Source organism: Ruditapes philippinarum, unplaced genomic scaffold (genome assembly GCF_026571515.1).
Source record: "Ruditapes philippinarum isolate M1 unplaced genomic scaffold, ASM2657151v2 ctg896_1_1_1_1, whole genome shotgun sequence".
Classification (NCBI taxonomy): domain Eukaryota; kingdom Metazoa; phylum Mollusca; class Bivalvia; order Venerida; family Veneridae; genus Ruditapes; species Ruditapes philippinarum.
In genome coordinates this window covers 1100-73188 of record NW_026856585.1, presented here as the reverse complement: position 1 = coordinate 73188, position 72089 = coordinate 1100, and the positions used below count along the sequence as shown (strand labels likewise).

The 72089-nt window shown below is 33.8% G+C and overlaps 1 long non-coding RNA gene across 1 annotated transcript; it reads right to left on the bottom strand.

Moving 5' to 3' along the window:
* Positions 1-37127: 37127 nt before the first annotated feature.
* LOC132747053 (uncharacterized) lies at positions 37128-67654 on the bottom strand. The gene is made up of 5 exons (XR_009628073.1): positions 67537-67654; positions 51474-51605; positions 47213-47334; positions 44008-44142; positions 37128-37521 (listed from the first exon to the last, which is right to left on the bottom strand). It is a non-coding gene; the product is annotated as an uncharacterized LOC132747053 (long non-coding RNA).
* Between the last annotated feature and the right edge of the window lie 4435 nt (positions 67655-72089).

Below are 72089 nucleotides of genomic sequence, written 5' to 3'. Positions count from 1 at the left end.
TTTTCATTTTTTTAGTTTCAAACTTTCAACATTTAAAAAATATTGTCTGTGGTTAAACTTGGCAGTGTATCTTTTCAAAAGATATTTCTTGTTTCTACGTCAGATGAACTATTTTTAGATTGAGATGTTTATTACAGTTTAAGTCAGTGCAAGGGTTCCTTCGGTGCATTGATATAAAATTTAGTAAAGACAGCAGCAGGCTGCTCAAAAAAATTATTTATGATTTACAAAAATATTAAGATGCAGACTGAATTGATTAAAAAATCAAGTGAGGTGCTCTGCAAATACCAGCAAATAGGTATTAAAAAACATGTTTTTGTTTGAGTTTAAGTTCAGTTAATTAGAGTATTTTGTGTTCGTCCTGCTTTTTTAGTTAAAAATATACATTTATTACAAGAAAGCGGGACGAATAGGGTTCTTTTTCCGTGTGTTTCTATTTATTTTTACAAAGGGTATACAGTACAGTAAAATTAAATTTTAGGGAAACTTAAAATAATTTTTTTTAAATTTTTAAAAAATGTAGATCTTTTTTAGAAAAATTTGATATTTTTTCTTTTTAAAGTGCTTTTAAAAACTTTTGGACACTCCCAAAACCCCGTACTGTACTGTAAAAGTTTATGTAAAACCCGGGAAAAAAAATTATAAAACCAAAAAAAAAATTTTTCTATACTTTAATGACATTGAATAGAAAGTTTTATAGTTTATTTTTTAAAAAATTGGAAAAATGCGAGAATTTTTCCCCTTTTTTCAGAACAAAAAGGGTGAACTTATAACATGGTACAACACCAACGGGATTTCAGTTTATCTTTCACCACTCACAGAATGCTTTCCCTACCCCTTTGCGGGGTTCTACATTATGCCAGAAATTGACATACAGACATAATCTTGCCAGGCGGTAAGGAAAGAAACAACTAGAGTCAAGTCATTACAGGCCTGTTTACATCTGGGTAGAAAAAGTTCCCCCATGAAATATATTTATCAGCTGTTGCCTTGGTTTGGGGAAAACTGCATTTTCAAAATATCTCGCTATAACCATGGTCGCGCCTGCCAAGCTTCAATAAAAAGGAATGAAAATTACAAAAGCATTTAAAGAGAAGAAGAATTAAAGGCTTTATCTGGGCTTTGATTTTTTTATTTCTGGTGCTATTGAGAGATTCAGCTAAAAGTCTGTGGATGTTTGGACGACAATGATAGAAAAAACAAGTCATACAATATCTTTCATGCTCCCCTTCTTTCCCCCAAAAAAAGGATTTTTAAAAAGGCCCATTCTAGGGTTAAATAAAAAAAATGTCTTGTGATTTTTAGATGGATTTAGATGAAGGGTTTTTCTTTCCCTTAAAAAACGATTGTACAAGATTTTCCTAAAAGTTTTTCCTAAATTCGATATGCCCCGTGAAAAAAATGTGTAATCTTAACAACGACCCGGCCAAAGGGAAACTTTTGGGGGCTCAAATTTTTAAAACAAGTCAAATGGGGCAAAAAAAATAGAAACTAGTTAAACTAAAAAAAGAATTTTTAAAACAGTTTAAGCTTAAAAGCACTTTAAAATGTTGGAAAGTAAACCTTTTAAAATGGTGAACCCGAAAAAAGAAAAATGTGTTTGATTTGAAAAAAAAATCAGTAACCAAAGACCTTGGGATAAAGGGAAACCACGCCTCCCCCTGTTTTCCCCTATCTTAATTGGGTTATGGCGTTGAAAAAATTCCAAAAATAAGGAAATTCTGTCTGCAAGTAGAATTATATACAGGCATTATTCAGATCCCCTCTATCTTAGAACAGAAAAAATTACATGGAAAGTTTCATTCATCGTTGTGAAATATCCCCTAGTAATGTTTTCCTGAATGTTTCAGAAAACATCAAACATTTTCTGTAGTTTACTAACATGTTTCTGGTAACCATTGGGGAACTAGCTTTTTTATACATTGTTCAGTAAAGAAAAGGAGCAACAACATTAGTATTTGATGAAAAAATGGTTCTCAGAAAAATATCTAAACCAAAAAAGATTTTGAAATCAAGCTGTCTATCAGGAATATTTATCAGAAAGTAAAAGTGAAAACATTAATAAACGAAAGTTCTAAAAAATCTCATTTTCCAACATAAAACAGTGCAGGAATACTTTTTCAGGCAATATTATAAGTTTTTCAAAAAATACAAGTGAAGTTCAAAAAATCATCTTAAACTTGGAAGAGTGCAACTGTTTACAAAATATTCTAGATATGTCAAAAGTGTTTGGCTTTTCATTAGTTACATGAACCCTAAATTAATGTCTACAATATCAAAGTGATTTGAATGCCTGTGGATAAACAATGATGAAAAAAACAAGCAAATACAGAACTTTTGACAGGGGTTATGGGGGGTTACATGTACATTAATCCAAATTACAAGACATAAACAAGAACCATGTACATTTCTTGTGCCAAAGAAAGCCAGGAAAAAAAAAGACCTCAAATTGGTGTTTACAAGATTTCTTCATTAATGAAAAATGTCAACAAGAAAAACTACTTCAATACAATTACAACATTTGTGTCACCAAAATAAAGAAAATATAAAATCAATAATGATAGAAAATGAAGGTGTTTGTAGTCTACAAAAAAATTATTTAAATTTGTTTAACTCTTACCTTCCACATATGAGAAAATTTTTCTATAAAAAGGGGAAAAATTTTAAAAAGAGGAAAATAATGAGCTTGTTATTAAAACCCTTTAAAATGTTAACTGTGATATCAAGTAAATTTGGGGAAAAACATAATTTGTAGGAGAAATTTTCCCGCTGTCTGCCAAAAGATAAATGGGGCCCCTGGGTAAAAATTTCAACACCCGGAGTGTTTAAAAAAAAAACTGTTTTTACTTTGACCCCCGGGGTAATGGAGGGCATTGTTTTTTTTTCCTCACTTTGTAAAAAAAAAAATGAAAGAAATAACATTGGGCAATTTAACCTTTTAGTGATCAAAGGAATTTCTTCATGTTGGGGGGTTTTAACCTTACCTGTCTCAAAATTCACAACTAAAAAATTTAGGGTTTTAACCGGGAAAACCCCGTGTCCCCAATTAAAAAATGGTGTATCGTTGTTAGAGGAATGTACTGTAGGTAAATTATATAAACCTGGTGTTTTGTCATCTTATCTCAGTCAACTACCAGCAGCCAGTAAATTACAAACATTTGAGTGTAATGATCTAGAATCTTCCAGTGACATAGAAACAATGTTACAAAACATTATCATTGTTATATCATGTGAAAGTTGTTAGGTTGTATGACATCAATCTAGGTGAAAGATCATTAACACTGTCACCTCAAATGATCAATATTGAATATGTTAGATTGGTGTAATAACAATGTCTTGTTCAGTGTTATATGATCTCATTACCTTTATAAACAAACTACCACATACAGTGACAGTAGAGATGGCAGGTTGTGATATAAAACCAGAAACAGAATTTGAAAACTTTAAAACATTTATAAAACAATCAGACAATTGTGTGGTCACCAATGATGGCACCTTGAAGTCTGGAGAGTACGTGTTTGTGTTTAAAACAACAACAAGTACTGAGTAACCTTAAATGAACTTGGGAGAAACAATTTATAAATAGATTATGAGACAAGTGACAGGTGAAATAGACATCATTTTTTATTTTTAATCAGAAATTTTGTGCAGGACATAGATAAGAAAACATTTTGAAATGTGTACATTTAGTTAGACAACTTGGATTATCTTCTGGAAGTGTTAAGGATGGACTGGTGTTTCTTTATATAAAAAGTAAGTTATTTATATTATTTTATATTTTCTGAATTTCTATGGATTTTTATTTTGAACTTGGCACATTTTAATGCAACAACATTTAGTTATTTTTTAAAGTCTACTGTACAGGACTATAATATATTTTCATAATATTGAACTGAGTCATAGCTAAATTATGTACAATGTATTTATTCTTCAGTTTGTTTGAATCATTGTCAAACTTTATATAAAGGAGTAATATTTTAATTAAGGTTGACCATTGCTAATGCATGTATAATACCTCCACTTTGAAGAGTAATCAAATAGGCTTGGAATTAGTTGTCAACTGCATTGAAATTGAGGGGCATGGGTTAAAACTCCAGATAGATTTTTTTTTTTTAGCTCACCTTCACAAAGTGACATGGTGAGCTTTTGTAATCGCTTAATTCATAAGGCGTCCTCCCTAAAATTAACTTTTATTGTGGGCCCCACTTTAGTGGCAGGCATTTAGATCTACCCTTGTCTGTCCGTTCTTCCGTCCGTTCACTTGTGTTACACGTAACTCAAAAATGTTTGACCTAGAGTCCATGAAACTTTACAGGAACGTAAATCAGCATGTGTAGATAGTTGCGTACCTGGGTATTTTCGTATGGATATAATAGGGGTAAGGAAATTTAGACATGGGTCGAAAACACAGGTTTCTTGCTTTTAAATTGTGGCTAACCAACTAAGTTTAATAAGGGTTATGTTACATTCTCATGTATAGACCTTACCCTGGCCTCCCCCAAAATTTCAGCTTCTTTGACAGTGGGTGTAGTTGATGATAATATGGGATCTGACTACTTCCCTATATTTATTTCGCTAAACGCAAAAATAATGGTGACACTTTAATTTATTTATTAAAATAATAGCTGTGACTAACTTAAGATCCCAGTAGTAGTTATAACATAGAAAAGTCATGACAGGTCTTTTAAGTGATATCCTACTCATCTTCCCCTCTGACATTAATTTGTAGATTTAATATTTGTACACCTATACCTCCTACTTAAAACATAGGTTTTTAGCTCGACTATTTGATAAGAATAAGTAGAGCTATTGTAGTCACCCGAGCGTCGGCGTCAGCGTCGGCGTAACAACTTATGTTAAAGTTTTTGTAATAGTTCAAATATTTTCAAAGTTCATTGACATATGGCTTTGAAACTTTGCACACTTGTTCACCATCATGACCCCAACCTGTAGACAGGATGAGTAACTCTATCAAGCATTTTGACAGAATTATGCCCCTTTTTCAACTTAGAATTTACGTTAAAGTTTTTGTAATAGTTCAAATATTTTCAAAGTCCATTGACATATTGGCTTTGAAACTTTGCACACTTGTTCACCATCATGACCCCAACCTGTAGACAGGAGGAGGTAACTCTATCAAGCATTTTGACAGAAATTATGCCCCTTTTTCGACTTAGAATTTACATTAAAGTTTTTGTAATAGTTCAAATATTTTCAAAGTCCATTGACATATTGGCTTTGAAACTTTGCACACTTGTTCACCATCATGACCCCAACCTGTAGACAGGAGGAGGTAACTCTATCAAGCATTTTGACAGAAATTATGCCCCTTTTTCGACTTAGAAATTACATTAAAGTTTTTAAATATTTTCAAAGTCTATTGACATATGGCTTTGAAACTTTGCACACTTGTTTACCATCATGACCCCAACCTGTAAACAGGAGGAGGTAACTGTATCAAGCATTTTTTTTTACTATCAAGCACTTAGAATAGTCGAGCGTTGCTGTCCTACCGACAGCTCTTGTTATGGGACCCAGTTTGTATACTAAAGTCCCTGACGGCACTGGTTTTTTCTAGACTTATAATATTAATGAAGCTCAAACCGTATCAGATAACTTCTTCCAATTTTGCATTAAATATCAATTGATAACCTAAAACACAGAATAAAAACTCAGTTAATAGCTATTTCATTTATAACAAATGCATAATAATCTGGTATCAAACAAATACATATTTAAGATTCCTATGAAAATCAGTGAAATATCTATAAATTGACATAATTTGACCCAATAAAACCCTAAATAAAACTAAAATGGAAATGAATTATCCATATAATTATATAACAACAATTAACAAACATCATTAAGGGTCTAAACAAAAAAATCCCTATCAAGTTCTGTGGTTTACTTAAAAAGTTCTAGTTATTTTCCTATATAGTATACCAACTTTAAGATAAATACATGTAGTCAATTTAACAATATACAAGGAAAAATTACTCTAATTTAACCTCCCCCACAAGAAAATGTTCATTATTTACAAATTTCATATAGTAATATTAATTAAGAGCAAGCTTTCACTGATTAAATGAAGAAAACACCATCAATTTTCATTGGAAATTAAAAAAGATATGGCCATTTCCCTATGATCTATAAAATTACACATAATGGCTATGCATAGTACAAGGGATGTAACTCAGAAAATGGGCCAATACTGATTTTTCAATAGGCAAACTGAATTTACTTAATAAATAGCTCTATAAACATAAAATGGTTCCAATAAGATTTATTTTTAGTATAAATTAGCTAGTTTTCATAAGTATAACATAATACCTGTTAATAATATGGAAAATAAGAAGATTTGTAGCTAATTAAAGGGAAAAATTAATGGTAAAAGTAAAAGTTTGACCCCTCCTTAAATATTTTTTGGGTTTTTTTGATTTCCCCTTGTAAAAAAAACTCAAATGATACCTTTAAAATCATATGGAAAATAAATTTCAGTTTTTTTGTTATGTTTAAATTTGTTTTAAAAAAGTCCTCAAAAGAATATAAAAAAATTTTTATAAAATAAAAAACCCAAATTTTTTAAAATATCGAGGGGGAAAATTTCACTTAAATTGAAAAAAATGAAATTCTATAAGTTTTTTGACCCAGCCCGGGTGGGCCCGACCTAATTTTAAACCCTTAAAAACTAAATAATACCCTAATTTTTATGAAATTTTTAAAACTTTAAAATTTTTTTAGTTTTTTTCCTCCCCTTCGGTGCGCATCAGTCCTTCATGTGAAATAATAGGTTTATAATTTGTAATGCTTTATTATTCTACATCAAAACTGTTTGTTTTGGGTTTAATAATTCTAAGTACATATTAGAGACATGTTAAGACAGATATAACTTGTATATAGGTACATATATTAATTTTCCACTACTCTTTTAGTATAAAAACATTAATAAACCTTGTGATAGTGTACACAGGTGTTCAATACGGCCCATGATGATAGGGCCAGCACTATTAAAGGAGTTTGTTAATTCAAGTTGATTTTAAATTCTATATTATTTTAAATCAGAAACTGTTTTGGTCTAATAAATTAACATATTAAAGACATGTCAAGACATATATAACATGTCACATTATAGTTACACTTATTAAATTTTTGTATGTGGTAACTTATTTCTATATATACACTGATAGCATATAACGGTCTATGGGAGACAGCTCTATCTGATCAAGCTACATATATATAGTAGCTATATGTATTTTTACAATTAACTGCCAAGGGGTGTTGCTATTGTGACTCTGTTGTTTTTTGTAATAGTAATTAAGAGCTCCATCATATATAATTGTTTAATAGTTGTAATATTGTACAGTTCAGATACTTTTTGTGTCGCCTTGAAAAAGGCGACATATAGCATGTATAGGGGTTACTTTTGTCGGCGTCGTTGTCGGTCACAGTCAGCGTCCCCTTACGCTTGTCCGGAGCATAAGTTAGTCATTATAATGACCCGAAGTGCAGTGCACAAGAACCAGTACTCTTCACTTCTTAATTTTTGAGTTGTTGCCCTTTGTTAATTTGCATACTTTATTTTTGTCCGGGCCATTTCTCCTAATGTATAAAAGCTATGGACTTGAATGATAGATCACATTGAGAAGAAGTGCAGTGCACAAGAATGGGTACTTTGCATTTCTTATTTTTCGGGTTATTGCCCTTTGTTAATTTTCATACTTTATTTTTGTCCATGCCATTTCTCCTCAAGTACATGTATAAAAGCCATGGACATGAAACTTCATAGGATGATAGAACTTAGTAGCAGAACACAAGAACTGTAACACTGTCTTGCCTACTTTTGGAGTTATTGCCCTTTGTTCATTTTGACACTTTGAACTTTGTCCAGGACATTACTCTAAAATTATAAGAGATATCAACATGAAACTTTGTAGATAGATAGGTCTCATTATGTAGAAGTGCTGTTCTAAAGAATCATTACTCTGCCTTGCCTTATTTTGAAGTTATTGCCCTTTGTTTATTTTTACTTTTTGACTTTTGTCCGGGACATAACTATAAAAATATTAGATATATCAACATGAAACTTTGTAGGTAGCTAGATATAATTGGATAGAACTGCAATGCTTAAAGAACCTAAACAAAGCCTTGTCTAATTTTGGAGTTATTGCCCTTTGTTCATTTTTAGCTCAACTTTTTAGCTCACCTGTCACAAAGTGACAGGGTGAGCTTTTGTGATCGCTTTTCGTCCGGCGTCCGTCCGTCGTCTGGCCGTCCGTCCGTCCGTCCGTAAACTTTTACTTTAAATGACATCTCCTCATAAACCACTAAGCCAATTTCATGCAAACTTCACAGGAATGTTCCTTTGGTGGTCACCTTTAAAAATTGTTCAAAGAATTTAATTCCATGCAGAACTCTGGTTGCCATGGCAACCAAAAGAAAAAACTTTAAATATCCCAAAGAGCTAGAGCTTAGATATTTAGCATGAAACATCTTCTAATGGGTGTCTACCAAGTTTGTTCAAATAAAAGCCCTGGGGTCAAAATTGGCCCCGCCCCAGGGGGTCATTGATTTTCCCTATATGCATATAGTAAAAACTTAAAAAATCTTCTTTTAAAGAACCCAAAGAGCTAGAGCTAAGATATTTAGCATGAAACATGTTCTAATGGGTGTCTACAAAGTTTGTTCAAATAAAAGCCCTGGGGTCAAAATTCGCCCCGCCCCGGGGGTCATTGATTTTCCTTATATGTGTATAGCAAAAACTTAAAAAATCTTCTTTGAAAAAACCCATATAGCTGGAGTTAAGATATTAAGCATGAAACATCTTCTGGTGAGTGTCTACAAAGTTTGTTCAAATAAAAGCCCTGGGGTCAAAATTGGCCCCGCCCCAGGGGGTCATTGATTTTCCATATATGCATATAGTAAAAACTTAAAAAATCTTCTTTTAAAGAACCCAAAGAGCTAGACCTAAGATATTTAGCATGAAACATGTTCTAATGGGTGTCTACAAAGTTTGTTCAAATAAAAGCTATGTGGTAAAAATTGGCCCCGCCCCGGGGGTCATTGTTTTTCCTTATATGTGTATAGCAAAAACTTAAAAAATCTTCTTTGAAAAAACCCAAATAGCTAGAGTTTAGATATTAAGCATGAAACATCTTCTAGGAGTGTCTACCAAGTTTGTTCAAATAAAAGCCCTGGGATCAAAATTGGCCCCGCCCCAGGGGGTCATTGATTTTCCATATATGCATATAGTAAAAACTTAATAAATCTTCTTTGAAAAAACCCAAATAGCTAGAGTTTAGATATTAAGAATGAAACATCTTCTAGTAAGTGTCTACAAAGTTTGTTCAAATAAAAGTCCTGGGGCTAAAACTGGCCCCGCCCCAGAGGTGTCATTGTTTTTAACTATATCGATGGCTCAGCGCAAAACTCAGCTAACATCATTTTTTGAAATTTTACAGGAGGGTGAAAAAACTGTCTTATTTTTTACCCTGCTGATATCTTTTAAATATTCTATTATTTCTGTATCATGCTAAAGGCCTTGAAACTTACATGATAAGTCATTTTCAAGTGGAATTAATTTTTAATGGTTTAAAAGCAATTATTTGAGTTAGCATGGGTTTTGCACTGAAAATCAAAGGCTTTTCTTAAAACAAGTGAGTGCAAAACTAGGCTAAGTCAACTTGGATGAGTTTTGCACTTGCAAATGAACGATATGTTGGAACAAAAGTTGTAAAATATGTGCTAAGTCAAGTTAACATAATTTACAAATCTATTTGATTGATATAATAAGAGAAAAAATTACATATAATGAACATTCTGAAACAGTTCAAATAATTTACTTCTCAAAATTGATATTTCTATTTCTCTATTAAATAGTTATTTTACAATGCAACTTAAATATGACAATATTTGTAACTTAGACTGAACATAACTTATTATACACTTGCAGTCTTATAAAATGGAAATGTTAGGAATAAGGAATTAGACCTGAAGTGCAAAAATAAATAAGACCTTTGTACATTTCATATGAAATGTTTGGGTAATTTTTGCACAAGCAATGAGCACAATTTGAACTAAATCTTTGTTATTCATTTTCTTCACATGGTATGGTGTTTTCAAAGTGAGCTGTTGTGGTTTAAGTTGCTCTCTGAGAGAGCCTGTTTTATAAATGACAATAATTATTTGAGAAATTAGCTGATTCGATACCGGCATGGCACAAACTGTTTCTCATTTTTAGTATTTAATATATTTGTTCCTCTCAACTAATAATAAATTAAATTTTAGATAGTATACCGCATTATAGAAACATTGCTCTACCTTTCTTTAGCTTTGAAGTTTTTATTGTAGAATACAAATTATTAATTCCCCCTTTTAAATGTTTCATCTTAAAATTTATGAAAAGCTTGACTTGAAATTTCACTTGATCTTTAAATGACTTATTCTTTGAATGCATTAATATGATCAAACCCTTGTTATGATGTACCACAATATATTGTGAAATTATAGTAAACCTGTAATGCAATATATTGATTGATATGAAAAACAATGTTATAAAAAGTGTAAAGTATTAGCTATGTACAGATGTTTGAAATGTTTATATAATTATATCACATTTAAAGTTAAACTGTATCAAAAATAAAAAGATTTGGACTATGTGATATTTACTGGGGCCATAATGGCTTAGTAGGAGTATGTTATAATAAGCCAGGTCCATAGACTTTCTTACTGAAATTTTAACACTGGAACTGATTTATTATTATAGAATCAAAAATTCTACATTTGGTAAATCTACAAAGTTGTCTGATAATCCTCCCACCCCACCCCACCCCCCTTTTTTCTGCTTTGTATACCTTTTTGAAAGGGTGTATAGTGCATTTGTATTTTTGACAGAGAGAATCCAGAATTACACAAGATGTTAAATTTTGCAATTTGCAAAACATTGTTTTTGACTGGTTGGTATTAAGGTCTTAGTAAGTCTTACTAAATTCAATATAACCATTTTAATAATGAAAGGGTCCATAACTCTGGATACCTTTATCTTATTAGCTCACCTTGCACAAAGTGCAGGTGAGCTTTTAGGATGGCCAACCAAATGGCGTCCGTCGTCCGTCCACATTTTAAATATTCTAAGGACATCTTCTATGATACCACAAGGCCAATGTTAATGAAACTTGGCAGGAATACTCTTTGTATGAAGCTCTATCAAGATTGTTCAAAGAATTCCATTTCATGCAGAACTCTGGTTGCCATGGCAACCGGAACAAAAATCTTTAAATATCTTCTTTTAAAGAACCGTAAGAGCTAGAGCTTAGATATTTGGCATGAAACATCTTCTAATGAGTGTCTACCAAGTTTGTTCAAATAAAAGCCCTAGGGTCAAAATTGGCCCCGCCCCAGGGGGTCATTGATTTTCCCTATATGCATATAGTAAAAACTTAAAAAATCTTCTTTTAAAGAACCCAAAGAGCTAGAGCTAAGATATTTGGCATGAAACATCTTCTAGTGAGTGTCTACCAAGTTTGTTCAAATAAAAGCCCTGGGGTCAAAATTGGCCCCGCCCGGGGGGGGGGGGGTCATTGATTTTCCCTTTATGCATATAGTAAAAACTTAAAAAATCTTCTTTTAAAGAACTGTAAAAGCTAGAGCTTAGATATTTGGCATGAAACATCTTCTAGTGAATGTCTACCAAGTTTGTTCAAATAAAAGCCCTGGGGTCAAAATTGGCCCCGCCCCGGGGGGGTCATTGATTTTCCCTTTATGCATATAGTAAAAACTTAAAAAATCTTCTTTTAAAGAACCCAAAGAGCTAGAGCTAAGATATTTAGCATGAAACATCTTCTAGTGAGTGTCTACCAAGTTTGTTCAAATAAAAGCCCTGGGGTCAAAATTGGCCCCGCCCCGGGGGGTCATTGAATTTCCCTTTATGCATACAGTAAAAACTTAAAAAACTTCTTTTAAAGAACTGTAAAAGCTAGAGCTTAGATATTTGGCATGAAACATCTTCTAGTGAATGTCTACCAAGTTTGTCCAAATAAAAGCCCTGGGGTCAAAATTGGCCCCGCCCCAGGGGTGTCATTGATTTTCCCTATATGCATATAGTAAAAACTTAAACAATCTTCTTTTAAAGAACCCTAAGAGCTAGAGCTACGATATTTAGCATGAAATATCTCCTAATGAGTGTCTACCAAGTTTGTTCAAATAAAAGCCCTGAGGTCAAAATTGGCCCTGCCCCAGGGGGTCATAGATTTTCCCTATATGCATATAGTAAAAACTTAAAAAATCTTCTTTTAAAGAACCCAAAGAGCTAGAGCTAAGATATTTAACATGAAATATCTTCTAGTGAGTGTCTACCAAGTTTGTTCAAATAAAAGCCCTGGGGTCAAAATTGGCCCCGCCCCGGGGGGTCATTGATTTTCCCTGTATGCATATAGTAAAAACTTAAAGAACTGTAAGAGCTAGAGCTTAGATATTTGACATGAAACATCTTCTAGTGAATGTCTACCAAGTTTGTTCAAATAAAAGCCCTGGGGTCAAAATTGGCCCTGTCCCAGGGGGTCATAGATTTTCCCTATATGCATATAGTAAAAACTTAAAAAATCTTCTTTTAAAGAACCCAAAGAGCTAGAGCTAAGATATTTAACATGAAATATCTTCTAGTGAGTGTCTACCAAGTTTGTTCAAATAAAAGCCCTGGGGTCAAAATTGGCCCCGCCCCGGGGGGTCATTGATTTTCCCTGTATGCATATAGTAAAAACTTAAAGAACTGTTAGAGCTAGAGCTTAGATATTTGACATGAAACATCTTCTAGTGAATGTCTACCAAGTTTGTTCAAATAAAAGCCCTGGGGTCAAAATTGGCCCTGTCCCAGGGGGTCATAGATTTTCCCTATATGCATATAGTAAAAACTTAAAAAATCTTCTTTTAAAGAACCCAAAGAGCTAGAGCTAAGATATTTAGCATGAAATATCTCCTAATGAGTGTCTACCAAGTTCGTCAAATAAAAGCCCTGAGGTCAAAATTGGCCCTGCCCCAGGGGGTCATAGATTTTCCCTATATGCATATAGTAAAAACTTAAAAAATCTTCTTTTAAAGAACCCAAAGAGCTAGAGCCAAGATATTTAACATGAAATATCTTCTAGTGAGTGTCTACCAAGTTTGTTCAAATAAAAGCCCTGGGGTCAAAATTGGCCCCGCCCGGGGGGGGGGGGGGGTCATTGATTTTCCCTGTATGCATATAGTAAAAACTTAAAGAACTGTAAGAGCTAGAGCTTAGATATTTGACATGAAACATCTTCTAGTGAATGTCTACCAAGTTTGTTCAAATAAAAGCCCTGGGGTCAAAATTGGCCCTGTCCCAGGGGGTCATAGATTTTCCCTATATGCATATAGTAAAAACTTAAAAAATCTTCTTTTAAAGAACCCAAAGAGCTAGAGCTAAGATATTTAGCATGAAACATCTTCTAATGAGTGTCTACCAAGTTTGTTCAAATAAAAGTCCTGGGGTCAAAATTGGCCCCGCCCCAGGGGTCTTTGATTTTCCTTATATGCATTTAGTAAAAACTTAAAAAATCTTCTTTTAAAGAACTCAAAGAGCTAGAGCCAAGATATTTAGCATGAAACATGTTCTAATGGATGTCTACCAAGTATGTTCAAATAAAAGCCCTGGGTCAAAACTGGCCCGCCCCGGGGGTCATTGATTTTCCTTATATGTGTATAGCAAAAACTTAAAAATCTTCTTTGAAAAAACCCAAATAGCTTGAGTTTAGATATTATACATGAAACATTTTTAAGTAAATATCTACAAAGTTTGTTCAAATAAAAGCCCGGGGGTCAAAACTGCCCCTGCCCCAGGGGTGTCATTGTTTTTAACTATATGTGTATAGTAAAAACTTAAAAAATCTTCTTTTAAAAAACCCAATGAGCTAGAGGTTAGATTTTAAGCAGGAAACATCTTTTTGTTGGTTTCTACCAAGTTTGTCCAAATAAAAGCCCTTGGGTTTAAATTGGCCCTTCCAGGGGGGGGGGGGCGGCGGAGGTCATTGTTTTTCATTATATGTGTGTAGTAAAAACTTAACATCATGAAATATCTTCTAATGGGTGTCTTCCAAGTTTGCTCAAATAAAAGCCCTGGGGTTTAAACTTGCCGCGCTCCGGGGGCCTATATACAGGTGAGCGACCTCAGGGCCTCTTGTTTTTATTTTTTGAAAAAAAAAAAGTAAAGGTATTGTTATAGTCGCGGCGGCGTTGCCGTAGCTGTTGCTGTTGCCGTCCGCAAACTTCATTACTTTTAAGCTCACCGGTCACAAAGTGACAGGGTGAGATTTTGTGATCGCTCTTCGTCCGGCGTCCGTCTGTCCGTAAACTTTTACTTTAAATGACATCTCCTCATAAACCACTAGGCCAATTTCATTCAAACTTCACAGGAATGTTCCTTTGGTGGTCACCTTTAAAAATTGTTCAAAGAATTTAATTCCATGCAGAACTCTGGTTGCCATGTAAACCGAAAGAAAAAACTTTAAATATCTTCTTTTAAAAAACCCAAAGAGCTAGAGCTTAGATATTAAGCATGAAACATCTTCTAATGAGTGTGTACCAAGTTTGTTCAAATAAAAGTCCTGGGGTGAAAATTGGCCCCGCCCCAGGGGGTCATTGATTTTCCCTATATGCATATTGTAAAACCTTAAAAAATATTCTTTTAAATAACCCAAAGAGCTAGAGCTAAGGAATTTAGCATGAAACATCCTCTAATGGGTGTCTACCAAGTTTGTTTAAGTAAAAGCCCTGGGGTCAAAATTGGCCCCGCCCCAGGGGGTTATTGATTTACCCTATATGCATATAGTAAAACTTAAAAAATCTTCTTTTAAAAAACCCAAAGAGCTAGAGCTTAGCTATTAAGCATGAAACCTCTTCTAGTGGGTGTCTAACAATTTTGTTCAAATAAAAGCCCTGGGGTCACAATTGGCCCTGCCCCATGGGGTCATTGTTTTTCCTTTTATGTATATAATAAAACATAAAAAATCTTCTTTTAAAAAATCTTAAGAGCTAGAGCTAAGATAATTAGCATGAAACATGTTCTAATGGGTGTCTACCATTTTTGTTTAATTAAGGACCCTGGGGTTAAAAAATTGGCCCCGCCCCGGGATCATTGATTTTCCTTTTACTTTGTATATAGTAAAAACTTAAAAAATGTTCTGTTAAAAAGCCCAAAGAGCTAGAGTTTAGATATTAAGCATGAATTATCTTCTAGTGGGTGTTTACCAAGTTTGTTCAAATAAAAGCCCTGGGGACAAAATTGGCCCGCACAGAAGGGGGGGGTCATTGTTTTTCACTATATGTGTATAGTAAAAACTTGAAAATTTTCTTAGAGCTAGAGCTGAGATATTTATCATGAAACATCTTCAAATGGGGATCTACCAAGTTTGTTCAAATAAAAGCCCCTGGATTAAAATTAGCCCCGCCCCGGGGGCCTTTATACAGGTGGGCGATTTCAGGGCCATCATGACCCTCTTGTTTATTTCTTGGTGTATTGTCTTCATACTTGGCCACAACAACCCTTGGGACAAGACCTTTCAGTAGACAACACTAAGCTTGACCTTCATCAATAAATGACCTTGACCTTCAAGGTAAAAAGTCCAAATTTTGCTTGGTTATGCTGTTATTAGTAAGTAAGTAACGACTTTATTTAACGAGGCTTACACATTCAGTTTCCAGATCTTCCATGTGGGCCTCAGATACAGTTATTGGCTGTAACTTTGTTATTTTTGAATGGATTGTCTTCGAACTTGAACAGACCTTGACCTTCACTCATAAATAACCTTGACATTGAAGGTCAAATTATTGACATTTTCATGTTTTTGGCTATTATTGGCTGTAACTTGTTATTTTTGAATGGAATGTCTTCAAACTTGAACATAATAATCTTCAAGGATCACCCTTAAAAATAACCTGACAGACCTTGACCTTCACTCATGAATGACCTTGACTTTGTTTTGGCTGTAACTGGCTGTTACTTTGCTATTATTGAAGGGATCAACTTCATATAAAAACAGAACATACTTAAAGACAAAACCTTGTTGTTTATCGTGACTTCACCACGTGACTAAACAACGTGACTCCACCACGTGATTCCACGTGACTCCACCACGTTACTACCATGTGACACCACCACATGACTCCACCACGTGACACCACCACATAACTACACCACGTGACTATACCAAGTGACACCACCATGTGAATCCACCATGTGACTCCATCACGTGTCTCCACCACGTGACTCCACCACGTGTTTTCACAACGTGACTCCACCACATGACTATACCACGTGACTCCACCATGTGCCTCCACCACGATACTACCACGTGACTCCACCATGTGACTTTACCATTTGACTCCACCATGTGATTTCACGTGACTACACCACGTGACTACATCACATGATTCCACCATGTGACTCCACCACCGGACTCCACCACATGACTTCACCACGTGACACCACCACGTGACTACCATGTGACTTCCACGTGACACCACCACATGACTCCACCACATGTCTTCACAACATCACTCCACCTTGGACTTCACCACGTGACTCCACCATGTGACTCCGCCACGTAACTCCACCACGTGACTCCACAACATGACACCACCACGTGACACCAACCATGTGACTTCGAATTGGGTGTCTCTATTTATATATATATAAATTAGTAAATTTATATATATAAAATATACAGACAAAACTAATGTGACAAAACAGAATGATTAATTTTATAAAAATGGAAACGTTAATATTTTGTTCAAACATTTCTTTGTTTGCTTTTAGAGAAAGTAAAAAGTCGAGCGTTGCCCCCGCCTGGCGGTGGCTCTTGTTACACTTTGAATTTTACCCGGGACATAACTCTGAAACTATAAGAGATATCATCAGGAAACTTTATAGATAGATAGATCTCATTGAATAGAAGTGCAGTGCAAAAAAAACATAACTCCGCCTTGCCTTATTTTGGAGTTTTTGCCCTTTGTTCGCTTTTTTTATACTTTCCTGTGTCCAAAACCTTCTCGGGGAGCATCACCCGGTTCAACCGGTTCTTGTTTGAGTTATTGTCTTTTATTAATTTTCATTTTTCATTTTTGGCCTGGCCATTTCTTCTAAACTAATATTGTTCACAAGGCGACACATCCGACTCGCGAAGTTCTAGTTATTGTAAATACTTTATTGTTTCTTTTATTATATGTAATTAAATTTTAATAGTGGTCCTAAAAAGTGGCCGTGAAACAGTGAGATAACTATTTATTGTTTATTTATATACATTTTTTAAATATATTTTAATACATATCTTCTTAAATGCTGACTGTACAATTATCATCAAGTTTTATCGTCCGTAGTACATGATCATTAAAAATTTGGTTGTGGCTACATTATACCTACAATGTATGTAAAGACTCCATTTTTGTGCCCACACTTTAGTGGATTTACCCTTGTCCGTCCGTCTGTCCGTCCATTCTCTTTTGTGTGGCACGTAACTAAAAAAGGATTTGACATAGTCATGAAACTTATCAGGAATGTTGATCAGCATGTGCAGTCACAGTTGTGCATCTGGGTATTTTCGTGTGGATTAATTTAGTATTTTTAGAGTTATTGCCCTTGACTTCATAAAAATTTCCAATTTTCAACTTGTGTCGCATGTAACTAAAAAGGTATTTGACGTAGAGTCATGAAACTTTACAGGAATGTTGATCAGCATATGTAGTTGTGCACTTTGGTATTTTCATGTGGATTTATTTAGTATTTTTAGAGTTATTGCCCTTGACTTTGTAAAATTTTGCAATTTTTAACTTGTGTAGCATGTAACTGAAAAAGGATTTAACATACAGTCATGAAACCTTACGGGGAAGTTGGTCAGCATAATTATGTAGTTGTGCACCTGGGGTTTCGTTTGTGGATTTATCCAGTATTTGTAGATTTATTTCCCTTGACTTAGTAAAAACCTTTTCATTATGTTGTTATTTGTTCCTTGAGTGCTTGAGTTAGAATCAACCAACTTTACAAGAATAATGATCAACATCACTAAATTACAGGAATAATGATTCACATCACTGTGAAGCTATGCACCTCCATATCAGATTGTACCTATATACACATTATTTTATATGTTTTAAACAGTTCACACTGTTACCTACTCAATGACTAAAATGGAGCACATGTTAATTCAAGTATGAGTCAGCTTTTAACCAAGTAATTTATTAATAGCCATTTTAGGGTTGTAAATTTTCATATCTCTCTATATTCTTTTTGCATGTGTCTATAGAGAGTATAGAATAACAATATAATTACTGAATATCATTGTTATTATCCCCCGCCGATGGAATCGGGAGGGGGATATAGTTTTGGCGTTGTCCGTCCGTCCTAATTTCGTTTCCGGAGTAGTTCTCTGCAACTACTGGCTGGAATTCAACGAAACTTTATGGGAATCATCAATACCAAGAGGAGATGCGCATATCGTCGGCTTGTTCCGGTCAGACACTTTAACTCAGAGTTATGGCCCTTGATTAGTTATGTAGTATGCATATAGAGTAAAAATCGTTTCCGGAGTAGTTCTCTGCAACTACTGGCTGGAATTCAACGAAACTTTATGGGAATCATCAATACCAAGAGGAGATGCGCATATCGTTGGCTTGTTCCGGTCAGACACTTTAACTCAGAGTTATGGCCCTTGATTAGCTATGCAGTATGCATATGGAGTAAAAATCGTTTCTGCGCTACTTTTCTGCAACTACTGGCTGGAATTCAACGAAACTTTATGGGAACCTTCAATACCAAGAGGAGATGTGCATATCGTTGGCTTGTTCGGGTCAGACACTTTAACTCAGAGTTATGGCCCTTGATTAGTTATGTAGTATGCATATAGAGTAAAAATCGTTTCCGGAGTAGTTCTCTGCAACTACTGGCTGGAATTCAACGAAACTTTATGGGAATCATCAATATCAAGAGGAGATGCGCATATCGTCGGCTTGTCCCGGTCAGACACTTTAACTCAGAGTTATGGCCCTTGATTAGTTATATAGTATGCATATAGAGTAAAAATTGTTTCCGGAGTAGTTCTCTGCAACTACTGGCTGGAATTCAACGAAACTTTATGGGAATCATCAATGCCAAGAGGAGATGCGCATGTCGATGGCTTGTTCCGGTCAGACACTTTAACTCAGAGTTATGGCCCTTGATTAGTTATGCAGTATGCATATGGAGTAAAAATCGTTTCTGCGCTACTTTTCTGCAACTACTGGCTGGAATTCAACGAAACTTTATGGGAACCTTCAATACCAAGAGGAGATGCGCATATCGTTGGCTTGTTTGGGTCAGACACTTTAACTCAGAGTTATGGCCCTTGATTAGTTATGTAGTATGCATATAGAGTAAAAATCGTTTCCGGAGTAGTTCTCTGCAACTACTGGCTGGAATTCAACGAAGCTTTATGGGAGTCAACAATATCAAGAGGAGATGCGCATATCGTTGGCTTGTTCCGGTCAGACACTTTAACTCAGAGTTATGACCCTTGATTAGTTATGAAGTATGCATATAGATTAAAAATCATTTCCACACTACTTCTCTGCAACTACCGGCTGGAATTCAACGAAACTTTATGGGAACTTTCAATACCAAGAGGAGATGCGCATATCGTTGGCTTGTTCCGGTCAGACACTTTAACTCAGAGTTATGGCCCTTGATTAGTTATGCAGTATCCATATAGAAAAATATTTGTTTCCTCTCTACTTCTCTGCTACTACTGGCTGGAATTCAATGAAACTTTATGGGATACTAAGAGGAGATGTGCATATAGTCGCCTTGTTCCAGTCAGATACTTAACTCAGATTTATGGCCCTTGATTAGTTATGTAGTATGCATACATCTCATTGGCATTTCCAGATTTTACTATTTAACACAAAGTTATGGCTCTGGTATTGCCCTGAATATTTATCAAGTTCAAAGAATATTACTGTTTATGTCATGATAATATATAAATAAAACCTTATGTCTTCAATTGTTGTGAGACCAAAATCTGTCATTTTGCGCCATGGCCGAGTCTGTTCTTAAGAAGGCCAACTCTCGGTTAAAATTTCTTTACCGCAAGAAAGAGTTTCTTACTCAGCATACCAAGAAACTTCTGGTTATGTCTCTTATTCAGTGTCACTATGATTACGCATGCTCTGTTTGGTATAATAGCTTGACACAGTCTTTAAAAAATAAGTTACAAACTTGTCAAAACAAAATAATGAGATTTGTACTTGACTTGGACTCTAGAGCCCACATTGACCCATCCCACTTTAAGTCCCTTAACTGGTTACCGGTCCACAAAAGAGTTGAACAGATAATGTTGTGTCATGTTTTTAAGATAAAAAATGGCCTATCTCCGGATTACATGTCTGAACACTTTATTTCACAAGATTCCATTCATAATTATAGTACAACACTTAGTCAAAAGGGTGGATATTGTCTACCTAAGGTCAAAAGCCAGGGTTCTAAATCATTTGCTTTCTCTGGTATTAAATTATGGAATGATTTACCTGTAAAGTTAACAGAGATCAACAGGTTACAAAGTTTTAAGGTTGCCATCAAAAGTCATCTTATGAACAGTATTTAAATTTTTTTTTCAAACATCATGAAACGGTTTTACATATTTCGGCTCAGGATTTTAAATTGTCTGCCATTTATCTTATTACAATTTTAGTAATGTGTTTTAAATCCTAGCTGTAAACAGGAGTATCATTAACTCAAGATTTGACTGTGATATACATTTTTATGATTTATTAGTATTTTTAAACATGATTATATTAAGGTTTGCCTCTCTATGTCATGCCGCCAATACAAAGGACCACAATGGAAATAAGAGCTTTTTGCCCTTTTTTGTGTTATCCTTGGTTTTGGTGAGCATGTCATAGTTTTACTCGTATGCGATATAGTATTTAATAATGCTTATTATTTTATCCTATGTTATATTGTCAACTATGTATATGCTTCCTTTGCCGAAATAAATCTATCTATCTATCTTAATAATAACCAGTACTCGGCGGGGGATATAAATTCAACGAATTTGCTTGTTCTTATAAGATCATGTACTAATTATATCAGTACTATTCCCCTCCTTTGTTTTTATATTACAATACATTGGTGTTGGGTTTGGCCTTTAATAGACACCTTTGTTACTATTTTTAACATTATATTGAAGACAGTGCAGAAATGTCAATACACAGACCACTGGTTTAGATAGATCACAAAATTCTTCAAGCTAAGCTGCAAAATCGGATAGTAAAATGTGCCAATGAAAATCCTTTAATAACAACCAATAATATCACTTCATTTCACCTGAATTAGCCATACGTTTCGCATAATTTTTCGGCCAATCAAAATTTACCTTCTAAACGTGGTTCGGCGTTATCTGTCAAAAATTCATTTCTGCCGATAAAAAGAAGTTAATAATATATACAATATGATGGCCGTATTGAAAGGTGTAAACTATGTTCCCAGGCGTGTTATAATTGCTAAGGTTTATATAAATAAACCTTCTTGATATAAGAAATAAAGCACAAAACAAAGAAATATAAGTGTTTTACTGGATTGGCCTGTAAAAGGAAGGCGTACACATATAAGCGTCTCCCCCCCTTTTAATACTAGTTTATTTGCTACAAAATATGAATGGCACTAAATTAAGCAATCTATAAACATAGCAATTAGGGTTTGTTTTAATTTGTCCTATTAAAGAAGGCGTATATGATAAGCGTCTTCCCCCTTTTTAATTTAAGTTGAAATTTTAAATACAGTTTTCAATCTAAGTGTGGGATATAATCCCACCTTTTTCAGGCTCCATCTACGGTAATTATTTGCCGATGTGGGGCAGGAAATATGACACTCACTTGCCTCATATGCAGTCATTTAATAATGTACAGTTTTTTTCCCAATTATAAATGAAGCATATGCTCGCCCATATGGTTTTATACCGGTAGCGAGGGTAAATAAACCCAACACACACAAAGGGGCTACACTTTGACCGTTTGACCTATTCTCAGGTGAGCGATCCAGAGCCCTCTGGACCCTCTTGTTTTTGATGATTTTTGCTGTCAGAGGCTATAACTTTGTTATTATTGAATGGAACAACTTTGACAAAACAATGTTTTGGACAAGACCTTCTTTAAGGTTGAACTGACCTTGACTTTTAGTGTTTAATGACCTTGAGTCCTTGACCGTCAAGGTCAAAACATTGAATTTTGTTTATATTGTCATTATTGTATTATAATACAAACTTAAAAAATCTACTTTTAAGAGTACCAAAAAGCTAGAGCTGAAATATAAAGCATGGCAGATATTCTAGTGACAGTCTACAAAGTGTCTGCAAATAAAAGCCATGGGGTCAGAATTGGCCACACCCCAATGGGAGGGGTCATTGAATTTCCTTATATGTATATAGAAAAACAAAAACATAAACTTCTTTTTAGAAAACCCAAAACAGCTAGCGCTTAGACATTTAGCATGAAACATCTTCTAGTGAGTGTCTACTTACTTTGCTCTAATAAAAGTCTAGGGTCAAAATTTGCCCCACCCAGGGTGTCATTGATTTTCCTTATATGTACACATCTTTTGGAACTGTTGTTTTCCCATAGCAGTAGCAACCTGAGTAATGTTTTCACACATGCACTTTTGTCAGACACAAATATGAACTTAAGATTTAGATTTTATATCTGCTTTTGTTTATAGTTTATAATATGACTTGTTCCTTGTCATGGAGATATTTTATATTTAGGTGAGCGATTTCAGGACTATTGATGGCCCTATTGTCATATTTGTCTGACATGTTTAATATTGATAGAGACGTTTTTTCTGTCTTTCAGATCTTCCAGACTTCATTGTTTAACAGAAGATAAATATCCAAGTTGCTACACACAAGATCTATGACGAAATCCTTACAAACCTGAAAAAGAAGTACATACACATTATAACCTCACAGTTTCACAAACCACAATGGGAAGAAATTTCATGTAACATTTCACTTGTCTCATGTAAAAAGTTAGATTTAGCAAAGAACACTAAGTATTGTTAAGACTAGATGGTCATTTACAAGTGTACAGTACATATTTTCAAATACCTTGCTAATTAGGAATTATATATGATTCATACCTGTTATAAATTGTTACCTACCTCAATTTTTGAAACAGTTTATGCTGTATTGTAATTTAGCTGTTAAAATGTTTGTACAGTTGTATATTTATTATTATAAATGCTCATCACCTGAATCATATATTAGATAAAACACAAGCACCACTATTTCAATAATTATCTTCTCTAAAATTTCTTTTTAAAAAGTTACGTTTTACTAAAACTTCTTTTTCTTGCATAGCAGACTGGCGTTTCCGTGAGATTTACCCATGCGGGAAATTTCATCTGGCATTGGGGTGCCAAATAAGTCGCGTGCCAAACAACGTCATTTTAGCGCACTTTATGAATGAACCGCGTTAAAATGACGTCGTTTTAGAAGGGAAAGATGTGCTTAGGATGACGTCATTTGGCTGTTGTTATTAATAAGTTGTAAGTTCATCATTATTGTAAGAAAATAGTTATGGATGAAATGACTTATTTCCATGAACATATATCATATTGGTGTAAATATGAAATAATACAGTCGAACTTCGATTAGTCGATTTTCTCGATGTGTCGAAGAAAAATGAAAGTCCGGACTTTCCCCCCCTATATATTCCTTATAAAAACCTATTTATGAGTCGAAATTTTATGTGTCGAATTTTTCGATGTGTCGAGGTTTTTTCGTGGTCCGTATAAAGTAAATCTAGTGCAATTTACAGCATATAAGTCGAAGTCCTTGGATTGTTTTGACACCTTTGATCTCGAGACATTTTTCACACCTTATCTGGCTGCGAAGACAATTTCGAATCAACTTGTGTGATAGGTGTTAATAACACAGCCGTGTGTTCAAACAGCCTTTGTTTGCGATAAAATGTGTGATAAAATGCTTTAATCGTAACTTTTTAATTGCCGTAGTGGTATTTGAAAGTAAACAGTAAGAACTACTTTCATTTGAAAACATCCTTGACCCGGTGTCGCGTGAGAATAACACGCGTAATATTTACTATAAGCTGGTTTAGTTATCGCCCTTTCGTATTCATACGCCTTTTGTAACTCTTTTGAATATGTCAACGGGTAGTCCAAATAATTAGCCGTGAAAAACGTTATTTAACATGCTATATTTATCATTGTAAAATGTAAATATCAGATTAATGTTGGAAAAACATGAAATAGGTTTCGTTATAGATCTTATAATTAGGACTAGTCACGGGTCGAAATTTTGTCATGGAATTGAGAGCGATTCATCAGTCGAAGTCCCGATGTGTCGAAGTTTTTACGCAAGTCCGTTCAACTTCGACTTACCGAAGTTCTACTGTATGTCAGAATATGCAAGAAAAAATATCTGACATATGTTTGCGGTTCGAAACGGAATATCTGTCCCTCAGGAACCCGCCAATGGGCGGGAACTCGGCAAGGCTCGTTACCACCCAATGGGCGGGTCCCCTGGGGACGGATATTCCGGTCCGAACCGCAACATATGACAGATATTATTATTGTGTCACCTCTGAAGAGTAAATGGCGACATATAGGGATCATCGGCTTTTGAACGGATCGATGGTTTTCGTAACTTTGCCTTGCCTAATTTTTGAGTTATTGCCCTTTGTTCATTTATACACTTTGAATTTTGTCCGAAACATAAAATTTTATTGAAAAAATAATAACAGGTATCAACATGAAACTTTGTATGTATATAAATATAATATTAATTAGAAGTGTAGTGCAAAAGAGCCGTAATTCTGCCTTGCCTAATGTTGGAGTTATTGCCCTTTTTATTTAAACTTACAATCTTCAAGTTAGGAAAATGTTCTTAATAACGCATACATTCTTCCTCATTTAGACTATTGTTGCACTATTTGGGGTAATTGCAGTAAGAAGCTCTTAAATGACATGTATAAATTTCAAAAACGTGCAGCAAGAATAATACTTGATAAAGATTTTGATGCGCCTACTGATGAGTTATTTTCTGAATTAAACTGGATGAAATTCTCTGATAGAGTGAATTATAAAAAGGCCATTTTAGTATACAAGTCCCTAAACAATCTTCTCCCTGATTATATGCGAAATCTTTTTACAAATACAGAAAATAAATCATTAAGATCATAATTATGAACAAAGACTTCTTTTAGTCCCCAAACCAAGAATTGAATTCTGCAGAAAATCCCTATCATATTCAGGCTCAAAATTTTGGAACTCCCTCCCTTTAAACATAAGAAATTCTTCCAACATACAAACATTCAAAACTTATTATCTTAAATGGTGGTTCTCTGGTGGGCACCCAATAATCTAGCTATGTTTTAATATCACATATGTCTCATAAAATGTACAATTTCATACATTCAAATGTTTGTATTCATTGTCTTATTGCATTTTTCAATTACTCTACTTTTCTATGTTGTATAACTTGTATACAGTAAACTCCACTTATAACGAACTCATTGGGACATTCAAAATCTGTTCCTTATATCCGGAGTTCCTTGTAAGCATATAGCGAATTAGTTCCTTGTATCAGGAGTTTTTATAGCGAACAGATTTACATATAACAAACTGATTGTCCGCCATTTGAAGAGCATTTGATTAAGAAATATAAGTCATATATTTCTATTTTAGACACAATACCCGAGAACGTACTTTTTGGAAGGGTGACTTTTACTTATGGAAGATAAAGATTTCTTTTCATTTAAATTAAGCATACATTGCAGATTGCAAGCATGCGTAATTATGTTGAAAACCGATTATAAATTATTATAATTATTTTACTTGAGCAAAACTATTGACGAAAAGAAATAAATAACCGCTAAAAATATCCTAAATAGAAAACTATACAAATTCATTTTAATAGATGTATTGAAGTACATACAACGATAAACGGTACATTCGGCCGAGTTTTAATCCGTGCCAATGAAAATGAAAGTCTATGTACGGATAGCCAATATTTTGGAGTTCGTTATAAAAGTGTAATTTTCTGTACTTTTAACTAGATTGGGACTTAGAAATGAGTTCATTATAAGCGATAATTTCTTATAACCTTGTTCGCTATAACCATATATTTTTATATTAAATAAAGAAGGGCAAAATTCGGGCCAAACTAAATTGTTCCCTATAACCCGAAGTTCGCTATAACCGTGTTCGCTATAACCGTGTTCGCTATAAGTGAATTAAGTTACTGTACATTGAGTTTTCTTTCTTTGTTTATATAAATCTTTGTTTGTAACTGTATATATGTACATTTTTGATAGAGGCTCATAGGGAAGACTGGGCTTGCCTAACTATGTTGCCTCTTTAAATAAAGTCTTTATTATTATTATTATTACAATATTAAACCTACACTCATTCAATATCCTCTATGTATCATATATATGAGACAATTTGATATATACATTTACCATTTGTAATATATATCGCGAGACAATGTAATATATGCATGTACAATTTGTAGTATATATCTGAGACAGTTTAATATAAACATAAATCATTTGTAAAATATATCAGGGACAATGTAATATATATACAAGAAAATGTAATATATATAACTGAGACAATGTAATATGTACATGTAACAAGAATGTATATTTATGGCATGTTTTATCACCCGCCGAAAGGCGGTTGGGGATATAGAAATAGTCTTCGTCTGTCCGTCCTTCCGTTCGACAGTTTTGTCCGGATCATATCTCAAAAAGTGTATGAGATATACTTGAAACTTCATATGTGGAAAGATCATATTGAGGAGTGCAGTGCACAAGAATGGTAACTCTACCTGCATAATTTTTGAGTTATTGCCCTTTGTTATTTTTCAAACTAAATTTTTGTCACTGTTTGAAGCTATTGTCATGACTCTCTTATCTGTATAATGGTTAACCTTCTGGATAATGGTCAATATTTCAGAAAGTATGAAAGCTATTCATTTAGTATACATGCTAATTGTTATAAAAGGACAGCATTTCCAAAATGCAGATTTTGCAAAATTATGCACCCTTTTCAACATAGTATTTTGCTTTGCTTGACCTTTCTGTTAAATTCAAATTTCTCAGAAGTTATCAAAGTTATTCGCTTCGACTTGTTCACCTTAAATATATGTCACCATTTCAAAAGGGGTGACAATCTTAAAATAAATTTATTTTACAAAGTCTCTTGTTTACTTTTTTGTGTTTCGGATTGTGAAAATTCATGATTTATTAAATTTTTAATTGGAATGCATTTTTTAAGGACAAATTATAACTTTTCTAATAATTATTATTAAACAGGTGACAAAATGCTCAAACAAAATATCCATGTCATGACAAAATTAATAAATAACTTCGTCTAAATTCAGATTTTTTAAAATAATGAAGAAAAAAAACAGTAAAACAAAATACTACAAGAGTACTAAATTAATTATGCAGAATTTATTGAAGGGAAGTTAATGTGATAAGTACTTATTATGCAAAGTTTCTTCAGTTATTTCCCTTTTGTCATATTATTTTTATGCCACCGCAGCATCTGCGATGCGGTGGCATATAGCGATTCACCTATGTGTGTGTGTGTTTGTGTGTGTGTTTGTGTGTGTGTTATATAGATTATATAGTGAACTTAAAAAATCTTCTTGTGAAAAACCTCTAGTCCAATTTCAACCAAACTTGGCAGGATTGTTCCTTGGGTGAAGGGCTTCCAAAGTTGTTCAAAGAATTTCATTCCATGCACAAATCTGGTTGCCATGGCAACCAAAAGGAATTATAAGAATAAATTTAAAAAATCTTCTTGTAAAGACCCAAAAGGCCTAGAGCTTAGATATTTTGCATAAGGCATTGTCTGGTAGACCTCTAACAAGATTGTTTTCAAATTATAGCCCTGGGGTCAAAAATGGCCCCGCCCCGGGGTCATTGATTTTCACTATGTACATATAGTAAAAACTTAAAAATACCTTCTTGTAAAAACCCAAAAGGCCTAGAGCTTAGATATTTTGCATAAGGCATCGTCTGGTAGACCCTTACCAAGATTGTTCAAATTATAGCCCTGGGGTCAAAAATGGCCCCGCCCCGGGGGGTCATTGATTTTCACTATGTACATATAGTAAAAAACTTAAAATACCTTCTTGTAAAAACCCAAAAGGCCTAGAGCTTAGATATTTTGCATAAGGCATCGTCTGGTAGACACTTACCAAGATTGTTCAAATTATAGCCCTTGGGTCATAATCGGCCCCGCCCCGGGGTCATTGATTTTCACTATATGTACATATAGTAAAAACTTAAAACACCTTCTTGTAAAGACCCAAAAGGCCTAGAGCTTATATATTTTGCATAAGGCATTGTCTGGTAGACCTCTAACCAGATTGCTCAAATTATAGCCCTGGGGTCAAAATCGGCCCCGCCCCGGGGGTCATTGGTTTTCCTTATATGTATATAGTTAAAACTTATAGTAAAAACGTCAAAAAAAATTCTTCTAGCAATTGACAAATGCTAGAGGTTAGATATTTTGCATGAAACATTGTGTAGTAAACCTCTAGCAAGATTGTTCAAATTATAGCCCTGGGGTCAAAATTGCCCCCGCCCTTGGGGTCATTGATTTCAATATATACATATAGTAAAAAATAAATAAATCTTATTGTCTGAAGGTACAAGGCTTAGAGCTTGAATTTTTGTTAAATAATATCATCTAAAGGTACTCTACAAAAGTTATTCAAATTTTGCCTCTTGTGTCAAAATTAGCCCCGCCCCCGGTGGCCATAGGTTTTCCTTATATGTATATAGTAAAAACTTAAAAAGTCATCTTCTCTAAATTTACAAAGGCTAGAGTTAAGATATTTTGCATGAAACATTGTGTAAGTGAACCTCTTGCAAGATTGTTCAAATTATAGCCCTGGGGTCAAATTGGTTCCGCCCCGGGGGTCATTGATTTTCATTATGTACATTATAGTGAAAAAAATAAAAATTATATTTTTGTCTGAAGGTACAAGGCATAGAGCTTTGATGTTTGATATATAATATCATTAATTAGGTCCTCTACCAAAGTTGTTTCAAAATTTTCCCCTGGTGTCAAAATTGGCCAAGCCCGGGGCAGTGATTCTCATTATGTACACATAGTAAAAACAGAAAATAAAACAAATGTTTTCTGAATGGGAGAAAAGCTATAGCTTAGATATTTGAACTTGAAATGTTATTTGGTGGACCTGTATCAAAATTGTTTTGAATTAAACCCTTGGGCCCAAGGGGACAGTGACCTACTTTCTTGTCCTTTGATGTACAGCAATGACATTTTGACCATGTGCACAGTTTTAGTTGTAAAATTGAACTTTGATATCAGATGACCTAGATTTTGATGATGTGACCTACTTTCTTGTTCTTTAAAGTAAAGCTGTGAAATTTGAACCATGCGGTGGCATAGCATTTTTCTCAAATGCAATCTTGTTTTATAAATTCAATTATAAAAGAAATTGTGATAATGTTAGCATCATTTATTATATTCAACCGCTTTAAATGTAATTCCCTGTCTCATTAGTCATTCTCAATTTTTGTTTCAGCTATGTTTTGTTTATGTGATGATGATAAGTCATTTATGTATCATATGTTGCATTTGTACATTTGTTATATGGTGATCAGATCTTTATGCTTTGTTCTGATATTATTTTTGTTTGAAACAAATGAACATGTTAAAATATTTGTTTCTGAAATTAACGCTATATATATGAATATATATATCGCTATATATATATATAATATATGAACATATATATGTTTAATTGTACAATAATTTATGATTATTTAAAAATATTAAATGCTATTGATACAAGTTAGTGTTTATTTTACTATTATGTTTGATACACGCACTCAAGTACGCACGCATATGCATCCGCACACGTACATGCGCACATACACATCGATTTGAGGTGGTGCGATAGCTCAGTTGGTTAGACCAATAACTGTCACTCCTGAGGTTCCGGGTTCGATCCTATGTAACACCCTTAGGATTTTTCAGAGACACTTTCAGTGTTTTCCACCTACCTAGAGGTTAACTGGTAAGAAACCCAGGTAATCCTCACATGTATCAAGACGGACTCCGTGGTCGAGGGGTTAGAGTCGATTACTTCTAATCCAGTTACCTCTCTGGGTTCGATCCCCGGGAGATGCTTTGGTAGTTAAGCATGGAGGAAAGAAGTCTAGTACTGGTGTAACTCTCCAGGAACAATGGTTAGGAAACTACCCACCTATATGACTGAAATACTGTTGGGAAAAGGCGTAAATTGAAACAAAAAAAACTCGTTGGGAAAAGGTGTAAAATGAAACAAACAAACTCGCATGTATCAGTGCTATACACTGGGCATGTAAAAGAACAGAGGGATCTATTCAATAAGAGCTAAGGACTTATCTCATAGCTGTCTCTAGAGTCTGCTGAGTTAAGGACCCTACGGGAAATAAGTGCTTGCACTTTCATAGGTTATCGTTGATCACCCGGTCTAAAGAAAATCAATCAATCAATTTATTGTTTGATTTTGTTTTTATTATCACAATTACAGGATAATGGATTTTATAGTATTTCTGAAACATGCTTTTTTTTGCATAATTTACCTGTAATTTAACCATTTTTTTGACTGGAATATTAACAAAATCAACTGTTTTAGCTCACCTGAGCTGGCAGGGTGAGCTTTTAGGATAATTGAATTATGCTCGTCTGTCGTCTGTTGTCCGTCCACTTTTAGTTCATTAACAATCTAATGTTTACATATTTGTATTAACTTAGTCAAGATTTTTTTCCATGTTTCTCGCATGATAAGCTAGGTCACTGGAGCTTAAAATAGAAATCTCTTATTAACACTCTTGAGGCTACTGTTTTGGACATTCAGACAGTCATAAAGGTTGATCTTTAGTTCTCGTTCTTTATTTAACTACGGAATGAAGCGAATAACACTAATAGGTAAGCTCAGACGGCGGACTGACTGAGGCCATTCCTATAATCCCTTTTTCTCTACGCGGACGGGAATTAAAAAAAACAAGCAATTATCATAGTATTGCAAGCAATCCATAAGTCCCCTACCGGTTAGAACCCCATCAACATTCTGAAGGGCCATTGGTCATTCACTAATGTTTCAATTTTTCTATATTTTAAGTTAATTTGTTGGAAAAGTTCTTTAAAAGAGATCACAGGAAACAGTTTTTATGAACAGACAGACAGACGGACTGAAGGACACTCTAAAGTTAATATTTACAACATCCCTGTTACCAAAATGAACATTTTTAAAAGCAAATTTCTTAAAGAGATAACTCTTGAATTAAAGATGCAATTTCATAAAAAAATTTCAGCTCTTTTTGACTAATCACAAATAATGTTATATTTGCCATGTTTTAAGCCTATTTGTTGCCAAGGCAACCAATATTTTTTCAAAATAGGGAGAACAGATAAGACATAATCTCAAGACTGCCATCTACCCATATGTCAAGTTTCATAAAAATATTACCAGTACTTTTTGAGTTATCACTGGATTCAGTGTATGTGTAAAATCTGCCATTTTTTCAGTCTATGTGTTGCCATAGCAACCAGAATTTTCAACATAGGAAGAAAAGAAAAAGACGTGCATAATCTCCAGACTGCCATCTACCCATATTTCAAGTTTCATAAAAATATTTCTATTACTTTTTTGCGTTAACACAGGATCCAGTTTATGTGTAAAAATTTGCCATATTTTCAGTCTATTTGTTGCCATAGCAACCATAATTTTTCAACATAGGAAGAAAAGAAAAAGACGTGCATAATCTCCAGACTGCCATCTACCCATATTTCAAGTTTCATAAAAATATTTCAAGTACTTTTTGCGTTATCACTGGATCCAGTTCATGTGTAAAATTTGCCATATTTTAAGCCTATTTGTTGCCATAGCAACCAGAATTTTCAACATAGGAAGAAAAGAAAAAGACGTGCATAATCTCCATACTGCCATCTATATATATATCAAGTTTCATAAAAATATTTTCAGTACTTTTCAAGTTATCGCGGGATCCAGTTTTGTGGACGGACGGACTGACAGACAGACAGACAGACAGACAGACGGAGGGTAAACCTAAAGTCCCCTCCGGTAAACCGGTAGGGGACTAATTAGCATAATGAGTAAATGTAAATGCAACTGTCACAAGGATGCTAAAGACCAAATTGAAAGTAAATCTGCTAGGTGGTTTCAGAGAAGATGAATGTTGACGCATGACGACAGAGCATCCCCCTTTGATACTAATAGCTCACCCTGAACCTTCGGTTTTGGTGAGCTAAAAAAAGTCAACATAAAAATTGAATATGTTTTCTTTAATAAATACACAACATTATGTATACAGCTCTACCATTACTTTTAGTAGTCTGAATCTAGTTTACCTTTCAGACTAAAACCTATTTATGATGAGTATGTTCCTAGCGTACCTTAATGGTTCTGTACACATTTTTATAGCCAAAGCATTACACAGCAACAATATAGATTGATAAGGAACAATATTTTCTCAATGTATATTCACAAAATTTGATGCAAAACAATATGTTTCATACAATATCTAACACTTTATTCTTCAATAATTCTTCTTTAATTCAGGTTACTTAAAGTTTATTTGAAAATCCTCATATATCTATATTATGTCTAAAACTGTGAAGAGGAAATTTATGTCAAATAAACCACATTAAAAGTTCAAAAGCAATGCATTTAAAATAATAAGTGGCTTTGTTTCATAATAATCCTGTACGACATATCTTTAGTAACAAGTTATTTCCCTAATTCTCTAGCTTTCACCATCTCCTGACTTCCGTACATGTCTTCCCTTTCTTTAAACTGACCTTGTGTTGGTACATAATACCATCCTGTTAATGAAATAATGAACATTAAATGTATATTAAATATCAATTAATACACTTTGGTTTCTATACAACAAAGTTGAAAACAGTTTTAACTTATTACGAGTTGGTCACATGACCGATATAGAGTTTGTGGCCCGGGGCCTAAAAACTCATAATCATAATCGGCCCCCTGAACAACAGAATGTGCAAAAAAACTGACAAAATGACGTCACATATATTAATTATTAAGTCTAACATCATATTTACATCATTCTCGTACAAAACTGGTAGGACTGATGAGCATGGCATAATAAAGGAATGTATACATGCCATTTGCCATCAAACAAGAGCTGTCGGTCGTTATGACAGCAACGCTTGACTATTCTTAGTGCTTGATAGTAGAAAAAGCCTTGAATAAGGTTAAATTTTCTCAGTAAAGAAAAAGGCAAAATTTTTCTTTAAATCCATATTTACAGTTATAGGCATTGGAGAGAGTCCTATTATGCTCTCAATGAAGAGTATTAAATTTCAACATGTTTCAAAGCCATATTGTCAATGGACTTTGAAAATATTTGAGGTTATTACAAAACTTTAACGTAAAGTTTAACTCGAAAAAGGGGCCCATAATTCTGTTCAAAATACTTGATAGAGTTACCTCCTCCTGTATATAGGTTGGGATCATAATGGTGAAACAAAATGTGAAAAGTTTCAAAGCAATATGTAAATGGACTTTGAAAATATTTGAGGTATTTACAAAAACTTTTACGTAAATTCCTAAGTCGAAAAAAGGGGCGCATTATTCTGTCAAAGATGCTTGATAGAGTTACCTCCTCGTGTTTCCAAAGGTTGGGATCATGATGGTGAAACCAAGTGTGCAAAAATTCAAAGCCATATGTCAATGGACTATGAAAATATTTGAGGTATTACAAAAAACTTGAACATAAGTTTGGGTTACGCTGACGCCCATGCTCGTTACGTGACATTGACACAATACAGGTCATATCGCGACGTTCCAGCTTTACTGGTGGAGGAAGACCTCAAATGCCCTTCCGTGCATTATTTCAGACACGAATGGGCACCTGAGTAGAACCATCGACGTTTCGTAAGCTAGCTGGATAGCTTCCCCACATAACACACATTTTTTTTTTCTAAGAAGTTAAGGTAAAACTAAAGTGCATACTCTTTGTTTAATAAGGAGCCATAACAGTAGGCCTTATACTTTATTGTTACAGAATGAATTCTATTGTTCTTTTCACAGTGAAATGGCTCCCTATCCCTATTCTGTCATGCAGAATGGCAGACGGTGGAAAAATTAGAAGGGAACTATCAACAGACAGTGTTAAATCGTGTAAATAAAATTAAAATCAGACAATGAAGATAGACAATTACCTTTATTTTCAGGTTTCTCTTTTGAAGGACATCTTACCTCCATTTGCAGGATATACTGAATTATACAAAATATATGTATATAAACACATTTTCAATACAATTAAATCTATTTAGAATATTCAGACAATATGAAAAACAACCTGTCAAAAAGAAGAATATAAAGTTGATGGTTTGACTGTCCTTCATTGAATGACTTTATGCAAACCGAGCATGAAATTTTCATGTAATTTTTTATTAAATGCTTCCGAAGGGATTCATTGCTTTCCCCTGACTTTACATAATTATATCGTGTGATCTTTAGCTTTAGGAAATTTAGTTCCTCTTTTTCCATCCATTGCTCAGCGTCAACTGCTCACACAAAAAAAGTACATTTGTATAGGCCCCCTACAATACAACAACGAGAGAGCCATGATGGCCCTTATTTAACTCAACCTGAATATGAGAATTCTCAATACAAGGAACAAAGTTATTATTGTTAAAGATCCTGCATGTTTTGTGATTGATATTGTTACTGTATGTGTTACCACACTTTAAAAAGAAAATTATATATGCAAATAAAACAATTTTCAAACATCGAAGAAAGTGTTAAATATGTACAGAAAATATTTGTGCACATTATATGTAATCAATCAATTATATGCATTCATTTCTTATTGGAAAATTTGACTTAGAATTTACAGAAAATAAATTTCTAATTTCCTCCTTTATTTTCATAAAATGTTAAATTGGTAATATCTTTATTAATAATGCTTATTGGAACTTACAATATTGACAAATCTTATTTTGAGCATCATATATATTAATGAAACCATGAAAAAATCGTGTTACAGGATCTTTAACTATAAATCAAAGCACAATATAATCTAAATCTTAAACTTATATCACAAAGTTCATATTGACAATATTGACTCAAGACACATAATTCACTCATCAAAGCCAATATTGACTCTAGACACATGATCACTTATCAAAGCCAATATTTACCCTAGACAAATGATTCACTTATCAAAGCCAATATTGACTCGAGACACGTGATTCACACATCAAAGCCAATATTGACTTTTCACATGATTCACTTATCAAAGCCAATATTGACTCTAGACACATGATTCACTTATCAAAGCCAATATTGACTCTAGACACAAGATTCACTTATCAAAGTCAATATTGACTCTAGACACATGATTCACTTATCAAAGCCAATATTGACTCTAGACACATGATTCACTCATCAAAGCCATTATTAATTCTAGACACATGATTCACTTACCAAAGCCATTATTGACTCTAAACACATGATTTACTTATCAAAGCCAATATTGACTCGAGACACATGATTCACTCATCAAAGCCATTATTGACTCTAGACACATGATTCACTTATCAAAGCCAATATTGACTCTAGACAAGTGATTCACTTATCAAAGCCAATAAAGAGTCTATATGCACGATTCACACATCAAAGCCAATATTGACTCGAGACACATGATTCACTTATCAAAGCCAATATTAACTCTAGACACATGATTCACTTATCAAAGCCAATATTAACTCTAAACACATGATTCACTTATCAAAGCCAATATTGACTCTAGACACATGATTCACTTATCAAAGCCAATATTGACTCTAGACACATGATTCACTTATCAAAGCCAATATTGACTCGAGACACATGATTCACTTATCAAAGCCAATATTGATTCGAGACACATGATTATCCATCAAAGCCAATATTCACTATTCACATGATTCACTTATCAAAGCCATTATTGACTCTAGACACATAATTCACTTATCAAAGCCATTATTGACTCTAGACAAATGATTCACTTATCAAAGCCAATATTGACTCTAGACACATGATTCACTTTTCAAAGCCAACATTGACTCTAGACATACGATTCACTCATCAAAGCCAATATTGACTCTAGACACATGATTCATTTATCAAAGCCAATTTTGACTCGAGCACATGATACACTTATCAAAGCCATTATTGACTCTAGACACATGATTCACTTATCAAAGCCAATATTGACTCTAGAGACACATGATTCACTTATCAAAGCCAATATTGACTCGAGACACATGATTCACTCATCAAAGCCAATATTGACTCTAGACACATGATTCATTCATCAAAGCCAATATTGACTCTAGACACATGATTCACTTATGAAAGCCAACATTGACTCTAGACACATGATTCATTCATCAAAGCCAATATTGACTCTAGACACATGATTCACTCATCAAAGCCAATATTGACTCGAGACACATGATTCACTTATCAAAGCCAATATTGACTCTAGACACATGATTCACTTATCAAAGCCAATATTGACTCTAGACACATGATTCACTTATCAAAGCCAATATTGACTCGAGACACATGATTCACTCATCAAAGCCAATATTGACTCTAGACACATGATTCACTTATCAAAGCCAATATAGAGTCTTTATGCACGATTCACTAATCAAAGCCAATATTGACTCTAGACACATGATTCACTCATCAAAGCCAATATTGACTCTAGACACATGATTCACTTATCAAAGCCAATATTGACTAGAGACACATGATCCACTTATCAAAGCCAATATTGACTCTAGACACATGATTCACTCATCAAAGCCAATATTGACTCGAGACACATGATTCACTTATCAAAGCCAATATTGACTCTAGACACATGATTCACTTATCAAAGCCAATATTGACTCTAGACACATGATTCACTCATCAAAGCCAATATTGACTCTAGACACATGATTCACTCATCAAAGCCAATATTGACTCTAGACACATGATTAACTCATCAAAGCCAATATTGACTGTAAACACATGATTAACTTATCAAAGCCATTATTGACTCGAGACACATGTTTCAGATTTATGATTTGATTTTCTATCACACCTAGACAGTAAAGGTCATAATGGCAAGCTCAGGTGACTTCCATGCATTATTTCAGGCACACACAGTCACCTGAGTAGAACCACCGATGTTTTAATAGCTAGCTAGAAATCTTCCTCACATTAAAATGACATCACATAAAACTCTTATTACACTAGGTGCTTTGGTTTAATGTGATGAATATATGTACACAACTTACGTAGATTTCCTTTTTTCATCTGCTTTATGAAGATAGTATAAAGTTCTTTCATGTTTCTTTTCAATAGGTTCAACTCCATATTTAGCCAGTAACCTTGTCAGTGGCAACTGGAAAAATAAATATATATCTTTACCTTTAACCTGTTCAACTGAAATAAACTTACCCTGCTTTGAACTTTTCATTTATACTTGAAGGGATTTCAATATAAAAATACTACAACAGTCCATAGGAGGAATATGCCACTTACTTCATTTACCTGTAACAGTGGCATATTTACATTAATTTTAATATGAATATTTTATTTTAGTTTATAAAAAAAAACATACTATATATTATTCTAGATCTGCACATGCCAGTAACAAAAATTCATTAAAGAAATATAATGTAATAACTCCTGTGTATGTGTCAAAAGAAATCCATTTGTATACTTGTGATTACTATTTCAAACAGAGGATATGGTCTGTTTCAGGGTACATTTCGTGTCCAGTCATCAATCAATGTATGTGGTTAATTCATTAATGACCTTTATTTGCATTGGCCTAACTTGGCATTATACCCTGTAACAGCCTATTTTAGGCCTTGACCTCCAAGTGTGACCTTGACCTTTGAGGTAAGGGTTTAGGTGTTGCGCATCACATGTCATCTTATAATTGTTATCAATTGTGCAAAATTATTCTAAAATCCCTTGATTGATGAACCGCTCACAAAATATACCCAAGAACAGACAATGTTAAGCTTTTGCACTCAAGTGTGACCTTGACATTGAAGGTAGAAGTCTGGATGTTGCTAATGACACATGGTCCCATTATTGTGAACATATTTGCTAAGTTATTTCAAATTCATTGAATAATAAAATAATTATAGACTGCACACAAAATATACCATTTAAAAGACCATGTTAAGGTTTACAACTGTAACCTTTACCTTGGAGGTAGACTACTGGTTTCGCTCATGACACCTTGTCTTATTATTGTGAACATATGTGCAACATAATTTCAAAATCCCTTGATCTTTGAAGAAGTTATGGACCTGGCCCAAATATACCCTGTAACAGACTTTGTTAATATATAACCTCTTACTGTGACCTTGACATTGGAGGTAGGTGGCTGGTTTTTGCTCAAGACACATTGTCTCAATATTGTAATTATTAGTGACAAAAATGATCAAAATCCCTTCATGGAAAAGAATGTTATGGACCAGACACCACATATACCCTCAAATAGACAATGTTGATCTTGAATGAGCAAGTGCGACCTTGACTCTGGAGATATGGATCCGGTTGTTGCACACGACACGTTGTATTATTATAACAAGTTATTTGGATGGTACTGGTCACTACTGTTAAGTTTGGTTGAAATCCCACCAGTAGTTTGACCTGTGAAGGGCGGACAAGAATTTTCTATTTTTAGCTCTGGCGGCCATTTTGTGCAACAAAGAATAACGGGCCAGTGATGTGCACAACTATGGATGGTACTGATCACTCCTGTAAAGTTTGGTTGAAATCCCACCAGTAGATTGACCTGTGAAGGTTGGACAAGATTTTTCTATTTTTTAGCTCTGGCGGCCATTTTGTGCAGCGAAGCAGAACGTGCTCTTGGGTAACTGTCTAGCGGAAACTCATCAGAGCCTCATTACCGCCGTAAACAGTCACCCTCGAGCTAGATATTCTGGTCTGTACGGTTGCCGTTGTAAGATTCTTATACACTGTAATATAATTATTGACACTAAAACAGTCTGTCTAATCTCAAATAAATAGATCAGTTTAATTGTAAGTAATTCACTTTTTTCCTGACACTGTCTATTTCAGTAAAATAAGGAACAAGTAATGAGCCTCAGGCCTTTCTATTGTAAGCAAAACACCATTTTCTGAGTCAGGTTTTTAAAAAAATACAGGTTGGAGTTTTTAAACATGAAACATTAATTTTATTAAGACTTAAAATGACATCAGTTCCACAAAAAGCGTTAAGCTTTTTTGCGATCTTAAACAGTTTTCAAAATGGTAAAAAATTGGTATATAGATAAACCATCTTTTGCTTTTTGGTTCATGATTTAGATTTTATATGGAATACAAAATACCAATTTCTTTGTCCTTTACTACTAAAAACCTAGAAACCATTTTAAAAACAATTGGCCAATGGGACTTATTGATGAGCAACATTTTTCCTCATAATTAACTCACTCTGTGGTTCTAATTAACTAACTCTGTGGTACTAATCAACTTACTCTGTGGTAATAATTTACTTACTCTGTGGTATTAATTAACTAACTCTGTGGTAGTAATTAACTAACTCTGTGGTAATAATTAACTAACTGTTTGGTACTAATTTACCTACTCTGTGGTACTTATTAACTTACTATGTGGTACTAATCAACTTACTCTGTGGTACTAATCAACTTACTCTGTGGTACTAATCAATATACTCTGTGGTACTAATTAACTAACTCTGTGGGACTAATTAACTAACTCTGTGGTACTAATTAACTTACTCTGTGGACTGTGGTACTAATCAACTTACTCTGTGGTACTAATTAACATACTCTGAGGTTCTAATTATCTCACTCAGTGGTACTAATCATCTTACTCAGTGGTACTAATTAACTAACTCTGTGGTACTAATTTACTTACTCTGTGGTACTAATTAACTTACTCTGTGGTACTAATCAACTTACTCTGTGGTATAATCAACTTACTCTGTGGTACTAATCAACTTACTCTGTGGTACTAATTTACTTACTCTGTGGTACTAACTAGAGGATGCTTTTGTAAAAAAGCGCATGTCTCCCCCACTGCTGAGAATAACTGTGAATGGAAACAGGAATGGAAATGGAGATAAGATAATGTAAATACCCGGTAGTCACTTCAATGAAGGCTGTCTATGGATGGTTTCTATTGTTAAGGTTGTACGAGAAGATGCTTCCTAAACTGTTTGTTTTTAACCAGGTATTCAATTTTGAAAATCCTGGTTATTCAATCAGCGTATGGCAGGCGGGCGTCAAACGAAATTGCACTTGATGGTCATATCATAATATAGTTTCACAAATGAAATTAAATGAAATTGTGTCTGCTCCATAATTCTTCAAACCTTTAAAGGATTTTGATGATACTTGAAACAAACGTTCATATTGTCAGATTTTTTTACACTATTGAAAGACAACTCAAATTACAATGTATGTAAAATCATGATAACTGTAGTGTGTTGGGATGACTCCACTCGTTTTCACAATGAAGCCTCTCTGGTAGATACTTGAAACAAAAATTCACCGCATCCAGAGAACGTGTAGAGTACATGTTTCGTATGGCTGGTTCCAAGGTCAAGGTCTACTTGACACTTGAATGTCATATCATATATAGTTTCACAAACGAAATTAAAGGAAATTGTGTCTGCTCCATAACTCTTCAACCCTTTGAAGGATTTTGATGATACTTGAAACAAACGTTCATATTGTCAGATTTTTTACACTATTGAAAGACAACTCAAATTTCAATGTATGTCAAATCATGATAACTGTAGTGTGTTGGGATGACTCCACTCGTTTGACCTACTGACCCCAAAAACAATAGGGATCATCAGCTCTATAAGACCAATCATCCTATGAAGTTTGAGGGCTGTAGGTCAAAAGGAACTCTAGTTATCATCCGGAAACGAGAAATTGACCAACGGTCACTGTGACCTTGACCTTTGAACTACTGACCCCAAAAACAATAGGGATCATCTGCTCAATAAGACCATTCATCCTATGAAGTTTGAGAGCTGTAGGTCAAAAGGAACTCTAGTTATCGTCCGGAAACGAAGAATGGAGGGACGGACTGACGAACGGACGGACTGACGGACGGACAGGGCAAAAACAATATGTCTCCCCCCAGTTTGAGGGTTGTAGGTCAAAAGGAACTCTAGTTATCATCCGGAAATGAGAAATTGACCACGGTCACTGTGACCTTGACCTGACCTACTGACCCCAAAAACAATAGGGATCATCTGCTCTATAAGACCAATCATCCTATGAAGTTTGAGGGCTGTAGGTCAAAAGGAACTCTAGTTATCATCCGGAAACGAGAAATTGACCAACGGTCACTGTGACCTTGACCTTTGAACTACTGACCCCAAAAACAATAGGGATCATCTGCTCAATAAGACCAATCATCCTATGAAGTTTGAGGTCTGTAGGTCTAAAGGAACTCTAGTTATCATCCGGAAACGAGAAATTGACCAACGGTCAGTGTGACCTTGACCTTTGACCTACTGACCCCAAAAACAATAGGGATCATCAGCTCTATAAGACCAATCATCCTATGAAGTTTGAGGGCTGTAGGTCAAAAGGAACTCTAGTTATCATCCGGAAACGAGAAATTGACCAACGGTCACTGTGACCTTGACCTTTGAACTACTGACCCCAAAAACAATAGGGATCATCTGCTCAATAAGACCATTCATCCTATGAAGTTTGAGAGCTGTAGGTCAAAAGGAACTCTAGTTATCGTCCGGAAACGAGAAATTGACCAACGGTCACTGTGACCTTGACCTTTGAACTACTGACCCCAAAAACAATAGGGATCATCTGCTCAATAAGACCATTCATCCTATGAAGTTTGAGAGCTGTAGGTCAAAAGGAACTCTAGTTATCGTCCGGAAACGAAGAATGGACGGACGGACTGACGCACGGACGGACTGACGAACGGACAGGGCAAAAACAATATGTCTATATTGACTTACTCTGTGGTACTAATCAACTTACTCTGTGGTACTAATCAACTTACTCTGTGGTACTAATCAACTTACTCTGTGGTACTAATTTATTCATGGATGCTTCTTGAAATAATTTGGCACATTGAGAATATGAGAAATTATTTGTTAGTATTTCTATATTCTTGTAACACTCTTTATATAGCAATCATGTCTTTGTTGAAAGTCAAAGGATATGGTTCTTCTACTAGGCCCTACTTGTGTGGTATTTTATTTTTCAAGCAAACAGAAGGAGTAGCTGTAGGCGGTTTTGGAAGAAAAATAGAAACAAGAAATGTGTCGTCACGCCACGGATGCCCACACATGCAGCCAAAATTTCAGATGTTATATTTATTTCCAAATTTGTTTGCACAAATTAACTTTTCATTTAAAGTTCAAAGTCCTTAAAACTAGTCAATGTTAACACAAACCATTTTTATACAAAGTTCAAGGCACTGAAACTATTCAGTGTTAACCTTTTGTAAATTGCATATAATTGCATAAGCCAAAATAATGGCTACATTCATTTCCACAAAAGTATGAGTGCTGAAACCAAAAATTCAGAATTTTTCTAACATTCAAGAAAGATAACTTTGTTCAAAATCATTGAACCACGACCAAATTCAAACTTGAACTGCTTAAGATGTATCTATATGTCAAATTTGGGTTGAATGTGTACAACCGTTGGGAAAATAATGAGCGGAAACTTAAAATTTCTTCCTTTTTTCAAAGTTCAAGGAATAACTCTGTCAGCTATCACCAAAACATGACCACATTTGAAATTGACCAATGCATTCTTATAACATATCAATATCTTTGATTTCAGTTGAATATGTACAACTGTTAGGGAGATAAGGAATTGGAACTGAAAATTTCCTTTTTTTTTAAAGTTCAAGGGGCATAACTCTGCCAAAAACATCAAACCATGACAATATTCAAAACTGACCTGAGCATTTTTTTGATGTATCCATATGTCAAATTTGGGTTGAATGTGTACAATCATTGGGGAGATAATGAACAGAAACTTAAAATTTCTTCTTTTTTTTTCAAAGTTCAAAAGGATTAATACCCTAGAGGAGATAATGAACAGGAACTGAAAATTTCATATCATTTTCACAGTGTAAGGGAAATATCGCTGCCAAAAATTATCGAACCATTACCAAATTAAAACTTGACCTTTGCATTCCTTTAACAGATCCATTTGTCAAATAAGAGTTGAATGTGTAATACCATTTGGGAGATAATGAACGGAAACTGAAAATTTCTTATTATTTTCAAAGTAAAAGGGGCATAACTATGCCAAAAATCATCGAACCATGACCACATTAGAGCTTGACCTGTGCATTCTTTTGATGTATCCATATGTTAAGTTTGAGTTGAATGTGTAATACTGTTTGGGACATAATGAACAGAAACTGAAAATTTCATATTATTTTCAAAGTAAAAGGGGCATAACTGTGTCAAAAATCATTTAACCATGGCCAAATCCGAACTTGACCTGTATCTTTTCATGACATATTCATATATCAAGTTTAAGTTGAATGTGTAATACCCTTGGGGAGATAATGAATGAAAACCTAAAATTTCACATTATTTTCAAAGTAAAAGGGGCATAACTCTGGCATAATAAAACGTTAGAAGGTAATAAAAAAGTAGAAATGGTTTAAGGCCTGTCAATGAATTTTCTTGTTGATTTCAGTGATTTGTTCCAGATAAAATGCCAATGGACAGACGGACAAATGAAAAGACAAAAACAAAGGACACCTAGTTTCTGCCAGTTAAACCGGTTGGGAACTGAAAACTTATAATTCTGGCATCACACCTATCCTGCCACCCCCACTATCATAATTGTATGTTTATTTATAAACTTACCTGTTTTTCCTCATGATTAATGGTATCTTCCTGACAAGCAATACACCCTGAACTGGATTTTCAACTGTCCTTAATAATTAGTCTGTCAAACTCGGATTTTCAACTGTCCTAAATAATTAGTCTGTCAAACTCTGTCTATATGAAAAAAAAAGAAAAACATTGAATTGATAATATTTGCCACCTAAATTCTCATAAATTTTAAACTTTAAAAATGTTTCAGTTAACCCTTTACTTACTGAAAAGGTGTAATGGATATTCCCAACTTTGAATTTGGAAAAGTCCACTTTATTTTAAAGGGATAAAAAATACCAATATTGAGCTACCAACAGTATAGTGATTAAAATATAGAGAAAGAGCATATTCAAGTTTTTTTTATTTTCATCAAACAGTATGAATCATTTCACGAGTGGTGGTCACAGCCACAAGTAAAATGTGGCAATTTTCATACCACAAGAAAAAAAACTAGACCTATCACTGAAGGTGATTAATACCCCCACCAGCAACTTTGACTTTTGAAAAATAAGTTGTCTGAAGAAAAATTTGAAATAAACCTACAGTAAATAAAATTTCAATTTATTGCAATCCCAACTATCTTGATTTTGATATAAGCTTGCTATACACCAAGTTTGAAAACAATATCTCATTCCTAACCCTAGTAATTGTCTGGAAACCCTTTTTCTATTTTTAGTAACTGTGACCTTGAACCCAGGGAGTCCAAATGCAATACCAAGCGCGGTCTTCATGTAAGCTTGCTAAACACCAAGTTTGATTACAATATCTCATTCCTAACTTTAGTTATTGTCCGGAAACCATTTTTCTATTTTTAGTAACGGTGACCTTTACCTTGGCCCAAGGGGGGTCCAGATGCAATACCAACCGGGGTCTTCATATAAGCTTGCTATATACCAAGTTTGATTACAATATCTCATTCCTAATTTTAGTTATTGTCCGAAAACCATTTTTTATTTTCAGTAACTGTGACCTTGACCTTGGCCCCAGGGGGTCCAGATGCAATACCAACCGGGGTCTTCATATAAGCTTGCTATATACCAAGTTTGATTACAATATCTCATTCCTAACTTTAGTTATTGTCCGGAAACCATTTTTTCTATTTTAGTAACGGTGACCTTGACCTTGGCCCCAGGGGGTCCAGATGCAATACCAACCGGGGTCTTCATATGAGCTTGATGTACACCAAGTTTGATTACAATATTTCATTCCTAACTTTAGTTATTGTCCGGAAACCATTTTTCTATTTTAAGTAACGGTGACCTTGACCTTGGCCCCAGGGGGTCCAAATGCAATACCAGCCTGGGTCTTCATATAAGCTTTCTATATACCAAGTTTGATTACAATATCTCATTCCTAACTTTAGTTATTGTCCGGAAAACCATTTTTCTATTTTTTTTAACGGTGACCTTGACCTTGGCCCCAGGGGGTCCAGATGCAATTACCAACCGGGGTCTTCATATGAGCTTGATGTACACCAAGTTTGATTACAATATTTCATTCCTAACCTTAGTTATTGTCCGGAAACCATTTTTCTATTTTTAGTAACGGTGACCTTGACCTTGCCCCAGGGGGTCCAGATGCAATACCAACCGGGGTCTTCATATCAGCTTGCTATATACCAAGTTTGATTACAATATCTCATTCCTAACTTTAGTTATTGTCCGGAAACCATTTTTCTATTTTTAGTAACGGTGACCTTGACCTTGGCCCCAGGGGGTCCAAATGCAATACCAACCGGGGTTTCCACATAAGGTTGCTATATACCAAGTTTGATTACAATACCTCACTCCAAACTCTAGTGATCGTCTGGAAACCATGATGTGGACAGACCGACGGACCGACCGACAAGCTGACTCCTATATACCCCCCCTAAACTTCGTTTGTGGGGGTATAATAAAATATTCTGTATTTATATAAAAACTTGATTTTTTTTTCATTACTTTGTTTTCATCTTACAATTCAAAAGAATTCCACTTTCATTTTGTGTACTGGCTGAATGTAGACAAAAGTAGCCTGGCAAAATACTGGTGAAAATACGAAAATTTTTACCACTGCATATCATTTCCTAAATATCTCTCAATATTTCATTTAAAAGTAAATTCTCAGATACTAGAAATGTGTCATCATGCCACGGATGCCCCCGCATGCAGCCAAAATTTCAGATGGTGTAATAATCATTTTTTTTCATTTTAAGTTCAAAGCCCTTAAAACTTTTCAATGTTAACACAAACCATTTTCATACAATGTTCAAAGCACTGAAATTATTCAGTCTTAACCTTTTAAAAATAGCATATTGCATATTTGTAGGCAAAATAATTGCTAAAAGTATGAGTGCTGAAACTGAAAGTTCAAAATTTTTCCAACATTCAGGAAAGATAAGTTTGTCTAAAATCATTGAACCACGACCAAATTCAAACTTAAACTGCTTATTCATAAGATGTATCTATATTATATCCAAAGTGAAAGGGACATAACTCTGCCAAAAAATCATCAAACCATGACCAAATTCCAACTTGACCTGCCATGATTCCTTTGACATATCCATATGTCAAATTTAAGTTGAATATGTAACACTGTTGGGTAGATAATGAACAGAAACTGTAAATTTCATATTATTTTCAAAGTGAAAGGGGCATTACTCTGCAAAAATCTTTGAACCATGACCAAATTTGAACTTGGCCTGGGCATTCCAAGAACATATCCATATGTCAAATTTGAGTTGAATGTGTTGTACCATTGGGGAGATAATAAACGGAAACTGAAAATTTCATATTACTTTCAAAGTGAAAGGGGCATAACTCTGCCAAAAATCTTTGAACCATGACCAAATTTGAACTTGACCTGCGCATTCCTGTTACGCATCCATATGTTAAGTTTGAGTGGAATGTGTTGTACCTTTGGGGAGATAATGAATGGAAACTGAAAATTTCATATTATTTTAAAAGTAAAAGGGGCATAACTCTGCCAAAAATCATTGAACCATGACCAAATTCGAACTTGACCTGTATTTTCTCATGACATATCCATATGTCAAATTTGAGTTGAATGTGTGCAACCTTTCTTAAGATAATGAACGGAAACTGATGATGACAGAATGACAGAAGGACTGAATGATGGAACTGGGTAACACTATATGCCCCGGCCATTACATGGCGGGGGCATAATAAAAGTATAAGATAAACAAAATAATTACATGGCCCAGTTCCTGGCTGCTGCTTCACCAATACTGTCATATGAACCTATAGTATTGACAGACTTGTACAATATTCCAACCTTGTTCAAGAATAAATCTATCTCATTCTGGTAATTTCTTCACTGAAAATAAAAATACAAAATGAGAAAAAAGTAATGTAACTCAATATGTTTACATTATCCTGTAGATAGGACACCTTGTTTTAGAGTATATACATGTACTAACTGACTGTACATAAAATAAGTCTTAAAATTAGTATTTAGACTTGTTAAAGAGACATCAAGATATCTTTTGAATGTGTGATGTCTTTTTCGCAAACAACTGTTTGGCAGTAGGAAAACAAGTTAGTTAAAACAGGTCAAAACTTTCATGCTTAATTAATTAGGCTTACATATTATATACAAACTAGAAATTTGTCCATAGGACACGAGTGCCCCCACACTCAACAGATTTGTCAACCTTATGTCTCTAGGTCAAATTTTTTTTTGGCTACATGTGCCCAAACTGAAAAATCTTAAATTAAGTAAAGGGCAAACACTACTTATACTGAATAAATCCACAAGAAAACCCCAAGGTGCATAAGTACCCATGCTGACCAACATTCTTGTAAACTTTCAGGCCTACAGGTCATAAACTTTTTGAGTTATGTGCAACACAAGTTAAATATTGTAAATTTTTACTAAGTCAAGGGCAATAACTAGAGCTGTCATCGATAGAAGCGATATCGATGTATCATTGATATTTTTTTGTCGATCGATTATCAATCATTTAGAAAATCGATACTTTCACTAATTACTAAAAGTCTAGAAATTACTAAAATATATAGCCCATACAGAACATTAAAATAGTTTGTTTAAAGTACCTGTGGAAAAGACGAAAATTAACTCAAAACATAAACGGAAACAGGTGCCCTGTCAAAAGGACATGTCTAAAACTATACCGTGACTACTAAATGGACAGCTACTGTATGGTAGCTGTATTTTCACCTCAGAAAAACATATTTCTCTGTGTTGAAAATTATATATACAAAACAATCCAATTCTAAAAAATAATTTGAAAATAAAAATCCAATAGATCTAAATCAATTATCATTATACTTAAACTGTCTTGATTTGAGATTCATCATTCACAATTGTCTATATTTTAGACTATGCCCATATCTAAGCAACACTTTAAAATGGCTGAAAACATTAAAATTGTTGGGACAAAAAGAAGGCTAAAATTTAAAAGCCAATTCCTATTTGGGAACATTTTGGGTTTGTTGATGAAAAGGGGGTTGTTAACTCAAAATTAGATTCAATGTATGGCTGCCATTTAGCGGCAATACATTTAACTTGAGATCACATCTTGATCGTATACAATGAATGGGGCAAGGTTAAACATCAGTCAAGTGCCAGCACAGATTGTAACTAGAAATGTGTCCATTGGACATGGATGCCCCCACACGCCACTGTTCTGTCAATCTTATGACTCTAGGTCAAATATTTTTTGGACTACATGTGCCACAAGTTGAAAACTAAAAATCAACAAAGGGCCATAATTCTGTTAAATTAGGTTAAGCAGCAAAAATTCCTTCCTTTACCACCATCTACACATTAAGGTTGTTAATCCCTGGAAGTTTAAGCAAAATCTGCCATCCGGTTTAAGAGGAGTTGCGTTCACAAAATTTCTATATAGTATATAATGAAAAAATCAACAAAGGGCCATAATTCTGTTAAATTAGGTTGCAGCAAAAATTCCTTCCTTTACTACCATCTACACATTAAGGTTGTTCATCCTGGAAGTTTAAGCAAAATCTGCCATCCGGTTTTAGAGGAGTTGCATTCGCAAAATTTCTACATAATATATAGTGAAAAAATAGACAAAGGGCCATAATTGTGTAAAATTTGGTGGCAGCAAAAATTACTTCCTTTACTATCATCTACACATTAAGGTTGTTCATCCTTGAAAGTTTATACAAAATCTGCCATCTGGTTTAAAAGAGGAGTTGCGTTCACAAAATTTCTACATAGTATATAGTGAAAAAATCAACAAAGGGCCATAATTCTGTTAAATTTGGTCACAGCAAAAATTCCTTCCTTTACTACCATCTACACATTAAGGTTGTTCATCCCTGTAAGTTTAAGCAAAATCTGCCATCCGGTTTAAGAGGAGTTGCGTTCACAAGATTTCCGGACGTTTTTTGTTTGTTTGTTTGTTTTGGGTTTTACGTCACATCAACACAGTATAGGTCATATCGCGACGTTCCAGCTTTACTGGTGGAGGAAGACCTCAGGTGCCCTTCCGTGCATTATTTCAGGCACGAACGGGCACCTGAGTAGAACCACCGACGTTCCGTAAGCTAGCTGGATAGCTTCCTCACATGAAAGAATCCAAAAACAATATAATCAATAGGCTACTACTTAACAATAAAATAATTTTTAAAATTCCTAACATTTACAAAATAAATAAATAAATATGTATATAAATAAAATAAGCATAACAATAGTTATTCTGTATGAACAGTAAAATTACAAAAATGTCATAATAAGACAATAAAATTGTATTTCAATATGATAAATTCCTAATGAATTATAGTTATTTCCAGAAATGTATATTTTCAAAATCAAATTCCGTGGCATCCTTAATATTATCAACTGAGTTTTTGTATCCACTGTGTTCAAGTGTCAATACTTTATGACTACAGTCACTATTATTTAAACCTACATACAAAACTCATGCACAAATTTGTATTTTTTTATGTAACATTTATGTTTTTCTACTCTAGTCATGTTAACTAGTCATTCTAGTTAATATACATTTTAGTTTGAACTCTGTATATAGTCAAGTGAGATAGTGATTCCATATTGTTACTTTAGTCATTGAAGTGTTCTGCTTAGTGTGATGGTGTATAGATATGGATAGAGGCCAGTAAATGAATAACCTCAGTTTTATTTATTTGATAATTTACATATTTCATAGCACTACAAATATATGCAAAATATGATCAGAGGACATTTATGAACAAAACACATCATAAGTTCATGTAAAGAAGGTGTTTTTTTTTACTAAAATCATTCATACAAAATTTAATATGAATGTGAAATACAGGTAAATATATCGATATATAGGTGTATCGTCGATGTTTGCAATCCGATATCGATATATCGACGATATGCCTTTGAATGAATCAATGACAGCTCTAGCAATAACTCATACCCAGGTGCACAACTACACATGCTAAGCAACATTCTTGTAAGGTTTCATGACTGTAAGTCAACTATTTTTTTGAGTTACGTGTGACACAAGTTGCAAAGTTTTACTTAGTCAAGGGCAATAACTCTACAATACTAAAAATATCCCCACATAAATACCCAGGTGCACAACTACACATGCTGAACAACATTCTAGTAAGGTTTCACGACTGTAGGTCAACTTTTTTTTTGAGTTACTTGCGACACAAGTTGAAAATTGAAAATTTTTATTAAGTCAAGGGCAATAACTCTAAAATACTAAAAAATATCCACACAAAAATACCCAGGTGCACAACTACACATGCTGAACAACATTCATGTAAGGTTTCATGACTGTATGTGAACTATTTTTTTGAGTTACTTGCGACACAAGTTGAAAATTGAAAATTTTTACTAAGTCAAGGGCAATAACTCTACAAATACTAGAAATATCCACATGCAAATACCCAGGTGCACAACTACACATGCTAAGCAACATTCTTGTACGGTTTCATGACTCTAAGTCAAATATTTTTTTAGTAATGTGCGACACTAGTTGAAAATTGGAAATTTTTATTAAGTCAAGGGCAATAAATCTAAAAATACTATATATATATCCACATGGAAATACGCAGGTGCACAACTTCACATGCTGATCAACATTTCTGTAAGGTTTCATGACTCTAGGTCAATTACTTTTTGAGCTAAGTGCCACACAAAAAGGGAACAGACGGACGGAAAGAGGGACGAAAGGATGGACGGACAGACGGACAAGGGTAAATGTAAATGCCCCACCCCTATAGTGGGGGCACAATAAACCAGGGCTTCAATGTAAAGATATCAAAAATAACTTAAAAAAACTTTTTTATATTAGATGGTTAATGCACCAATACCTTAAAACGTAATGATCAAGGTTGAAGTTTGCAGACTGGAATGCCACCATGACTGTAACAATACCTCTATTTTTTTTTTCTTTTGAAAAAAAGTTGAGCTAAAAATGGAATTAATAAGAAATACAAGTTTATCTAGTATAAGAGATGCTCACTCACTGATGAATGAATAAAGAAATCAATTTTCTGTTTAGGATAATCTAATGCTGCAATCTTCTGTAAGGCTTCTCTAAGAAATGGTGTTGGATGCTCCACAAACACTCCCAATACAATAGATGGATAATCCTCTTCCTTTAAATAAATAGTCACAAAATATTATATTTAAAAGTTACATTTTTTTATATAATTATATACTGTACATGTACATATCACTCTAATGACTTTTTTTCTTTTTATCACTCTGGTTGCATTTATTCTATATATCACTTTAATTACATTTTTCTTTTTATCACTCTGGTTACAATTTTTCTAAAAATACATTTTTCTTTCTTTTGATATTTCTATTTATAGCTATAGAGGCCCCTAAAATGGGCCAATCAAATTCATATGAGCACACTTGATAAAAGACTACTTAAGAATGCCACAGACAAAGTTTGGTGATCATCCATCAATTAGTTCTGTACAAAAAGATGTCTAAAGGTTTTTTTCTTTTTTAGCCCTAGCGACCCCTAAAAGGGGCCAATCAAATTAATATGAGCAAACTTGATAAAAGCCTATCCAAAAATGCTACAGACAAAGTTTGGTGATCATTCATCTTTTTGTTCTGTAGAAAAAGATGTCTAAAGGTTTTTTTTCTTTTTTAGCCCTAGCGACCCCTAAAAGGGGCCAATCAAATTAATATGTGCAAACTTGATAAAATCCTACCAAGGAATGCTACAGCCAAAGTTTGGTGATCATCCATCTTTTAGTTCTGTAGTAGATGATGTTTAAAAGTTTTTCTATTTTTAGCTCTGTTGACCCCTAAAAGGGGCCAATTGAAATGACATGAGCAAATTTAAGTGTGACTGTCACATAGATGCTACAGACCAAATTTTAGGTAAATCTGCCCAGCAGTTTCAGAGCAGAAGACGATTGTTGACGCATGACGCCGGAGTAAATTCCCCATTTGATACTAATAGCTCACCTCGAGCCTTCTGTAGCAGTGATTATTATAGCTGGACTTTTTGTTTTAAAACAGACAATGTAACTCAATATTATATATTATTTAATTTTACCCATGAAATATATTGCTATATCAGTCAATATATATTTCATATTTTTTTTTAAATAAATATGAAATAAAAAATATGAAAGTGGGCGGAGTCAAATTTCATATTTATTTTTTAGGGACTCACAGTAACTTTCTTATGTTTCTCCCAGCTTCACATCTGACATTCAGTATTTCAGTTATTTACTTCATTATCAATAACTTATAATAAAATCTCTATATTGAAAAATAATAATTATAAATAAATAAAATAATTTAAATAAATAATAATAAAAAAAAAAAATAAATAACAAGAGGGTCATGATGGTCCTATATCACTCACCTTAAGGAATAAATCTTATAAGTATTTTTCTTTTTAAAAACAAGCAAAAGGTTTATAAAATTCTTTAATGTCATTTAAAGTTCAGTGTCAAATGTAATGTATTTTTGGCCGACAGCAACAGGAATGCTAACAAGTGTATAGAAATACCTCTTTTTTTCTTTTCTTTAAAGTACAGGTTGCTAAAAAAATACACCCCCTGTAGCGTGTTTACATCATGAAAATTTTAAAAATGAGATCATAATTAACAAGACGAAGTACAAATTTGGATAATACTTCAATAACAAGAGCGATCAGTGATCACATGTGTCGCCTCATGATGGCCAATTTCATGTTGGGACAAGTTTTGTGACAGACAGACGGACAGTGCACAACTAGACTTGGTACGGATCATTCCTGTAAGTTTGGATAAAATTGCACCAGTAGTTTATGAGGAGTAGTCCGGACAAGCTTTTGTGTATCTGGCAACACACAGAAAAAAAACAGATTTTTATCAAAGGGCCATAACTCGGCCAAAAATCATTCAACTGGAAAACCCGTGCAATATGCACACAGACTTGAGCTACAGATCAATCCTGTAAAGTTTCATTGAAATTGAATTAGTGGTATAAGAGAAGTAGTCAGGACAAACTTTAAAAATAAAATTTATCAAAGGGCCATAACTAATCATTGAACCGGATAATACTGACAATATGCACAACTAGACTTGGTACTGATCATTTCTGTAAAGTTTGGATGAAATTGCACCAGTTGTTACATGTGTTATGAGGAGTAGTCCGGACAAGTTTTGTGACGGACGGACAGATGGACAGACAGACAGACAGACAAGTGATCCCTATATGTTGTCACTACTCCATAGAGGAGACACAAAAATGGCCGGGTTGCATTTGTATACCAAATAACATGACTCATGAGGCTGTGATGTTACAAAAATTTTGTTAACCTGGTATGGACAGACGACGGATGGTTCAATTACTATTATGCCCTAAGGCATAAAAAAACAACAACAACAACAAACAGCAGGGATCTCAGGAAGGTCAGAATTTCACGTGGCAGACTGTTTGACCAAAATTTTCATTTGTCAATTCAGTTTTTTCTTCTCTTATTTTTCTACATGAACCATTTTCATGTTTCAAAAATGAATTCAAAAATTTCTGTTGAGAAGATTTTCAAGTTTAAATTGATTATATTGCTAGGTTAGGTTATTTTAAAATTACATAATTTTCTTGCTTAGTTAACAATATGATAAAGATAATTAAGTATTACCACAGTATTTAAACGATTTGAACCCCAACCGGATCTTGTGAGAAGATGTCAGTGTCAGCCATTTTCTGACGCTTGACTTATTTAATATATTGGTATTTATATTGATGCTTATGGACGTTAGGTTAGTAAATCTTTATTTATATCGTAGAATAGAAACTTTATTAAACGTTTAAGTTATGCAAAATATAAATGTTAGCATTAAAGCTAAAAAATAATCGAAACTCACAAACTGCCTTCAGGTGATCAACACTGAACACGAACAAAAATCCGTCTTATTTAAAGGTTTATTTAGTTAAACATTGATTTGTGATATCGACCAACTAAAATAATCAATAACAAATGATAATTTAGTCATCTCCAAACAATATTGCTGTATTTTGAATATTAAAATAAGAGTTTAACCAAGGAGGTCAATTCCGTAAACTGAACGTTACTTCCTGGTGATTGTGAACCCTACTTGTGAGTTTACGAATTTTATCTGTACCCTGACTTGTTAGTATTTTTAAAGATTTAAAGGAGAAAACGTTTATCATTTAACGTATTTATTTGTTTATTGACAGGCAAAATGGAAGAATTCAGTTGTCTTCATTGCCACCTTTCTCTTCAAAAAAAAATTCGGAAACACTTTTGTTCACAATTTTGAAATATAAAGAACAAAAGCTTAAAGTAACAATTTCTCAGTTTGACAACAATAACAGAAACATTAAAATCATAATCCAAAGACTTTAGAGTTATTCCAAAAGAACTGAAAAAAAGGACTTTAAAATCAAATTATATTACAAAAACAGTAAAAGTTTCAAGACAAGAAGGACTTGAAGAATAATCTCCAATCAAGAAATGTCAAAAAATCAAAATGCCTGTTAAAGATTTTCACACATCGACAAAAGATACGTTTATAGTAAAGATGACAAAGTTTAAGTTTAAACAATTAACTTGGTGTCAACTTATTCCACAGCTCCTACATTTAAGTTGTGTTTTCAGGGGGATGTTTGTAACACGAAAGCTACTGTCAAGTCTCTCAACTACAAATGATTCATCCAAATCCACCTGAAATACATGTATATGGCAATTTATAGATAGGAACTGGACTTATATATATCTCTTGACTTAAGATCACTTATGATTAGCCAATGATAAACTTTTCAAGTTGTGTGAAAAGAAAACTAACAGGTTGTCTTAGACACTGGCAAGGCTGTAAACTATCTAAAAATACATGTATGTAAGTTGAAATAAACTTGCAAGAGTGAAAACTACCTTTTAGACATTTAACAATATGCAGAAAACTCCTTAAAATTATTTATTAAGAGTGATCCTGGTCGCGCATGTGAAAAAAATAGAAATTCAAGGCATTTATGAGAATATAAAACCGTGTTTCAAACAGCATAATGAAAATCAACGGTAGGTGTAAAGCTTTCAACATGATGAAATAAGTAATCTGCCAAAAAATCCTGTGATGATCTTTCGAGGTGTGACGTTATTATAATGGTCACGTCAAAACGAACAACAATGCCGTTGAACTTTATAGTAGAAATGTTTATATTTTAATTATGTTATATCTTAGCTTTATATCTTTTCAAAGAAAAATGAAAGGTAAATGAATATAAGATTTGTTAGTTGATAATTCCTGTCAAGAAATAATTTTCTTTCTAATTCGTATTACCAGCTTCTTCATGCTGGTATTTCCATGGAAAGTGAAAACATGAAGAAGGTCCATTCATGTGCAGTATTAGTTACTTATATAGAACTTAAAGATGTGTCATGGTCTTGTGACACAATAACTTAATATTCTGCTAGATATAATTTGGAACATAAGACAAAAACAACAAGCAAGTATCATAGTATTGCAAGCAATCCATAAGTCCCCTACCGGTAAGAGCCAAAGCAACATTCTGAAGGGCCATTCACTTATGTTTCTATTTTAAGTAAATTTGTTGAAAAAGTTCTTTAAAAGTGATCACAGTGAACAGTTTTTATGTACAGACAGACAGACAGACGGACTGAAGGACACTCTAAAGTTATTTTTTAAACATCCCTGTTATCAAAATATAACATTTTTAAAAGCAAAATTTAAAAAAAGGAGATAACAATGTCATACATGATGTGAGTGTAACAAAGAACAATTAGTAATGAAGGTATGAATATTTAATGTTTATTTTGAATTTGAAATAAATGAAAGTTAAAAGAACGAATAGGAAAAATTAAAAGTTTAAGGAAGAGATAATTCTGGAAATATGGATGCTAGATTTATAAACCTTGTTATATTATTATGATGTGGGAGTTTGAAGAAAATCCTATCATGATTGAAGAAGTTGGAATAAAAATTACTAATTTCTCAAAAAAAGTCTAAGTTCAAAAGGGGCATAATTCTGGAAATAGTCTTGCTAGAGTATTGAACACTCACAAATGTTGAGTGATAAAAGCAAACATTTATATGAAGTAGATAAGTTCAGAAAAAAAGAAGTTATTAAAAAAAAACAATGTTTTTTTCATGAAAATTTTAAGTTCAAGGGAGGTAATTCTGATAAATTTTGTGCTAGAGTTGTAAATTTTGTCACATATGATGTGGTTGATGACTAGCAACTTATATTTAAAGTTTGAAGAAAATACATTAAGAAATAAAGAACTTATGGTGAAAAAACTTAAAAACAAGAATCAGAAATCTTAATATTCAGTCTATTTGTTGCCATAGCAACCAGAATTTTCAATACAGGAAGATAAGAAAAGAATATGCATAATTTCCATACGGCCATCTACCCATATGTCAAGTTTCATAAAAATATTTTCAGTACTTTTTGCGTTATCGCTGGATCCAGGTTATGTGTAAAATTTGCCATATTTTCCGTCTATTTGTTGCCATAGCAACCAGAATTTTCAGCATAGGAAAAAAGAAAAAGACGTGCATAATCTCCATACTACTATCTATCCATGTATCAAATTTCATAAAAATATTTTCAGTATTTTTTGCGGTATCGCGGGATCCAGGTTATGTGTAAAATTTGCCATATTTTCAGTCTATTTGTTGCCATAGCAACCAGAATTTTCAACATAGGAAGAAAAGAAAAAGACGTGCATAATCTCCATACTGCCATCTATCCATATATCAAGTTTCATTTAAATATTTTCAGTACTTTTTGCGTTATCGCGGGATCCAGTTTTGTGGACGGACGGACGGACAGACGGACGGAGGGTAAACCTAAAGTCCCCTCCGGTAAACCGGTAGGGGACTAATAAAATCATCAAAAGTGACTCTCAAGTTATGGTTCAGTGAAAACACATGTAGGGTACAGATCATTAAAACTGTTTTAGCAAGGTACAGTTATCAAAATGTTCGCCTCTATTATTTACTATGTTTTTATCAATATTCAAAGATATCCACACAAGTGTCTGTGCGGTAAGACGAGGTAAGACAATAAAGTTAAGATTCAGATATGAGTTATAGTGAAATAAAACAATTTTAGGCATAAAACTGCTTGTGTAATCGGCGTGTGTTGACATAAACAAAACACGAAGCGAAGAGCAAAGCGTTTTGTGCGCATAAATTTAAAGAAGTTGGTTATAGATGTATCTATAACCAAAGAAAACTTTTTCAAATGTTTACATACCGTCACAGAATTTAAATGCAAGCCGTCTTAAAATTCTTTATTGGTCACCCCGCCTGTTTGTACTGAACTGATCACAAGATCCGGTTGGGGTACAAATCGTTTATATACTGTGATTACTAGCACCATGGATAATTACCATAATTATTGTTCCATTTTCACTTACATTTATTGAGGTCAATAACACATGCGTACATGTAGAGTGGGTGGACCAATGCTCGGCGTAAAAATACTATATTTTATATGGCAAATTCAAATCAACGTCAACAAACCTCAATGTTATATGTCAATTTTCAAGACCGATGATATTGTTTTAAATAGCCATTGTGTAAAATTCACTAATCACATAATGATGTGCATGGCTGGAGCTATAGATAGTCCGGATAAACAAGAGTGGTTTGCGTGAAATTGTACCATAGATCGGTGTACAATACTACAGTGAGTTGGCCAATAACGGATCACTAGTGAAACTTTTAGTGTTTATGAACGAATGATTTTTAATTTCTTAAATAAAATTAGTAGATTTGAAGTATTTTTATTCCTCTTTTACTGTATACTTCTTGTGAATTTGTATTCTGAATGCATCATGGTGTATTTACCTTTTTCAAACATCTAGTAAACATGCCAATAACAGGTCAAATCAGCCATTAGCGGATCACGTGACATACGAATGGGGGATTGTCTCAAAACACGAATTTTCTGTCAAATTCGTCTTGAACAAGGAAAATATTGCACAAATACATGTCACCCCTGAATATCAGAGTGTAAAGGGTACCACTAAGTAAAGAATTCAGGAGGCAACTGAATGATTGTGGTTAACATAGTAATGTTATGATTATAATAATGGTTAACTAGATAACTGCTCTCAATGATTTGTGTAGGCAACATAGGCAACAACCACAAGACAAATGGTTGACATTTAATGCATATTAATTTTTTTCCAGGATAACAAGGGACAAAGCAGCTCATTAAAACACCTTCTATGTAAAACTTGATCAAAGTAACTGTAACCTTAGTGTGTTGTTGTTGTTGTGAAACAAAAGCTAAAAGTGCAATACCTAGAAATTTTCATGTTCTTCTATGTCGTCAGTATGATTAGGATATACTAAATAAAAGAATAACAAACAAAATTTTCAACATATACTGCTTTACTCCTTAGAAAAATCTGCAATAAAACGAACAAAATCATAACAAAATACATGTACTAGTGTAAAGCAATTCTGACTATCATTCATCAAAGGCAATGTAATAATAATTCTGATTGTGCAGACAAATGGATATGAACTTCTATGTCACAATTAATTGTTATAAAACAGTAGCAACAGCTTCAAAAATATGTAATTTAAGTAAAAAATTTTCTTTAAAAAATATTTTCTATTACAGGTTGGATAACTTTGAGGCGGTCCCTTCCTATAAAATTACATGATCCGCTTTTGGATAACTCGGTGCAATTCATTTGAATAGCGCTATCAAAATAATTCCTCAAGTTTTTTTAAACGGTTGGTGTTGCAGGTAGTTAACATATTGGGCATCAAATATCTACCAGCTTTGATCCAATATCTTTCGAGCTTTTATGATAAATAAGGCAACAATTTCAAATATGCGTTGTCAACGGCGCTAAATTTCACGAGAAACGGAAACGCTTGGTTAAGCATCTTAGTGAATCTGATATCAATTACACGGATGTTTACATTTTTTGTCCGCTGTCAAGTAGCTAACATCCTAATGCGCATGCCTGTTAGGTAAAAACATTTTTAAGCTCAAAACTGTTAGACGAGTATTTCGTTAAATTACTGACTGATCCGTTATTGCCTATGATTCGCTATTGGCAAACTCACTGTACATGATGCAGGATTGTTTTTCGAATAAAATCTCTTTTATATCTTATGATGAAAACATATTGAATAATTTGTAACAACCAAATAAGGTTCATACATTTACAAGTAACCAACTTTTAGTTTAAATTTTACAGCCCCAGAACTCTAGTGTTAAAAGATTTTAATATTTTATATGTTGGGGATTACATACGATTGTTCGTCTGCTAAATTAGCATATTCACGTGACTTTACCAGCAGTGAACCACAAAATGGTGAAAGACGTAAATAAAAGCACCAGTGACCTAAATCAGAGATAACTCGAGACATTTTCAGATATTCTAAAAAAAAATTTTTTACGCCGAGCATTCCCTTAGGAAAAGGAAAGGCATTTAACTTGCAGTTATTTAGCATTGTTTTTCTGACCAGTTTTAACCATTTATTAAGCAGTTTTCCTTGACAAATGTGATTATGTAGAAAGCATTTAAAATGCAGTTAAAATGCATTTAAAATGCAGTTATTTAGCATTGAAAAAGCATTGAAATCAGCCGAAATATGTAAATGAGATGACATCATAAAACTGCCTCCAAATATGGAGATAGCATTTCCAACCATTTATATGACCTCATAAATAACTGCCAAAAAATTGTGTTTGCATTTTCAACCATTTATATGACATCATTAAAAAAACTTTCAAAAAACTACTGAAGCCTTTATATGACCTCATAAATAACTGCAAAAAAACTTTCAAAAAACTGTTGCATTTATTTGAGCTAATATAATACTGTTAACAACTGTTCACATCTGAAAATAATTGTACATGTACATGGAATTTCTATTACATTGACACATATGTATGTACATAGATTTCTTACAAATCACCAAATCCCCTAACTTTTCATGAACTCAAAAGCATTGCCCTTTTAGTTTCATTAGGCAACCAGTTTGATTACTGTGTGGACTTAAAGTTTTGGACACTTTTTAATGTATTTAACATTAGAAATTGCTAAGACGAACAACAGACATATTGAACTGTCAAAAATCTCACAATAAGCCTCTGGATCTTTTGAACTTTGAGATTAAAGGCCATATATGCGTTTGTAATGAGCAAAAATGTTAAGTACAAAAATCTTATCCAATGACATTGTTATGAACAAAAACGAAAAAGAAATCATAGTATTTCTCTTTCTAAAATGGTCAAAATGTTGAAAAACACCACATAATTCTTGTAACGCCTACAAGACGTTACACCAAATAGTGCTTACATTTTTAAAAGCATTAAAAGATTGGATAACACCCTTGCAGAAATTACTGGTAATTTACCAGGATTTTACTAGGATTTTAGTGGGAAATCCCAGGAATATTTACAGGGATAATTCCTAGGAAATGCAAGGAAATCTGAGGAATTTCCAGTTACTGGCTGGCGGTAATTGGAACGACTGAAAACTACTGGTAATAACTAGAAAAAAAATTTGAAACCAGGAATGCCTTAGATCGACTTGTACTGGAAAATCCTAATTACTGAGAATGACCTGCCCACGGTATTTGGAACATTTTTCTAGTCAATCCCAGGCATTTCAAGGCATTTCAAAGACCTATGATAATACAGTAACTCCTGTATTTTTACAATCTTAGGAATGACTGAGAATGACCTGCCCACGGTATTTGGAACATTTTTTCTAGTAATTCCTTGGCATTTCAAAGAACTTGGATATCCCAGACGTTCCTGGTATTTCCATGATCTAAGGAATGGCTGGAATAGCCTAGGATTGCATTGTACTGAAATTTCTAGCAACTGGGTATGACTGGACCACAGCTGAATTACTGTTACTAGGGCCCCCAAAGGATCATTACGATTAAAATCAAATAATCAGTTTTGTAGAAGATATCATTACAAGAAATTGCTGACAATACAAGATGCCATTGGACACAGGGCAATCACATTACTTCACATAAGCACATTGTACTGATGTGAACTAAAATGTGCACTTTTAAATCCAGTTAAATGACAAGCAGTTCAACATCAGTCATAAGCAAACTATTAAATTTAATAAAAAGCATGATTGCATATGAAACAAAAGTATTTTCCTTACAGTTTAATTGTTTTTGTATTGTTAAGACACACTTCTTTAGATATATATCATTGTAGTTACTGGAATGCAATGAGCTTTGGCAATAAACACTTGACTTAAGATTCCTTTTTTTAAAACAGTGTAACATGTGACATCTCTTTGAATTTAGCACTAAAAGTTAAAACATTATAATACTTGACTAGGTCACTCCTAGATTTTAATTTGCTTTCATCATTTTCTTAACTGATTGAATGAGGGACATCACTTAAACAGTCTAAGAAACGTCACTTAAACAGTACAAAACATGACGAAAGAAACCTCCAGTATTACATGCAACTCCTACATTTTCTATTGCTGTCTTCTGAAATGAGTAAATCCTTGCTGTAAGATCCAATTTTTGCCGGTTTAATAATTTTCTTGTCATCAAATCTTTCAAAAACTGAGAATCGCAGTAATCCACTGAATTGATAATCTCTGGTAATCAAATGAAATGTTGATCTTTGGTAATCCAACGACTTCTTTGCATTTTCACAGATATATATATATATACAACAGATAGGAAGCTCTAAAAATAGATAATAGTCAGATTTAGACCCACAATCCTTTGCAGGCTTTGGTGATAATTGGGTTTTCTCGATAGTCTCCAATTTTCGCACTCTCGTTAAACTTGGACGATATCCATGAATTATTGTTTACATACCCCGACATAGATTTTCATCAGAGAAATATTTGTATAGAAAGTGTGTATAGTACCTATTACAATAAATAACTATTGCTTTCTATTTAAGCAAAAAAAATGTTTCATCTTCCTCCGGGAATCCAATATGACGGTGTTTTGGCTATTTTTACCCAGGATGCATCAAATCTCTGAAAATCCCGCAACATATGATAACTTATAAGAACACAATTCTGCCAATACTGAATTTAACTGTGTGACATCACAGTTTTCTTCTCCATGTTTATTTAGCTCCATGGCATTTTTGTACAACTTGCCCTCTTTCAATTACCTGAAGAATTTATGACAGTTTCTTTATCAAAAGTTTTTGACCCGTTTTATAGATTTAAGCTCTCACTCTCCTCAGCTTTGAACATCATCCACAAATTAGTTGAACTCCTCCCTTTGTGGCCTTGTGGTACCAATTCTTATCTGAAATCAAACAAATACATTTCTCTACATATGGAAATATACCAAGATATTTGAAAACGAAATAAATACAAATCACTTGGCAGGACGTGAAGTGGATGCACACTTGGTTCAAGCAAGTAAAATCATTGCAAACTTGACAAAATGGTTTCTGTGTCTTAAATATTTACAAAACTCTCACATATTTTTTTTCAGGTAAGTGGGTTTGTATGTTATTTGATTTCTTTTTAAATGGCCATTCATGAAGGACGTGTTTATGACACACTCTGTTCTGGGCCTCAGATTTGAAGCTTTTGGTTAAACAAAGCTATTGAAGTTATAAACTGGTCATGTACATATTTTGAAATTTGATAAGTGAAAATCCAGGGCGGTTTTTATGCTCATTTATATTCACATAGGTAAGTTTTGAAGTTCACCAAAAAAAGCAAAACTAATGAAAATATACTGTGCATTTTTTTTATTATTATTTATTATCATTGTTATTCCTGTAATTTAGTGATGTTGATCATTATTTCTGTAAAGTTGGTTGATTCTAACTCAAGCACTGAAGGAACAAATAACATAACATAATGAAACGGTTTTTACGAAGTCAAGGGAAATAACTCTACAAATACGGGATAAATCCACAAGCGGAACCCAAGGTGCACAACTACATATGCTGACCGACCTTCCCTTAAGGTTTAATGACTCTATGTCAAATCCTTTTTGATTTACATGCAACAAGTTGAAAATTGCAAAAATTTTTCTAAGTCAAGGTCAATAACTCTAAAAAAATAAAATAAATCCACACGAAAAATATCCAGTGCACAACTTCACATGCTGATCAACATTCCTGCAAAGTTTCATGACTCTATGTCAAACCCATTTTGAGTTACATGCGACACAAGTTGAAAATTGCAAAATTTTTACTAAGTCAAGGGCAATAACTCTAAAAATACTAAAAAAATCCAAACGAAAATACCCAGGTGCACAACTATACATGCTGATCAATATTCCTTTTTGAGTTACATGCGACACAAGTTGAAAATTGCAAAATTTTACTAAGTCAAGACTCTAAGTCAAATACTTTTTGAGTTAAGTGTGACACAAAAGAGAACGGACGGACAAGGGTAAATCTAAATGCCGCCACTAAAGTGGGGCCACAAAAATATCTTGTTCAAGCGTGTTCAACCACTTCATGTCCTGCCCCCTAATACAATAACAGATTACAGTCATCGAATTTAGCACTGGCCCGGTGGCCCATGACCAGTGTAAATTTTAAAGACCTAAATATATAGTAGAATAAATTCAAAACTGGAATTCGGACGAGTATATTCAAAAATCTTAAATTCAATGACTGAGAGGCAATGTATTCAGGTTAGTGCTTAAAGTATGACACTGTTTGTGCTATTTTTGTTCTTTGCAAATCATCATGTGGGATTTATTTTAATGGACCAGTATTCAGATTCTCTAGTATAGGCTTAGACAGTGTCAAAGACAAACCATTTTAGCTAGGCTGTCACTTGGACCACTGAATGACCGATACATTTTGGTGGCCTAGACAACTTTTTTAGTGGTCCAATAATTCCTATACATGCACAGAAATCTAGAGATTAAATCACACACAAACACACACATAAATCAAAAACAAACAGAAAACATGATTTCTGTTTCAAATAAATTTTTGGAGGTATCTTATTGTGATTTAAAAATACAGTCTGTCAGTAATGTGTTATTTTAAAATACAGACATGATGTAGGCTTATTGAACATCATCTTTTCTTGTTGATCTTGTTCTAAATATATATATGTTTGTTTGTTTGTTTCATTTTACGCCTTTTTCAACAGTATTTCAGTCATATAGGCGGGTAGTTTCCTAACCATCGTTCCTGGAAAATATATATATAACTAGATCTACATAAATTAATGGTCATATGAAAATATTGTTTCTTTATGAAAAACTTTTTTTTCTAATACAAGTTCAAAATTGCTAAGGTAGTGAACTGTCTGCATACTAGTGTATTGCACTGTCTGGGTGTAAAAAAAACTTTCTAGCCATGCATTTTTCAAAACAATATTTTAAATTTCAATATTTTTAAAGGGCATAAGCAAATAATTTCCTGCAGGGAAGCACAGCCATATTTAACGATGCTTTGTTTTTTATTTATTATTATTATATCTTTCCTGTTCAACAAAGAAATAAATGAAAACAGGTCGCGAAAATATGTGACAAATGTCCGTTTACGCATTTTTTCCAGTAAGGTTTAAGTATCTTAACTGTAACTAGGAATAAGCTGGAAATACAATTATTATTTCTATTGTTACAGTCGGCAAATTGTTACAAAATAATGCTTTTAGGCGTGAAGAAAGGTCATTAAAATAATCTCTAGACTCTTCATTTTTTTCTAGAGGTCATAAACACGCCGTCTCTGTTTGGGAAAAAAACAGTGCATTTATGATAATACTCACAGTGAATTTCACCGATTGCAGCTTTGAAGGTCTTCTTCTGATAATTTGCTTGGGCTATTTCACCTTCCTCGTTGTATGTCTTTATTGGGGAGACGATATCAGTTCACTGTCGATATGAGACGAAGTGTCTGCCGTCTTTGAATATTGCGCGCACAATAAACCTGTGTTCTACGTAATAAAACCTGTGTACTACGTCAGTAACATGTGCTTGATTCGCAAAATTTCGTGTAGTTCCGTTGTTTTTGCCGTCAATACAATGACTGAATAATTTCAATTTATATCGTTGAATTTTATTTCACAAATCTATTATTTTAGCCAACAAGCGCTTGAATTTCATACAAAGCTACAGTAGTTTCCAAAACAATTGTGTTGCTACGTCATCAGTATACGTATTAAATACGTCATGAAATTATGCTCGTCTCGTTTAGCGTAAATATACGGAAATTGCTCGAGTATAATCGTAAAGGTTCGCTGGTTAAGTAAAGACTAAGTTATCATCGTTAATTTCCGTCAGCATAAATATGACCTGCCACATATAGGCCTACTTTAATTCAGGCGGAGATTCGGGTTTTGACTCGTGAAAATTTGGAAATGCACAAATTTGACACGTGAAAAAATCTGCACAAGAGTCTATTTGCCATTTACGTTACCGCAAGCAGTATAATTTATAAAATACAACAGCTAGTGTCTGAGTTTCAACTCTGTCGCAGGCATTGTAAACTACAACCTTCACATTGTACAGACAAACTATCTGGCTCATGAGTTTTAAAAAAAAAAAGAGAAGACGACAGGGTTTGTTCATGTGATTTCTTTTGCTGCCTCTGGACGGCATGACTCAGTTTGAAAGTAAATTTACACCCCACACCGGTGAGTTGTACACATACAATATTGCTATGATGCACTACAAGGTATTAAGTGAATATTAGTGTGCATGAATTATATTTTCCTAAAAGCATTTAAATAAAACTTGTAAAAACTGCAGCTTCTGTCACAATCTTTTAGCTTAAAAAAATGGTTCAAGAAAATAACTTGTAAAAAATGGTAATGTAAGTATTGATTAACATCACCATTTATTTTTAAATGTTGAAAAACTGGTAAAAAATGCTGGACACAAGTTTTTTAACAACAAGTTTTTACCAGTTTTTTAAGAACTGCTGTTTAAATGGAATCCTACAAATTAAGATGAAGGGCAAAAAATTGTAAAAAAGGCATTTATTTGAAAAAACTGCTAAATAACTGCAATATAACTACAAGTTAAATGCCTTTCCTTTTCCTAAGGGTTGGTATGCGCCGAGCATTGGTCCAACCACTCTATAATTTTATAAGGAAGTGGCTAGCCGTACGGGCCCGTACGGCTAGCCAAAAGTTCTAGCCGTACGTGAGTCACGTACGACTAGCCTGGACACACTGTATTAGCTAGCCGTACGGCACTTTTCAAAATTATATGGAAGTCGAAAATGCATATGTTATTTCGTGTCTTTAAACAACGATTTTAATCAAATCTCTGCATTTGTCCTAGTGTGTTCACTTTAATAAAGATGCTCCGCAATTTTGCACACAAAAATGAATACGAGTAAGCGTTGTATAATCATTCTTAATAAAATTAAGTGTCAAAGTTGCATGTTATAACGTCCTTAATTTTCATGCTTATGATTTGTATGAAAGATGAATTGTTAAATCTGTTAATTAAGCACATGGATCGAATAAATAATGATCGGAGGGGAATAAGTAAATAAATAAAAAGAATATTAAAAAAAAACGGTGAAAAGGAAAAATAATTTAATAATGCAAACTTTTCTTAATGATGGACGATGGACAAACTTCTATACCGTGGTAATTGACGCAATTATTAGAGCCCAACAACAATTATTTTCGGTGTTTTTTTTTTTGTTGTTTTTTTGTTTTTCAATTTAAAAATTAAACTTAATGAAACAAAAAAGGATTATTATCAAAATTTTGTAAACTATTTCAATTGATGTTATTTAACTGCAACCAAACGCTATTTTTTCTCGACGTCTTGAGATGACAGTAAATTCTTTACTGTACTGTAGCCAACACGTCGATTTATCTCTAAAAAGTAAACATTCTTGACTAAAATCCTCGCTTAAAGTCATAATTAACATATTCATATCGCCTTCCATATATTTTTGAAAAGTGCCGTACGGCTATCCAATACAGTGTGTCCTGGCTAGTCGTACGTGACTCACGTACGGCTAGAACTTTTGGCTAGCCGTACGGGCCCGTACGGCTAGCCACTTCCATTTTATAAATCATAACACGGGACGCCGGGAGCTGATATTTACATAAATACTGAATGTCATGCCTTAATACTTCACAAATAGTTAACAAAATACCTGTTTCAACGAAGCACACCGATAATTGTATTCATCTTCACTTCTTTGTTATGAAATACGAGTTAATGTTACAAAATTTCTCAATTTTCTTGAACGTCATGGCGGACGTTTCGTTTCGTCACATGTACTTCCGGTTTAGGGGTACCACTAAAATACGCAACGGAGATTTTTGGCGCAACGGACGCAACAGAGATTTTTTTTTTTTTATAGAAAAGATATTGAAATCATATACCTCTTATGAAAACAGTACAATATACATGCATATTTCTTACAGGGTAAATAAATGATTTTAAGCAAAATAGAGTGGTCTTCATAGTCTTTTATAGTGAATATAATTTTTGACCCCTAAAATTCTGGCCTGGACCCCTACTTTTCTAGGCTGTGCATCCACTGGACCCCTAAAATTTCAAAGAGATGTAAAACGCTGCAATTAACTACCCCGCTAGCGGTGCGCAAATGCGTTCCATTTCCCCCCCCCCCCACCGAGTGCCTCAAATTTTACAGATAGTCACGTGACATGTGCAACAGATACCAGACGGACAGTAAATCATATTAAGATTTAAAGAAATTTTTGCTATTAACTGATATTTATCTGCAGCTCTTTAATTGGTCAGATGTCACTGGGTCATAAAATGTTGTTAGAGTATGTTACCGCAACTTGTGACCCTCTCTGGTGCTATATTTGTGTATTATGCAATTATTTAGCGTGAAACATAGGGGTCCGAGAGAAAAAAAAAATGACTTTGATATGACAATTTAAAATTTTATGATTTTTATTCAAAATCAATCATTTACAAAGGCATTTTTTCAAATATGTTTTTGTATTTTCTGATCGCAAGATCAGTAAATACAGAGTTAACTTCCACGGTCTAACACAAAATTTCCTAACAGACCTAACAACGCAAAGTAGTTCTCACTCAAAACTGCTTAAATACCAGCAATTTAAAAGACAGAATAATTTTTAATGTACGCATTTAACGAATTACAGTGCATTGGAAGTTCAGATTAGTCAATAGAAATATGAGGTTACAATCACAAATTTCGCGGATGAATATCATTTTAATCAATGAAAATGCTATTTTTAGCTATGTCAATTACTGAATACTCCAGGGCGTAGTACACTGCCGAGTAGTGGAATATATACATGACGGACTGTTTTGGCGAGAAGATTTTCGCTAAATTATTTTTATCAGTGTTAAACAGGTTTATCGTGAACAAAATACCTCGAAATTGATAAGGATTACAAACACGAAATGGAAATTCTCAATTTAGAATTACAATGTATTTGTTTTTATTCAGGCTACATATTACGTATTACTTCACCGTGGTGCAGGGGTATCGCGCTCGTATCGGGCTCGTTTAGGGTGTGAGAGGCCTAATGTTCAAATCCTAGTCGAGGCAACTTTTTTTTTTGAAGTGTCTTTTTTAAGGAAGTAGCCACAATATGCAAGGATAAAGTGTGGCTGTCATAAAAAATGATTTTTGATGCAACTCTAGTCATGCAAAATTCCATATGTATCAATCTCAAACTGTTATAGAAGTCGCTGCGTAAGATGAATTATAGTATATAAAAATAAACTGATATAGGAAAATACATACAGATAGTCAGTATGATTTAGATTGCAAAGATCAGAAAATTCCACAGAGCTTGCAGCCCTTTGATTTTTTATAATGGTGAACAACATTTAATGCACAAAGATTCAAATAAATAACAATTATTACTAAAATAATATGGTTAAAATGACATTGATATGAGTTCCACGGAAAGTGTCTGTTGTCACCTTAACATTGATTCTGTAATATCATCATATGACTTTATTTAGTATATACTAATGCAAATTCAATTAAAAGTATTTTGTTTGCTAGTTTTGAAAAAAAATAAATCTCCGTTGCGCCAATGAATGTTTGCGCAACGGAGATATGAGTGGTATTACAACATTATATATAGTTATACAATGCTTATAATATAGAAAATATTGTTTTTAGATGATTTCTATAAATTCAAAATATTATTCTATTCAGCACATACTAATATAAATTTAAACAATGCATTGCTAATCGTATTTTATCGCCACATTTTAAACTTTGCACTCTGTTGCGCCCGTTGCGTCCGTGGCGCCAAAAAATCTCCGTTGCATATCTTAGTGGTACCACCGTTTAGTTCTATTTATAATCTCAACTCGAGGTCAGATTGATACAGATGTTTTCTGAGGCAAAACTTTTTAAGGACTGATTGGTATGCATTATTTAATGATTTGAATCGTTTGTTTGTTCTCAGAATGAAATATTATGACGTAATTCGTTCGTCAGTAAGACCGGTGTAGACGATGTTAAAATATATGATTTTTCCCGCAGACCAGAAGGATACAAAAAATAATATCCGTAATGTAAATTAAACTTTTATCTTAATCAACTAATTTTTGTGGAAAAAAACAACATTTTTTGTTCACTTTCGTTTCTTTGTGCAATATCTTACGCAATAAAATGTGCAAGTCATTGTCAAGAACCGAAATATTTTACACATTGTATTTCGGAAATGACACAGTCTTCCTTTCTGATGTGTTACGAAATTAATGGAAGAATCCATTATTGAATGGGGAATTCAACTTCACTGTAGCTCTCAAATTTGTGCTATTCTGATTGACTCTGTTTTGAATTAATATTCACATTCAACAAACTTTTCATTTTTCTTATGCTTTAACAGAAAAATCTTCATAACAATGTCTGTTGAGACAAAAAATACAAGATACACTATCTCAATTTATCGCTTCAAAGAAAGTCTATATAACCTTGCAATAAAAAACCCATTTAACTCCCAAAACAGGGACAAATTTTCAACTCTAGACCATAATTTGGATATACTTTGTAAAAACTAACAAGCTAAAGCCTTGTGAGAAATATCTAAGCTCTAGCCCTTTCCATTTTGAAGTATAAGAATTTTAAGTTTTTTCTTTTAGTTGCCATAGCAACCAGAGTTTAGCATGGAATGGCATTCTTTGAACAATCTTGATAGAGCTTCATACAAAGAGTATTCCTGCCAAGTTTCATTAATATTGGCCTAGTGGTATTGTAGAAGATGTCGTTTGAATAAAATGTGGACAGACTTTGTGCAAGGTGAGCTAAAAATGAGTTGAATTTTTATTTTTACTTCTATCCCACAACAACTAATTTTTGTCTTCTGCAAAGAAAATGGAAGCACAACAAGAAATTGATATAAATATAACTAATTATTCATTAAATTCAATTATTGATAATATGACTGAGTCAGAAATTGAAAAAGCTTTTGAAAATGCTACAGGTAATGATCATGACCAAGATATTCCTGATTTTGAACTTATTCCTTCTCAATCCTCGCATATATCTTAAGACAGACATCTATGAAATATCAGATTATAAAAGCCGTCGAAATATTGAGACTAGACACATACATGCAACGGTTCATTTTATCAGCAAAGAAAAACAAGAGGGCCATGATGGCCCTGAGGTCGCTCACCTGTATATAGGCCCCCACCCCCGGGCCAATTTTTACCCAAGGGCTTTTATTTGTTTATTTGAACAGACTTGGTAGACACCCATAAGAAGATGTTTCATGCTAAACATCTAAGTTCTAGCTCATTGGCATTTTTAAAAGAAGATTTTTAAAGTTTTTACTATACACATATAGTTAAAAACAATGTCACCCCTGGGGCAGGGCCAGTTTTGACCCCCGGGCGTTTATTTTAACAAACATTGTAGATATTTTCTTAAAGATGTTTCATGCTTAATATCTAAACTCTAGCTATTTGGGTTTTTCCAAAGAAGATTTTTAAGTTTTTGCTGTACACAAATAAGGAAAATCAATGACCCCCCCCCCCCCCGGGCGGGGCCAGTTTTGACCCCAGGGCTTTTATTTGAACATACTTGGTAGACACCCATAAGAACATGTTTCATGCTAAATATCTTAGCTCTAGCTCTTTGAGTTCTTTAAAAGAAGATTTTTTAAGGTTTTACTATATGCATATAGGGAAAATCAATGACCCCCTGGGGCGGGGCCAATTTTGACCCCAGAGCTTTATTTGAACAAACTTGGTAGACACTCATTAGAAGATGTTTCATGCTAAATATCTTAGCTCTAGCTCTTTGGGTTCTTTAAAAGAAGATTTTTAAGTTTTTACTATATGCATATAGGGAAAATCTATGACCCCCTTGGGCAGGGTCAATTTTGACCCCAGGGCTTTTATTTGAACAAACTTGGTAGACATTCACTAGAAGATGTTTCATGCCAAATATCTAAGCTCTAACTCTTATGGTTCTTTAAAAGAAGATTATTTAAGTTTTTACCATATGCATATAGGGAAAATCAATGACCCCCGGGGCGGGGCCAATTTTGACCCCAGGGCTTTAATTTGAACAAACTTGGTAGACACTCACTAGAAGATGTTTCATGCTTAATATCTTAGCTCTAGCTCTTTGGGTTCTTTAAAAGAAATTTTTTAAAGTTTTTACTATATGCATATAGGGAAAATCTATGACCCCTGGGGCGGGGTCAATTTTGACCCCAGGGCTTTTATTTG